Here is a 70,816-nt window from a genome sequence, read left to right as displayed (position 1 = left end):
ATGAGTATGAGATTAAGGTAATGGAACAGCTTGTCAGACCTTAATATCACCTGCTGCTCTTCAGAGTTAATCACAGTGTGATAACCCCAGACAAGCAGCACAGACATGATTACACAAATCACAGAGCTCAGCCTGCAGGACAGATACAGTTGTGTGTTTTCCTGTCTGGAAATAGAGACAGATAGACACATGATTTAGAGATGTTTACAAAAACATCAAGAGAGAGAGAAAGAAAGAAGGAAGCAAACAAAGAAAAGTTTAAAAGAGAACTAATTAAAAACTAATGGAAAAAGAAGGAAGGAAAGAAAGAATGAATAACAGAAAGAAAGTAAGGAAGTAACAAAAGAACAACAAGAACAAAAGAAAGTAAAGAAAGCAAACAAAGAAAGACAAAGAATCAAGGACAGAAAGGAAACAAAGACGGATGGAAAGAAAGAAACAAAGATTGAAAGAAAATAATAAATAAAGCTATTGCAAAAATAAATCAATTAATAAAAAACAAAATAAAGGAAGGGAAGAAATAAAGAAGGCTGGATAGAATTAATAAATGAAAGAAAGAAAAAGAAGAAACAAATAGAACAAATAAAAAGAAAGAATCAAAAATCAAACAAAGAAACTGCAATAAGATTGCAAAAAATGACAGAGAAAGAAATGAAGAAAGATTAAAAGAAATAAAGAAAGAAAGTGAAGAAAGAACGATAGATAGAACAGAAAAGAGATAAGGCCAGAAATGCAAAAGAAAGAAAGAAAGAAAGAAAGAAAGCAAAATGAAGAACAATATAAAATGCTAAGGAAAGAAAAACAATGCAGTTGTTCTCTGGGGTTCTGTTTGTTAATGTCTTGCAGTGCTGATACCGTATTGATGAGATCAGAGGCTGCGCTCATGTCTGTTGCTTGAAGAAAGCCACCATCGTTAAGCTGTAATGGCCTGCACATGTGGCTACGGAAGAGCGGTTGGACTCCTGTGCTCTTCCTTTTGACATTCATTAGCCCATGATGGCTTAATTGTGTATATTGACCTCAGTGAAGAAAGGAAACAATCAACAATTAAATTACGTAATTTATGGAAGCCAGAGTGCAAAAGAAGAAAAGGCGCAGTTTTCAGATGACATCGGTTAGCAGTTTAGACTCAAAACAGTTCCCCATTCCCACACTCTCCATAGGATTTGGGCTTCATCCACATTCAGGGTAAGCTTATAGAGTGTTACAAACTCTGGGACTGTGGCTGTAGGGTTTGGGTGGCAAAAAAAGTCAAATATGAAATGCACACAATAGAAGACAATAAAGAAAAAGAACAGGAAAAGGATGGTGGTGGTGGTGGTGAGGATGATGATGATGATGATGATGAGCAATATAAAATAATACAATAACAAGAATAAGAACAAGATGTTCCCTACAAGGACAAATGTGGCAAACACTGTAGTGAACTAAGATCTATTTATTAACTGGGTTTTAACCATCCATGAGTCAAAAGCTTTGGCAGTATGTCACCTATTCCCAGGTGTTTCCACCATTAAGCTCTATATCCTTTTAATATTAAGTAAACCTTGCTATTAAACAGGTCATTCAGGTTCTTATTGAAAATTTCCCAGTAAATGTCCAAGTGTTTTTATGAGATTGAACTAAGTGGAGCTAGTTTTATAACTGTTAGGGCAGTGCAGCTCCCTGCCAAACCAGCTGCCAAAGAGCAGAGCCATCCATCCATCCATAGATCCAGCATGAGTGGGATTTAAGGAGGGCTCTCCATCGCCACAGCTCGACTGCATGGAAAGAATGAAGGCTCAAGGACGCTTTGGCTGGGGGAAATCGTCTGGAATAGGGGAGAGAGAGAGCAGGAGAATGTTTACCCAAAAAACAGTTCATTTAAAGAGAACATAGGAGTTAGGAAAACAAGAAGAGGCAAGAAAGACAGTGGCAGACTAGCAGTGGCCACCAACAGGAGCCCAGAAGAGAGGGTAAATTGTAATCCGTCTGGCAGGGTGCTTGTTTTCCATCCTGAGAGACACGAAAGCTTTTTCTGTTCCACATCCATCATTCTAGGCTGTGAAAAAGAGAGAGAGAAAAAAATTAATAGGGGGACAATTTGTTTTTACAAGAGTGCACTGCTCCACACACCTGTCAGTGCCTTTCCTGTTTGCCTCCAGGAAACCAATATTCCAACTCAATAGACAAATTCAGCTACAATTCCAAGAACCGATAGCCCTCCAACTTTATGATGAAGCAGTAAATAGCTGTCACTGCAAATAGTCTGTTTTGTAGAGATACTTTATTTGAGATACCAAAGAGCAATTCAAGCAAAGCAGCAGAGACTTCCTTCACATGGAACTGATTTAGAGCTTCTGATGTTCAATTCGATGCTTTTCAACAACAGGCCATCAGCTGTAACAACCTTTGTATTGTTCCTTTAGCACACAAGCACTTCGAGGGATACTTGTGACCCCATCAGACCTTTGTGGAAATTATGGCTATGCAACATTTCACACCGAACATAAATACTGTTGCCACAGCAATGATCTCACCATAACAACCAGAAGCAACTGCTGTCAGCAAGATTTATGGCGCAAGCCGGTTTGATAGCGTCTGTTTCCAGCATTGCGGTGCGTTTGCAACATGTGTTGAATATATTATATATGTTGTTCAGGAGAGCTATTTCAGATTCACATCGGTCAGGCCAAATGGAAGTTTCTGAGGCCAAATCAGCAAAATGATGGCCATTAATGTAATTTCCAAATGGCAGCTCTAGACTTCAGGAACTCCCACTGGCCATGAATCCTGGTGGTTATTCTTGTGCATACTGTTTGGATCCAGCCTAGCCGGAATTGTCTGAACCATCTGAACAGTTTAAAGTGAGCTTTTCCACACAGTCACTGAAGTCTTTGCATGTGTGTGTTAAGTGGGACAGGATCCAGGACAAATGATCAAGTAGACCACTTTACATAAGCCCCCTGGTGGTGTACACTGTGGGCGAAAACGGCTCCATATAGTACTGAAAAGGGGATTGCTGACTATAGTGGATTCTATATCGAACCATTGACTCTTTCTTGGCTTTCCACCAATTAGAAGAATGCTTTAACCATAGAAATAACCATTTAGGCCTCATGGTTCAATGTTATTGACCATGGCATAGTTAAATAATGAGATTTCAGTACATGGAAATGACAGACCGTGACACTGTTGTCTCCACCTTCAAAAGAAAATCCAGCATAACCAAAAGAGACTGCAAAACAGATGTCCACAGAAGGGAAGCTAAATCTGTGCATGTGATGAAGCTAAAGCTGGGGAAGCAAACTGGTATCTGTGCTACACTAAAAGCTAATGCTAGTCAACTGGCTTTTATAATATCTTCTTTCCAACTTTCTCCAAACTGAAGCTTTAGTAAACAGACCTATGAAGATCAACTTAAAATACTCAATAAATGCATGATTTGGTACCTTTAAAGAATGTCCTCTGGTGTTTGTGATCCAAAGGGCTGTTTGTTGGTTAAAATAACACATAAATATATCTAAAAAATTCAGTGTTGTAGATGCACTTCAATTCAACTGTTTATTTAAAACCCCTTAACACAGCAGGGCTCATTACACACTAAGACATATTACTCAGTAACTACAGGGAATTCTGTACAAACTGGTGGGGCTTTTCTCTGGTAATAGAAGTTTGTAATGACATTTTTGGTCCATAGACTCCAAACAGCAGTTGATAGTCTGTTTAAGGGGTTACATAGCTGTTTAAATAATGTTATCACAAACAAGCCAGCTTTACGGAGAGGCGGGTCTGTCACACTAGAGACAAGAAATGACTCCCTCAGATTAAGAGGAAGCTTAAACCTTGAGAGGAACCGAGGCCAAAAGCAGAAGCCCTACTCCCGTAGTTGAACACCGGACAGTACAACAAACAACCAAACAGCAGCAGAATAACTGCCCAGATTGACTCCTCAGCTTGCAGCAATCACAGTAATAATAAAATGTGACTGAGGTCTGAAGTATTTTCCTTCACAAAGATTTCTCAATGGTGTTATGCTTGGACTTACACTTGAATTAGCAAAAAGCCTTTATATTACATTACATTTATATTATATAAGTCCAATGAAAAGTTGTTCTCTTGTCTTCTCTCTAAAGAGCCCTTTTCAGTGTCTTTAGAGTGTATCCATCCAATTGCAAATGTCTGCCTTCTTAGATCAGCCCCTGCTTTATTAAGATCATTTTACTCTTGTGGACATTCAGCATACACTCATACACCCCATTAATAATGATCCACTAACTGGTGAATCCTGCTATATTTGAATCGTGTTTACAGTGGAGTTTAATTTGTTTACAGTGGGGGAGACAGGGACCAGGGGTCTCAAATATTGCCTTTTATGTACTATGCACAATTTGTATATATTGGTGATATTATTAAAATAGACTTTTTTTTGAGGGGGGGGGGTCTATTTAGCTTTTAGGCTAAAACCTCAATACTTAACACTACTATAAAGCAAGGCCTCAGACATCAGGCAGCTTATCCATAACCATTTGATGTAATAGCTTTCTGTGAGAGAGCTTTCAGAGGAATCACTTTTTGGACATCTGGTTCCTATCATCATCACTGTGAACAATTCAGTCTGTTGCTCTTGATTCTCTCTATTTCACACCTGATCACACAAATTACTTTGTTTACATCTTAAAAAAAATTATTATGCAGAGATTTGATCAAATTGGCATAATTTTCCTTTAAGCAACAATCTTTTTCTCATGCTGTACTGTGTATGTATGTGTGTGTGTGTTAGTCTGTGTGTCCTCCACCTGTGCAATTGGATTTAGGCCACAGTGAAAAGCAGCAAACTCCCTCTTTCTGGCCATAGAACTTGTAGTGTCTGAGAGAAGCAGACAGATTAGCTGGAACGAGAGTGCAGCAACCTGGAGAATCAATGACCTGAGACAACCTCAGCCAGAACATTCCAGTGACGGATTCCAGGGCAGAGCCAATCACATTCTGGGGGAAAGGAAAACAACTGGAGGAGTTTTGCAATTAAGCAGGAGTCTACTGAGGCAGTTCTCCTTAAAAATGAGGTGCTGAAGCGATGATTTCTTTATAAAGACTAATTTCTTCGTTTACGTAAGCTCACAGATGTGTTCTATCATTGCTGAAAGGCCGAAAACCAAATGTTAAATAAAACAGATGAGGCTTCACAGGACGTGTAAAGGAGCAAAGTAAGGAACTGTTGGTGAGGTATTTCATCTGGCGAAGGTTTACTGCTTTTCCATTTTGACAATCGCTCTTAAGAAAACATTAGCTGTGAAGTGTCTTAAAGCAGAAAAATGTAAAGCAAGCCCAGAATGAGGAATATACAAATAAAAGATAACATATAATAACACAACCGTAATCATGGGCAGCTAAACACCAGAAAAACAACACTTTACAAAAGGAATATAGAAGTTTACAGAAGGCAGGGGACGTGGTGGTGCAAAGAAGGAGGAATTCTTGTTAAAAAAAAACAAAAAACATTGCAAGTCGAATCCCGAGTCTTGCCGCTTTGTCGCTTTGCCAACAGCGGCCGGAGTCTGAGAGAGCACAATAGCCTGTGCTCTCTCTGTGTGGGTAGATGGCATGCTCTCACCCCCCTGGTGCAAGTCCTTACCCCCTAGACTTACTGGTTAAAAAAAAGAGTTGGTATGTTATGCTCTGATGTGTGATTTTCTGCAGATTGGTAAGTGCAGACCTGGCTTTTGTTTTGTTGCATGCTTGCATGCTTCTGCATTTGAGTTTGAGCTCCCCTTCTGCAGTCACTGGCACAGGAAAAGTCATGGTCACGCGGCCTGGTTTCCGTATTTCCATGATTAACTCTGGAGAGTCTGGAGGTGATTTGCTGCTCTCCGGTGTCAACAACAAGATATTTACCGGTTCGACAGCTTTGACTAGTGCTTGGTCTAGTGGGCTGGTTTTATGCACATTTTAGAGGCCTAAAAATAACAACATAGGCTGTTATGAGGTTTTGAAATTGGTCCTGTTCAAGGTTCACAGTATGTCAGTTCCATGTACATAACTCTCATTATTCTACTATGGTCAGGAAAATACCATTTTGCCATTCTAGGACCTCTTTAATATTTTCATACTTTATCTCATCAGTGTTCTACTATATACGTATAACTACTGTACAGTATAAATACTGTAGTTTATCACAACAATGCAACATAAATGCATTTGAACCCCTTAAGGTTGCCTGTTTAAGCAGTATTGAAGCTTTGGAGGCAGAGAAACCAACTATGACTCCAATGATTCATGACTTTATGACAGAAACTTTCAAACCATCCCTTTATAACTTCTAAGCTCTTTTTTAGACAGGCCAGAGATGAGTAGAAAAAGCCAAGCCACAGGTGGGTGAGTTGCGCTTTAACGCTGTGTGCTGCAGCGAGGTCAGTGGAGGGGCTGTGTGCTGAGCGGCTCTGGATTCAATCAGCGATCTCCTGCTGAAGCAGGCAAGTGGGCCAGAGAAGCCCAGGAGAGACCCAGGAGTGATGTCAGTGCTGGGAATGGGTTTGAAAGAGGCTATGACTGCTGTTAAGCATTTGTTTTTACTGCAGTGGCACATAGTGGCCTACAGCTCTGCCAGCGCTGAAATCACTTCCAAGTCCTCTACCACATAGAACATTTAAGAACCTTAAGAAATGACACATTGAACTCACTAGGGTCATATGTGTACCTCATTTCCGCACATTAAACTGTATGAACTTTGTCAGTTAACTTCTCTTTGCTCTCGAAACTGTGCTTAATAGATTTCCTTTATGTGTAAATGATGTACACATTTGAATGGTAAGGTAATTCAATGCATCACTTACTGCATCACTTAAGTGCAGGGTGTGTATAAAGTTTGCTATGAGACTAAATCTTAAACACATATGTCTAAAAATGTCTTGTATCTCATTATCTCAAAGAGGGCTACATTGTGTGTTTGTATGTATCCATGTGTGTGTGGGTACAGGGCTGGACTGGGACCTTTTTTAAGACTGGGAGGCATATTATGCAGACCAGCCCATTGTACATGCTCTCCTTCACGTACACACACATACACACATAATTAAACTATTGTATTCTTCTGGAAAAAAAAGAAATAGGGGAAGAAATCAGAAATATGGAATCTTTTATTTAAACAGTGCTGAGATCTGCTTTATTTCTCTTAAGACAAGCAACAGAAATGACATTTTTCCTCTGGGGCTGGGCTACATTTCTAACAATGGCCGGTAACAGCATTACAGCATGCAAAATGGGCAGCACCTATTCATTAAGATGAAGTGGTGGTTCTCAGCATGCCACTGCATTTTTACATGTGACCTCATTAACAGTCAATAAAGATCGACCTCTTGACGAGCTCATGCATATTAAAAACCAATGGTCACCCTGTCTGGGTGGTGCAATCAGGGGCGCCGTATGGGGAGGGAAGTTAGGACGATTCTAAGTGCCTGTGACTGACAGGGGCCCTAAAAGAATATACATTTTACAACAATTGTTAGAGTTGTGGGGCCAAGTGTAATATCTTTTATGGAGTCCAAAATCCTTGGCGGTGCCCCTGTGTGCAGCAACTAGAAAACAAAACAAACAAACAAACAAAACAATACAAATGCATCTAAACTAAACTACCAACACAATCAAAAAGTGGCAAAAAAATGAAACAACTTTAAGACTTTAAAAACATGTTTGAAAACCTAAAGCAATACTATGGAAAATTGGTGTCTCTTGCTCCTGGGCTCCCCCTACAGTCAGGGAGTGAAATTCACGCTTTGACGTTTTTCTGGACAAGCTGAGAGATACAGATATGACTTTGGTTAACACACAATGTTACACAGTTCTCATAAGGGCTATCCTGCCTGCATTTCTAAAGTTACATACTACAGCTACATACTACATACTACATAATAACAGCATGCTCAGCTCTGATGGCAGTAATGCTGTTCTCATTACTACAGTCAGTGGAGCATCATAATGCTTTTGAAGCTGCTATTTTAAAGTAAAATGCTTCATAGTGTTGCTTTAAAAAATCCACACTGTAAAACTTGTCTTTAAAATAACAGTAACATTTTGCATAAAGTTTGCATAAACATTTCAATAATAAATATATTATAATAAATAATATATATAATAATAATATATAATAAATAATAACAATATATATATATTTTTTGGTCCATATCTGGTCCATAATGTCCATAAATTACCAGGATGGCAGGTTAAAACCAAATGAAAACTGGAAAAAAGCTTTAAGCCTTGCCTTTGAGTTCAGACGACGCTGTCAGCAGGAGACAATGTGGGAGGAGACAACAAAAAGAAGGGAACCCTGTGACCTTTGGGCTGGCAGCTTCTGCTTTGAGCTAGAAGGCCAGACCCCTTCTGATAAATGGAGCTAGGGTCAAGAGATATGACTCAGTTCAGAGGAGATGGGGTGGTGGTGGGGTGCTGAAACTTCATCACAGGACACAGAAGGTAGAGGTGGGAATTTTTTGCATGTTAAATTGGGAGGAGGGACTTGAGGTATCAGTTATTTTATTAAACTACTCAATTTAATATATACATAAAGTAATGCTAACCAGTCAGAATGTCTTGCTGTCCATTTGGTCAGACATACATCCACAATTGAATTTCTCTTTCTCAAGTGCAAATAGACAGATTTCCATTCAAACATTTTGCAAATTATCCGCAATTACTACATTTCGGCAGGTAAAAAAGCTAAATCCACTACATTTATGTGAAGAAACTGTAGATGACATAGCCTTGATACAGCATACTTTTTGACATTTTTCAACATTTTGGCTTTAGCGATATTCTAACTATCCTAGCATAAAAATCTTTTTACAGTACTTTGGGCTTTTTTCATTTTAATTCTGGGTTATTTTTGTGTGCCCATTTTTAAAATTCCCAAAAATGTGTGGGTGGAAAACCTGCTAACATTGTTCCACTTTTGCCACTGTTCTTCATCGAAATATGATTTACATATTGTTGCTGTGATGCAAACCTTGTATCTCAAAAATTTCAACGGAAGTCAGGGTTAAAAAAAGGATTTTTTTTTTATAAAGGAAAAAGTAAAAAAAGTAATGTTGGAACATTTCTATTGGTCAATTCATCATTAAACGCTGACACAATGAATTAACTGCCTGATTTACAATATGGCAAAAAGGCAAAAAGAGGCAGCTCATCCACTACATTTATGCGAAGAAACTGTAGATGACATAGTCTTGAGACGTCATCGTTTATTCACCTTTCCACCTCACCACAGCATAAAAACTTTTTGAAAAAAGCAGGCAAAAAAAAGCAAAAATAGAGAAACTATTTTTTTGTGTGACAGTGAACATATGTATGCTCTGCTGGTAAGAAATGCTAAAAAAAAAAACGCTACCTGTACGTCAATGTCTGTTTTGTCGTCCATCTTCAGATTCCAACCACTGTGCTAAATTTGGACAGGCTACCCACTCTAACTGACCAATCTAGACGGTGTTATTATTATTTAACTAATTTACTACAAATAGCCCAAAAAATGTGCATTCTGGTTATATACAGTACATAAGCACAGTAACTGGCTCAAAAGGTTTTTGGGCCATTGTGAATTCTCTATGCATGATTCCTAAAGGCCACATTCATAGTGGTTTTGGTTCTTTAAGATCTTGTTTAGCATAAAGCTGTAAAACAAAATCTAAACAATTCCTTACAAATAAATGTCTTAAAGACTTATTTATAGAAAATATAGGCATATAGAAAATGCATTTGCGTGTGTTTGTGTGTTTGTATCTTGACATTGTTCACCTCAAACCTCCACCACCAGTCCTCAGGTGTGAGATACATTGAAACAATGGAGCTGTTGAGAGTGTTTTGGGCCGGAGCCATGCCGTCTTCTTCTTATTTTAGCCCAAGGAGGAGGAGGAGGATCACACATGCCTTCCACATGCGGTAAGCGTTGGGATTTCTGCGGTGCTTGGCTGGGGCCGGTGTGGGGCCTGTGCTGCTGCGCTAATGGTTGGAGCGTGCTGGGCAGGAATAGCTGCGGTGGCGTTCAAACCTCCAGCCGTCTGCCAGCCGGCCTGCCACAGGACTGGGGCTGTCTCCCTCACTGTCTGCAGCCCATAAATGCCCTCATTGTGCCCAGCACAGTACCAGCTTTACGAACACCACATCACACTACAACCCTGCCATAGCCACAGAGCCAGTAAGAAATAGAGAAATTGCTAATTAAAAAACGTCAAGGTTTCTCATGGTGCGAGATGTTCTCATGTAATGTAATAAAGAGCCTAGTGGCATTGAGAGGCCATTGACAGAGCGTAGGAGACTGTTCCAGGACTAGTGAGTGTACGTCATGGAAGGAGTGAGAGACATCCGCTTATTTTAGATGTGTGAATGACATGTCTGGTTTTCGTAAAACTAAGGAGAGTTGAGGGTTGAATCAGGCCTACCATATACATGGCCTTCACCAAGACAGTAACTTATGATGCTCTTTCATCTCTTCGTTGGTTTGCATGAAATACAGTTTGCCGGACCTTTATCATGTAATTAGCCTATGTATCCTTTTCATTTAAGTAATAATACATCACCTTACGATGCAGCGACTCATCACTGAATGGTTTAAACTGAAATTCCATGACCTAGATGTGTTAGTCAGACGGATGATTCAATGCCTGGTGCCACTTACCATGGTGTGACCAGAATCCACAGTGATTATTTATGCTTTTCTCCCAGGAGCCCTTGACGATGGCCAGATGTTAATCCATGAGCTTGAAGCTGTGAAAGATAACCATCTCCACAGTGGAAAGCAAACACCACCCGAGCAGTGGGTAATCAGGCTATAAACCAGAGGTCATGGGTTTGATCCTGACTGATAATACTCTGCTACTACCAAAGCCATGTTGAGCAAGGCACTTAACCCCAAGTTGCTCCTGGGCTGACAGCTCCTGTGATTGGGCTCTAGACCCTTCGGGCCCAAATGTTAACTACTTGACATGCTGCTCTATGCTTCTTGCTTAGCTAATGGCTGTGTTTTGCGCTCCAAAAATAGACTAATCCCCAATAGTGAAACAGAAGAAAGTGATCTGGTCCTTATTTCAGCACATGTTTTCGGTCTCATGCATTATTAAGGCAGCACTTCAAAGAGCAGAGCACGCCCAGAAGGATTAGTGAACGTGCTAGGCTACGACACAAGACTTTCCACTGCGGAGGGAGATGGACTGAGTCATCTACTGGATCTGGTCAAGAAAGTGGAAGGGATGAGAAAAAGTGGTGAAAGATGTTTTGCTCTTTGTCCATTTAACAAGAACTCGGGCAAAAAAGGAACATCTTTTATTTATCAAGCGTGCAGAAGATGAAAAGTACAAGTGAGGCCGTGGGAGCAGGGTGTACTCAGTAGTTTTATACAAACCGTCAGTCAAATGATGTTTCACACTTCGTCAATCAAGGAAAGTTAAGTGTAATCCAAGCAGTAACAGGAACACTGGGTTATGTCTGTGAATGTTCATGTGTGAAATTCCTTGTAGTTCAATGAGATTTGCTGCAACAGGCAAATTTTGCATACAAGACCTCAGGGTGAATACATTTTGCCTGTGTACCTTTGTGTTGAGTTCAACTTCAAATTTGCGTTGCTGCTCTGGCTGTGTGACCACTGACCACTGTGAACACTGATGCAGGAAAAAGCAGAGGTCATGAGGCCTGGTTCCCATAATTTGCAAAGTCTGGAGGTGATGTTCTCCTGAAGTCACCATTGCCAGGCCTGGGTTTATGCAAATTTTGGTGGCGTAATATAAATATAGCCAAGACTGTTACGTAACAATTTTGGGGTTTTGGAACTGCCACGTTCTCCAGCCCTAATGCCAGATTTTCTTTTGACAAAGTACCAGCAGTGTTTGAGGTTCACAGTGTGTCAGTTCTATGTATCAAACTCTGCAAAGATAAATACAGCTTGACATTCTTGGCCACCTTTAGCAATCTTTTGCCATCTCTCTATACACAAAGTGCCAGAAGTAAACAGAAAATGCCAGACTGGCGTTGTAGTTGGCTCTTTCTCCTTGGAGCGTCATTAGATCATTATGAGGTTTCTGTGATGTTCATCATTAATAATAACAGACGGTTGAGTCACTATGACAGATGATTGTAAATGAACTAAAGCTGGAAAAAATCATCCAGTCATAAGCCCTCTGTGGATTTAGAGAATGTGCAAAACCATCAAGTCAGACTTTTCTCTGCAGATGTGTGTGTTGATTTAGGAAAATCCGACAGTCCAATTTCTTTGATTAGTTCCACAGATTTCATTTCAGATAATGTTTCATGCTCCTTGTATGTCCAGAGTGATGATGATGAAACTGATGATGTGTCTGTGCGAGTGTCGGTGTCTGGGTGTGTGAGACTGCATTCCAAGCGTGACGTCTCTAAGCAACAGTCTCTGTGGGAATTTGAGCTCAGAACACAAACTCCTAGCAGTAGTCACTGCAGAGCGGCTCCAAATGACCCACTTTCTGAATCTGAGAGCGAGGCTGTTTTCGCTGATGGGCTAGATCCTCACACTGAGGAATCTTCTGTCTCCATTTTTCTTCACTTGAGCTGCACACACTCCTCCTAATGTTCGTTTCCTGTCTCCAAAGTCCCGGGCTCTTGGCTGCCTCCCTGTACCCATCAGTGCTGTGACATCAGTGTTGAAGCCCTGCGCAAAAATCCCTCCCTTTCTTTTTTTTAAGTTCTGTTTGAACTGGATTCGTTTGACTGGAGGTTTTGTCATTTAAGTGAATGTTATTTTAATTAGGATGGAAATTAAGTCATTGCAGTTAGGATGGTTTTCATGATGTTATCGCTCTAGATAGAAGCCAGGAAGGGCCTCCCCTTCAACCAGCAACCATTACTTTGTTTAATTTTTAGTCTTGTCCTGCTCAAATAGCACTAAAATAACAAAGTAATGGGCAAAAGGTAGAAATTAGGTTTTTTATAAAAAAAAAAACAGATGATTTAACATCAGAACCCACACCTCATTTGTACTTTCATGGGTCCTTTGGCTTCAGAGGCTGAGGTTTGCGGTTTTGACCCTCGCTCCAGTCTCCCTGTGAAGAGTGTTCTCCCTGTGTGGGTGAACACTGTGTGGGTTTCCTTCAGGTGCTCTGGTTTCCTCCCACCTCCCAAAAACACACATGGTAGGTGAATTTGCTTTGCTAAACTGGCCCCAGAGTGAATAGATGTGTGTGGTACCCTGTGATGGATGGGTGTCCTGTCCAGGGGGTATTCAGCTGGTGCAAAATGCTGCAGCCAGGGTCCTTACTAAAACTAGAAAATTTGACCATATCAGTCCAGTTCTATCAGCACTTCATTGGCTCCCAGTTAAATTCCGTATCGAATACAAAATTCTTCTATTAACATATAAGGCCCTACATGGCCTCGCTCCTGAGTACCTGCAGGATCTTATTAGTACCTGCAGGACTAGTATATTACGAACCATCAAGACTACTTAGATCTCAGGGTGCTGGCCTCTTACTCGTTCCCAAAATTCAGAAAACCTCAGCAGGGGGAAGAGCCTTTTCTTATAAAGCCCCCCAGCTCTGGAATAACCTTCCAGATAATGTTCGGGACTTAGACACAGTCTCAATCTTTAAATCTAAGCTGAAAACTTATATGTTTAGTTTAGCTTTTGGTAATTAATGTTTCTTAGATAAGGGCTGCAGGTCCAGGGGTTCGCGGACCCAGGGAATTGTAGTACAGATGCTGGAGCTGTCGTCTCGCTGCTTACACGCGATCACTCAGGTTTGTTGACGGTGGAGCAGATAGATGCTGGTGTTCTCAGGGTACGCCCGTGTCCGTGTTACCTTCTGGCTCTCTCCTTTTAATTATGCTGTTATAATCACACCTGCCGGAGTCGTCAGACATACCCAGATGCTGATTCTCAACATTCTCTGCACTCCATAAAATTCCTCTTAGAACTAACTTTTCTCTCTTTACCTTCTTCGAGTAAATGGCCACCCAGCCCGACCTGCTGGAAGATTGCCCGCTGAGGTCCCCTCTACCTGCGTCTAACCAGCTGTCACCTACCAGTCCGGCCAGCGGGTCCCTCCCAACCCGCCACCACCCATGGCTCACCCGCCTGCCGCTGCTGCCTGTTTGGTGGCCGTGCTGAAACCTAGATTCCTAGACTCGTGCCTGTCTGACACTATTAATATCACCACTATCAACTTTCTGTTGTATCTGCTTTGGTAATTTTTATCATTAATGTTTAAAATAGTCTGGCCAGAGGAGGATGGGTCCCCCTTGTGAGTCTTGGTTCCTCCCAAGGTTTCTTCCTCCAGCTCTGAGGGAGTTTTTCCTTGCCACTGTCGCCGTTGGCTTGCTCACGGGGGTCTTTGACCCTTCATGTTATTTCTTCTTTCTTCTCTGTCTCTGTCCTTTATTAAGTACTAATTATGTAAAGCTGCTTTGTGACGACAACAGTTGTAAAAAGCGCTATACAAATAAATTTGACTTGACTTGACTATTCCTGCTTCACGCCCACTGAAATTTTAGTACCTAAACCCTACACTTAAGTCTAACCTACTATACCTAAACCTAACCATAACCATAACCTAAACATACCTAACCCTTAGCCTAACCCTAACCCAGTACAATGTGATGTTTTTAACATTTCTACAGGAGTTTCAGTCGAAACCTTTTATACTGGAGAAAAGCGCTCTGGCGCCACCAGTGGACGGAAGTTTATTGTGAATCTCAAAATATGTACCAAATATCACCTGGGAATTTCTTGGAGTGCACTATAGTGGTATACATACCCATTTTTTTGGTATGCTGCTTTTGCTCATGGAGGGCCCCAGGTGGAAAGAAATGGTGCCTAGTGCTTGTATACTGTTGGCCATACTTTCCAGAAGCTCTCAGAAACATTTGTTTAAAGCCTGAACGTTTATGCCTATGCACTCTCAGGTAAACGTAGGCCAGGGGTAATGGCAGCACACAGAGAGGCTGAAAAACAAGAAAAACAAGGAGGACCACACCTAATATACAAATACGCACCTGGTGCCAGAAATGAATGGAAAAGATGCCGGTTTTCCTCATGAAGATTGCATTCTTTTTTCGAGTGCAGTCAAATCACAAACAAATGACGTCACAGAGCCTCTTCTGGTACAACTAATCCAGCCTGTATTTATTGTAAGTTTTTTTTTTTTGGCTTTGTACATCTCATTCCAAATCTGGACCTTCCCCTTTCAGAATCTGGAAGGAATTTGCCTGATTTCTTCCATTTCTCTGTCATTCTCATTGCCTCCCGCTTTCTGAGTCTCAGTGGGTCTGAACTTGCATCTGCATCTGCAGAGTAGTACGTCATTATCACTCGGTAGGAGAGCTGCTGACACTTCAGTGTAGGCTAGATTAATGACCCTGAGTCTTGATTTATTAAAGTTGAATCTTAAAGTATTTAACATGTGCAAAACTAGCATTTCTAACATCACTGCTTAGTCCATTTGCAACTATCCTTACAAATAGTAGTGTTTAATTTTTCCCATTCTTTCCTTCTCTCTTTTTCCCTTATGCTGAAATTGAATTGCTTAATTGAATAATCCATTTTTCTCCCTAATATCTGTTACATTTACACCCGTATGCCACAACATTAAAACCACTGACAGATGAAGTGAATAACATTGTTTAACTGGTTCGAATGAGACCTGTCAAGCAGTGCATTAGGAAGCGAGGGAACAGTTCTTGAAGTTGACAAATGGGCAAGTGTAAGAATCTGAGCACCTTCGACATAGGTCAAATTGTGATGGCCAGACAACTGGTTCAGAGCATCTCCAAAAGGTCAGAGCTGTATCCTGTCCTGTGGGGTGTTCCTGGTATGTAATAGTCAGTATGTCCCAAAAGTCCTTGTGGGTACCCAAAGGCTGATTGATGTGATCCATGGAGGCCCCACCTCACAGCTTAAGAGGACTTAAAGGATCTGCTGCTGACGTCTTGGTGCCAGATTTCCAGGTCACCTTTAAAGGCCTTGTGGAGTCCATGCCTCGACAGGTCAGAGTTGTTTAGGTAGCATGAGGAAAACCTACACAATATTAGGCAGATGGTTTAATATTATGGTTGATTGATGTATATGGTTTATAACTACAAACATTGAATTCATCGATTTTTGAAAGGAAATATATATTGCTTCTGTCAAGTGAAAACCATGTATCTCCATTTTTGGTTTGAACCCTGTAGCTGCCTCTGTGCACTGTGTACATTATTCTGGATGAATGGAACAATAGAAATGCTCTACATTACTTGGAATAAACTTTTTTGCCTTTTGCATTTTGGAGATGCATAATTTAATTGGTTGGTTGGTGTGGCGCAACAGATAAAACCACCACCGGTCACTGAGCTCCCACACCACGTTGGAGACTGGGGTTCGATCCCGGTCTGGGTGACTATGCTGTGCTACACCAATAAGAGTCCTTGGGCAAGACTCCTAACACTACACTGACCCACCTCTGTAATATGAGTAACCCTGGAAGTCGCTCTGAATAAGAGCGTCAGCTAAATGCCATAAATGTAAATGTAAATTGGACAGCGACAATATGTGGTAATCAATCATACTGTATGTTCAAAAGGAAGAACAACAGTGGAGTGTTCCTGTTCCTTTAATTGTAGATACAGTGGACCAGGCCTGTATGACTATTCTGCAAGCCTTAATGGAGTGCCCAGACCCAGCATAAATACCCACTGACAAGTCCTGATAGCAACACACGCAGAGATTATTTTTGAGGTTATGCCGGACAGTTAAGATCTGGAACAGTGGACAGTGGACAGTGCTTGACAGGAGAGCTTCTCTTAACTCCTACATTTTTCCAGAATTTATGCAATACAGGGATGAATAGAAAACCATCTGCCGTGTGGATAAAAAAAAAGAGTAAGGCGAGAGACAGAGTGTTGGGAAATGAGGAAAGTCTCTCTGAGGTTTTGGGGGGTGGGGGTGGGGGGCTCGGTTTTGATGGTTAGCCAGGAGAGCCTGCCTGGACTTCAGACTGTGGATCATCGTGTGTCCACTCTCCAAAGAACACATGTTGTGCAACTGCATCTGAATGATTTTCATTCTGTCCGAACATCTTAGCCTATAAGTGAAGTTTTTGAAAATGATGTCACACCCTTCTGCAGTTCTACACTGGCAGCAATTAAAATAATAATATTTTATTTTTATTTTAATTTATTAACAGTACTCATGTTGTATTTCCGTATTACTTGCTGCACCTGTGTTTTTTAACATGCAGGTCATATCTACTCTAATGTTCACCCACAGTTGTTAAGGAGCCATGAGTTTTTCAGTCTGGATGGCTTTTACGTACACTCAGATCAGCCATAACATTAGTACCACAGGTTCACAGGTAAAGTGAAAATGTATTATCTTCATTTATTATCTTCATCTACATCTTCTACTCGAGTGTGTACACATTAACTACTTGTTGGCTGTGTTCCTCCTCCCTCAGAGACTGCTTTTCTAGAGCACAGTCATCCTTTGATGTTGATGTTGAGTGGAATCTGTCAAGGTGTGGGATATATTAGGATATGTAAAAGTGAACAGCCAGTTATTGAAGGTGATGATGTGCTAAAAGCAGGAAACATGGACAAGCATAAGGATCTGTTCCACTTTGACAAGGGCCAAACTGTGGTGTTAGACGACTGGGTCAGAACATCTCCAAACCATCAGGCAGGTCTTGTGGGGTTTTTCTGGTATGCAATGTTCACAGTGCCTATCAAAAGTGGTTCAAGAAAGGACAACTGGCAATTGGGTAAACTAGCAACAGGCCAGACATGGGCACCTAAGGCTTATTGATGCAATCCATTGAGGCCTCACCTCACAACTTCCAGGAATTCTTGGTACTAACCTGATACCAGTGCCAGATACTATAGGACATCTTCAGAGGTCTTGTAAAGTCCATTCCTTGACAGGTCAGACCTCCTGTGCAGCACAAGGGAGACCTACTGCCTAATATCGCGTAGCGCCCCATTGCGCTACTAAATCAGGTCTGTTGAGGCATGCACTCCATAAGACCTCTGAAGGCGTCCTGGCACCAAAACGTTAGCGGTAAAACCTTTAAGTCCTGTAAGTTGTGAGGTGGGGCCTCCACGGATTGCATCAATAACCCTTTGGCATCCATGACCCTGTTTGCTCTTCCCTGTTCTTGGAGCACTTTTGGTAGGTACTGACCACTGAATATGGAGAACACACCACAAGACCTTTGCCCATTGTCAAAAGAACTCAGATTCTTAGTCCATTTTTCCTGACTGAATGACTGTTACCATCCTGCCTAATATGTAAATGTCATGGATGATCAGTGTATATCAGTTCTACGTGGTTGGAATGGTTGGAAAATCCATCCACATCCTACTTTGAAGTGGTTTTTCTGTAGCATCCCTCAAAGAATCCTTTTTGACACCTTGTTGTACTTAAGCACAGCATTATGCTTGTAGACTCCTTTACTTCATAAAGTTGATTTGAGATCCATTCAGCCACAGGACATCAACGTCCTATAAGTCATATTTCTTCTGAAACATTCTTTAAGCCATATATCTTCTGGATGACTGTGCTCTAGAAATGCAGCGTCTGAGAGAGGAGGAATACAGCCAACAAGTAGTTAATGTGTTCACACTCTAGTAGAAAATTTGACTAAACTGACATGTTGCTTTTTCTGATCATATTTATCAGTATAAGTGTCTAAGTGACAGAGGGATTAACATTGCAGATGGTGGATCATGCTGAACATTCCATTTGCATTACAGAGCACCAGAGGATCCTCCAAAAGAATGCAATGCAATTCCGGGTAATGAATGTGTTCTGTCGGGACAGTATTGTTCTCCATAAATTAAATCAATAACTGCGACATGTATTGAGAATCTGTTTTGCTTCCCTGCTCTGGCTGCTGGCGAGGAACAGATTCAGAAGCGTTGCATTTAATTATTAAATCACTTCTGCACACATTCGGGCAGCTCTGCGGAACACCAGGGGCAGAGATTGTAGTTTTATGGCTATGAGTTTGTTTGGACCAGGATTCCAGACTAACACCAACACACGCTCTTATCTAAGGCCAAGGACCAAATAAAACAATGCTTGATCTGGACGTCCGGATGGAAAACAACAATCGCACTTGGAAAAGCTCATGTGTAATAAATAGTTTGGAAATGAAGGCAAAGCTATGAAAAAGCTATGAAAGGAAGACCGGAACATTTCTGCATTATTCAGAGAGTGCTTTGAGCTTATTTTTCTCCCCCAAACCATCAGAGCAGCTGGATGTTTGGGAAAAAGCTTCACGGGTCACCATGGTTATAAGGAGAATGTGCTTCACCTTTCAATTGAAAGGTCTGCAGTGAAGACCGCTTCCTTTCATGAAAAGTGATGGCTCAGGGATCTCCTGCTCATGTTTCCTAATAGTTCAGTTGCTCAGTTTGGTCAGCTTTAATACAGTCAAGTCCACTGAACAGCTTAGTTTTTAGATTTGTGTTACATCAATGTCTTGCCTCCCTTCCATCCGTCAGAGCTCCCCTAATCAAATCTAGCTCTGAGAGTCTCTGAGGTCTTAGATTACGTCTGACCACTGAGCAAGTTCCTTAAAAACAGCTACTTTGGCCAGCCTACAGCTATAAATCGAAACTTGAAGGATTCACTGTGGCACCTCAACAAAAAGTCTGACCTTTTCCTGAAGGATGTTGTCATGCAGGGCCTGAGCCGCTTTATGGTTTATTCAACCTCAGTCAACTTTCCATAAATGCCGTGAGTGTTTTCTGAGTAATCTAAACTTTGTTCGTTGCACCGTCAAAGTTTTATGGTCTCCAGCCCAGCCCAGCTCCATCATTGGGCCTGTAGGCTATGTTTTTTTTTTTTTCGTCTTTATACTCAGGAGGCAGTTTACAGCTCAATTTCATTTTATTCATTTGAACAGAGTCCCTCAGAAAACACAAACCCTCCCGATGCCCATATAAAGTTTTAGATGGAAAGAGTTGGATGGAAGTCAGTGGCCAGTGCCGCTTTTAAAGGGTCAAGAAAGAGAATAAAGTGAAAGTGATGTCGATTGACCTTTTAGAAGAACATTTCCAATTGGAAGCAGCCATTCTGCTATATTACTAGAGCTCTTGTTACATAACATCAGCCAGAGTTTCTTCCATTGGTTCATATTGTACCATTGTACTGGCTAACATCTAGTTTTGTCATTATTAGGCCCAGCTGCTTATTGTTGAAGCCAATAGCATTCGTCACTAAATAACAATTGTATACAATGCTTCTCTAAATAATGACCGTACACGTTCATTAGTCAGCTATGAGTCACTTATTGAATTCAGGCCTAAATGGGGGCACACATACATAAGTTATATCTATATATAATGGTAGTAATTTAACAAATTATTTAGCAAAATATAGACAAAATGTTAAATGCTTTAATAATTTTATAGCTTTGAAAGTGAACAAGAGTAAGGGTTGTTGAGTATTATAGCACAACCTGTCTATTAATTACATTTACATTCATATACATTTACATTTATGGCATTCAGAAGATGCTCTTATCCAGAACGACTTAGAAAAGTGCTTCACTGTTTACTCAAGAATACCCTCAGCAAGTTTGAATAGACTAGAATGTAAAGATACCTCTAAGATTAGACACTACTAAACACACTAAGTCAATATGAAAACCATAATACTCGACACTACACTTCGCCCAAGTATTCTCGGAAAAGGAGGGTCTTCAGCCCAGGGGATGTTCGTTCCACCACTTCAGTACCAGGACAGGAAAAAAGCCTGGAAGTTTGGCTTCTGTGGATCAGTAGATTGAGTAGATCCCCCTTGGTCTGCCACAACTGCTCTGACCATTCAAAGCTTGGACTACACAAGACCGCTGAAGATGTCTCTTGGTATCTGGCACCAAGACATTAACAGCAGACCCTTTATGTTGTGGGCCCTGCATGGATTGCATCAATAAGCCTTAGTTGTCCATGACCTTGTTGTCGGTTCACCCAGTTGTCTAGCATCACAGTCTGGCCCTTGTCAAAGTGGCCTTGTATGACTTGTATGCTTGCCCATTTGACCTGCTTTTAACACATCATCACCTTCAAGAACTTTCAAGACTGTTCACTTGCTGCCTAATATATCCCACCCCTAGACACACGCCACTGTATGAAGATTTAGATGAGGATGATCAACTGTCAGTGGTACTAATGTTATGGCTGATTGGTGTATATTGACATTTAAAGAAATGATTCACAGAGAAATCCCATTTACACAAAACCGGCAGGCTAAAACAGGTTTGGTGTTTGAAGGTTGATTCTTTAGTTTTGCAGCGGAGCTACAAGGCTGATCTAATGGAAGTCTATGTCACCCATTACTTCAGATATGTACATTCGTAGCGCCAGTGCAAAACTAAATAAGCAAAGTTTGGACACCAAACATGTCTTGGCTGATTAGCTAGGCTAAGGGGAAAACTGTGTGAATTAGAGTGTTGGATGAATTATTCCTTTCAGCCTTTTTGGGAAGTATTTTTGGATTTGAGACATCTGGTTCAAAATGCAAATTAATTTTAGGCAGTTGAGAAAAACTCATCCTCATCCAGCTTTCCAGAATGTTGTCCAGAGTGTGGAAACTTTTGAAGAAAAAAAAAAATTGCCCTTTGGATGAAAGTTTCACAACAGACCTCATCCATTAATCTGTGACTCAAGGTAGTTATTGCTTTATAAATCTCTGCTTGCCCCGGTTGCCGCCACATGTAAAAATGCAGCAATGTGCAGTACTGTGTATTATTTCATTCATTATATTTTACAATCACAAAGGAAAAGTAAAGGTTCACTGAAGATACATTCTTTTCTACTGAATCAGATAAAGGCCTTAAAGCTTTGGCAGCTGTTTCAATAGCTTGTAAGTCTTACTTTCAGTGAGCAGAGTTTAATTAGTAAAGTCTGCCCTCTGCTGTGTGGACCCAGGAACAGCAGGTCTTATTTGTTTGCCTTGTTGTTTTTGTTCCCAACAACATGATTTTTCAATTACTTTTAAATAGTGTTCTTGATGTCAGTCAGACTTTATTTTGGGCCTTCATTGATGTCTTTGAACTGTTTGGTTTTTCTGGGGCTGGATGAGTGTTCAAAATACATCTTTAATGCACAGGTTAGACATGCTTGTGTTTTCTCTGAAATCTGAAAGTGTCTAAATTAAACTTATATTTATATAAATATAAATATGTATATAATAGTTAAGTGTCTCTAGGCATTGACCAGATTATTTTGGCAGTTATTAACATGCTTATGGCAGAATACTGGATGGATATGGCAGTGGTGGCTCAGCGGTTAGAGCGCCAGGCTATCGATAACAGGGTTGTGGGTTCGATTCCCGGGCTCGGCAAGCTGCCACTGTTGGGCCCTTGAGCAAGGCCCTTTACCCTCTCTGCTCCCCGGGGGCTGGAGTTGGCTGCCCACTGCTCTGGGTGTGTGTATGCTCACTGCCCCTAACACACAGGTGTGTGTGTGTTCACTACCAGATGGGTTAAATGCGGAGGACACATTTTGCTGTACAGTAACAAATATGTGCACCTTTAGAATTGGTAGGGTGCAATTCAATTCGTAGGTTTTAATGGTACAGACCCAACCTTGTAAGCACAAGCACTGATCGAGTTAAGATTAGGACTTTGAATGGACCTCTTTGAAAGCTTAATGTTAGCCTTCTTCATTGTGAGGGTTTATATTCTAGATATTGTCCCTATCATGTGTCCCTATCATGCGAAAACCTTCAAAACCTACTCCAAAATGTCAACTTTACAGGAAAAGGAAAACCTTCAGTGGAGGTCATTAGGAGGTTCCTCCACAGTTTTAAAAGGAAAAACCTTCAAAGGTTCCTCAAGGAAGTTTCAGTTAAAGTGCAAGTGCATGCAGCCCCTGAGCAAGTGAATCTGAAGGATCTGAGTGATTAGTAGCAGTCTTTAACCTGTGTGTTCAGGTTGAGGTTGGTGTTGCTGGTGAGACCACTTTAACAGCGCATGGGGGAAAACTGTTGTTTAATCTGGTGGTTCTGGCTCTGGTGTTCCTGTACCTCTTTCTGGATGGCAGGGGTTGGAACAGGGAGTGACTGGGGTGACTGAGTGGGGTCAGAGGAGATGCTGGTGGCTTTCCTTTGACATCTCTTGTTATAGAGGTCCTGTACCCCTTAAGTTAAATTATAGAATTTCTATACAACCTATGAGTAGAGGTAATTTATCTAATTGTAACAATAACAAGTATTAATAATAATAAGTACTGTCTTAAATGTCTTAACAGTAAAGCTTCCCTTTAACCTTTTTCTACAGTCAGGACAATTGATGTCATTAAAATGGCCAAAAATACCAATAAACACACCCACCAATATATCCTTGCAGTCCTGCCCTCGAGAGCAACAACAACCATAAGCCTGGCTTCTGACGCACGCTGTCACTCTCTATGTAAAAATAACCCTCAGCCTTTTGTTATCAGATACACTGAACAGATATGGTCTGGAGGAAAGAGGATCTGTGTGACTCATGAGTTGCCATGGGGATGGGGCATGGCTGAAATGCCTCTGAGACCTGTTAGGCAGGTACTTCTCCTATTGGCGGATTTGCTGTATGGACAAATATTTGGTCAAATATCACTTTGAAGTATGTTCTGCAGATAAAACACACCTGTACAGCACAGATAAGTGTGCGGCCATTAAAGCCATGGCGCTTTAAGCTAAACAAGCCCTCTCCCATGCGTCGCTATGACGTCTTCTGTCTGGTGGCTTGATGCAGAGGCGTGGCCAGCAGGTGCAAATTCAGGTAAGGTCAGTTTCTGAAAAAAAAAACAAAAACTCAGAAGCCTCTCCACCTCCCTTTCACTTTGTTTCCATTCACAGGAGAGCCAACGATCTTCTGTATTCATCGCCTCACCTTCGGAGAAAAACAGACAGACACAGGTAGGACGCTCGCCTTTTTTATGTAGGCAATAAAAGAGGGGATGGCATCAGGTGGTTTACTTTAATACTCTAATACTTTATTTTATTAGAAATGATAAATATTGCTAAAGCAACTTGTTTTGACTCCACTAGCTGTTAACACTGACCCTACTGACTTCTGGTGTAACGTAAAGACTAATCTATTTGTGTGCAAAAAAAATTCCTTATCTTCGCTGTCAAAAATCTGGTATCTCCAAAATGTCAACTTTACAGGAGAAGGGAAACATTTTTAACCTATTAAAGATTGCAGTCCAAGTCCTTCGTTCTGAATTTTGGACACAATGAAAAGTACAACTGTCAGATTTAAATGATATCAAAATGAAAAAATGGCAAAGATTGAGATTGTTGGACAAGGTACTGGCGTGATAGTATCTCCATCTGTATCCACACCTTATCAATGTGTCCAGGAAGTCGAAAAAGCCCAAAGTGTTTTATCCATTTATGTTGTCACTGTAAACTGAATTAAGAAGCTCTGAGCGTCATATCTACCAAATTATATACTATACTATATACTATAGTATTTTCATATCGCCGCTGTCCAATTAAACCTGTATCTCTAAAAGGGTGACTTTACAGGACTTTACAGACTTTACTTTAAGGCAAAAATGTGCTTAAATTTGACTGGAAGGCAAAAAAAGAGAAAAGGTTTATTCCAAGTCATTTAAAGCATTTCTATTGGTCTATTTATCCAGAATTTTACACAGTGTACAGAAGCAGTTACAGGGTTCAAATTGTGGAGAAAACAAAAACAAACAAAAATGGAGATACATGGTTTTCATGGGCAGCAGCGATATAGACATTTTCATATTCAAACAACTATAAATGTGAACTGACTGCAACTAGTTTGAATAATAACCTCTTTTGTGAGCAGAAAACATTGGGTAGCTGCTTCTATTTTGGCTCCAGGGATGTTTATCCAGTATCAAGTGTATAAATTCGGCTTATAGCAAATCACCATCTCTGAGCATTTCGACACTTCAGATTATGAAACAGCCGAGCAGCCGATATGTACTGTGTTCACAATGTGGGTGTAACTTTGTACTTGTTTTAGCAAACGAACTACACTGTAACTGAAACTAATTATGCTGTATAGGCCTAACCAGTTTGGCACCCTTGGCTAGCTATTCTAGTTCCTGGAATTTAATATTGGTTGTATGTTCCTCTTTTTTGTTCAGTGTGTAACAGGGTAGTAAAATGCTTAAATGTGTGCTGAAGTTCAGAGAAGTGGTAGAGTTACTTCAGCTTCACTGAGTGCTGCTCAAGAGGGCAGAACAAAAGGATGTCTGAGCAGGACTGGTTAGAAGAACTGTGGGGGTGTTGTTGAAGTAGTGCAAGGAGGGTAAATCTGATGTTGTAACGTACAGAGGTATTTGCTAAAGATGTGTTTTTGTGGTTGAGGTTTTCTCCTGAGATGATTCACTGCATCCAACAGCCTGTTGAGCCCCATGAGGTTTCTTGCATCACTGCTCTGGTGTTTTGTAGCGTTCCGTCTACCTCTTATACGGCAAATCCGTGCTGTAGTGATAGTGATGGTTTTAATGTTAATCTGTAATAAGAAAAAGGAGAATCAATGAAATGTTTTTGAGAGATTTAAGAGTTTTAAGCCTTGATTAAAGCAATCGATCACAGTAATAGCAGTCAAAAATAATGTCTTGGCAAGTGGAGTGTATTATGTGGTTGTTGTTAAAATATTGTTTTACCTATTTCTATAAATACTTATTGATAATTATTGCTATATATATATATATATATATATATATATATATATATATATATATATATATATATAATTTATTTATTTATTTATATATTTATTTATTTATTGATGCACCGATTCAATATTAGGATCAGATATTGGTCCCAATATTAACAAAATAATTGGAATAATTATCAGCTTATAATTAGGCCGATCCATGGAACCAATCCTTTCACTTTAATTGGTTGGTGTGAGACTGCCCTAAATGTTTACATGTTTGCAATTTTTGATTACTACTTGGATGTTTGACCAAGTTACTTCTCAGGTTACTTCTCAGGTTCAGCTGCTAGATTTTATTTTGAATTACTGTTTATGCTAAATATTAAAAATAAGACTGATTACTGTTTGTCTGTTTGACAAAGTGCAGCTACTTATCTTCAGTTTTGGCTGATACATTTGATTTATTTTATTATATTTTAAGATGTTTGACTTTTTTATTTCAAATTTGAATGCTGTGTCCTGCACAATTTTTTGTTTTATATATTTTATATATTTAACAGGAAGAATCTAGTAAAAAGCCTTATTCCCTGGGCAGTACAGACAGATACTTCAACAAAAGCAGGATAATCTCTTTTTAATACCCTTGATTTTAGAAGAAACAATGAATGAGCAGGTGTCCCAATACTTTTGTGCATATAGTGTATGTCATGTGGCTGTCATGCAAAAAACATTTCCAAAATGGCAATTTTACAGAAGAATTAGTCTAAAAATCTTAAAATAAAAAATGCCAGATAAACTTTCTTTTTGGTGGTGTAAAATACCTCTGTTTGATAAACCATTACAGAGCAGAGCATTCACTCTAGGTGTTAATTATTAATAATGTCTGAAGTAAACTACTACAACAGCTAATAAAACAGCCTACTCATAAGTTATTACTACATAATGAACCACATCACATCAAGACAATAAACCCAATTCATTAATACACGTAAGATTTTTGCAACAGGTGAGACTTGAAAAGTTTGCTGTGAGATGCAAAATCTGGTCCCAATGAGTGAGTCTGAATTGGAAGGTTTGGGTCCCCTGGGTCCCCTGGCCCCTTAGCACCTGCTACACTCTTGCTTACAAGTATAAATGTGTAGAAATAGGTGGAATAATTGGAAACACTTTACCTGAGCCCTGCTACTTAACACTGACCAACACCATGTGTTGTCATTACAGGTCATGTAAATTAGTATGACAGCATATGTTTATGGCCTGGTTATAGGCTGGGTTTAAATACAGCATATACTCTCATAAATGTCTCACAAAAACTCTTAATTAATAATATTAAATAAACTGCCAACAGTTAAGAGGCATTTACCTGCCAAGATTATTCATCATTTAGTCATTATTGCGGTCAAAAACACTAATGATCACTTTCTTTCTCTTGGGCAGGGAGAGGCCACAGACATGAAGCTGCCTTTAGGCCTTGGCTTTGCTTTATTGCTGATGCTTCCAAACCTAAAGCAGGTGTCCCCTCAGGAAGCTCATACGTGGAATTTAGACGAAACCACTCCCTCACCTTATGGTGAGATGATGGCTGAGAATACTTCTGGTTTGAGTGGGGATTGGGAACACCAATTCTCAAACCAGTCCTCAGAAGATACAGCTGTCATACCAATATCAAGTGAAGAACCAGTTAACGACACAGATTCTGCCACCTTAACTCCATCACCTCATATTCCCCTCAACTCCAGCGAAGAGGTTTCACCACACAGCAATGAAACCTCAACCCAGAAATACAACACGAGCAGTCCGGTCACAGGCAGTCCAGACCCGACACCTGCAATGAACAACGAAACTGGCCTAAACAACACGACCACACTGCAGCCTGAGACGAACAGCACACAGCCAAGTTCTGGAACCTTCCCCTCAAACGTGACGGTCATTGACACCTTTGACACTCAAAACTCGACTGTAAGCAGCACCGTGAACTCAACGACTGCTTATCCACCACAGGGGGCAAACATCACTACATCACAATCTCCATCTACAGCTTCAGCTAATGCTACTGTCCCAACAACCACCACTGAGCTACCTACCACTGAGTCCACAACCGCTCAGACCACAAAACCAAACAGGACTGGAGGGTCATTCGACATCAGAGGGAACTCTGAGAGAGGTAAGGAGAAGATGAATGGGTGTTTTGTGAGTACACCAAACAGAGTAGAGCCACCACATACACTGATCAGCCATAATATTAAAACCACTGAGAGGTGAGGTGAATAACATTGATTATCTCATTCCAGTGGCACCTGTCAAGAGGTGGAAGTGAACAGTCAGTTGTTAAGCCAAAGCGAAAACAAATGGGCAAGCATAGGAATCTGACAAGGGCCAAATTTTGATAGCTAGACAACTGGGTCAGAACATCTCCAAAACATCAGGTAGGTGAGGTGGTCCTGGTATGCATTGATCAAGACCTACCAACAGTGGTCCTGAACAAGAACAACCAGTGAACTGGAGACAGGGTCATGGGTTTCCAAAGCTTCATGGAGGCTTCCCCTCCTTAGATCTTTCAGAATCTCATGGATCTGCTGCTGACGTCTTGGTGTCAGATTCCAGAACGTCAGAGGTATTGTAGACTCCATGCCTAAGTGGGACAGAGCTGCTCAAGGAAGACCTACCCAATATTAGACAGGTGGTTTAAATGTTATGGCTGATCAGTGTATTGTCATTGTCCAATAAAACGTCAGTTGTTTGTAATCATAAATTGATTAAATGCTATTAATGTAACAAATATCCTTTTAGAGAAGTATTTGGACAGCAATATATGGGCTTTGATGCCTCAACATAAAATGTAATTAACCAGTCCAAGCTCCGCCCTCAAACATTTGTGGGGTTGGGGAACATTGTCAAAATCATCCCATTCAACTTAGTACGAAGCAAGACACAACTCAATATTTATCAAATATGTTATTATTTTGAATGATATTTATAGATACACATAGATGTAGTTAATCTGGGGTGTAATCATGCAAATATTACCATGTTTTTTTAGCTTACCTAGTTTCGAAGATCTACAACAACACAGTCCAACTTAGAAACATAGCATTTTAACAGAAGACCAAACTCTATGTAGCGAATCTAAACTTCAAACTTAAATTTGTTATGGTTAAATGTGGCCTACAAAAGTTTCTACACAAGAACACAACTGTGGGCCGAACCTTAATTGATTGCAAGTAATTTCCACATGTTTTCAGTTTTTAAGTTAAACGTTTGGTTGAAAGTTCAACTGTACTCCTGAGCTCTGAGAGATGGTAAGGACATAAGGTCATGCTTCTGTCAAGGCCTGTATTTATCCAACATCTGAGTGCAAACCTCAGAAGTGTCCCGACTGATATACAAAACAATAGTTTCGGAATTGTGCCTAGCCAAGGTCACGTTTTCTGCTTTTCAAAAACTATTGAACTCATTTAGACATCCACAGGCAATCTGATCCTAGAACAGGAGTGGTAACCTACTTTTTGCGACTCAGGTGATATGAGGCCAGGATTAGGTTTCTTGTCTGTAATGATTTTATTACTGAAACAACTCCAAACTCACATGTTGTATAAAAGTGTTCAGGTAGGATTTCTTTAAATGAATACAGAACTGATCTAAACTGACACTGAACACAGGAAACAATCACAGACAGACAGACTGGACTAGATAATACTAGACACCACCTAAATTTCTGAAACAAAGCTCTTCACTATGAGTTTATATATATATTACAGCTAAATACTATGTTGACAAAAGTATTGGAACACCTGCTTATTCACCTGCTGTTTTTGTCCCAAGTCTACCCTGCTGTAGCTGTCACTACTGTGCAGGTAGATACAGAGCATTGATTTTAAGATTTAACTTGATTCAGGGACAAAAGCGTTAATGAGGTCAGGATGTTGGGGATGATGTGGGGTGGTGATCCCCCCACCTTTCCATCCTGAAAGTACTGGATGGAGCACTGACCATCATTCTAGAGAACACGGTTTTTCCACCGCTGGGTTTTTTATACCCCTCTAGCCCACAGTAGACAGTAGGCATGGTACCAATACGTTCATGTATATATGTTCCAGAGAGTCCTATTCTATTGGCAGTACTCTAGAGGGGCATTTGTGTATGTCCATGTCAGCAATGGGTGCAACTTAAAATAGTTGAATACATTCATCACATAGGGTGTCCACAAACATTTGGACATATAGTGTATGATACATTTTGAGGACTTCTTTAATGAGATAATGGGCAGAAATGACGTTTTTCAGTACTGAACAGGAGGGAAACACTGGCATTTTAAGCAGTCCAACACAATGTGTGTCCATAGTCAAACAACACACCTCCTCATTCCACCCTTGAGCTGTCCCAAATTTCCAGTGTCTCATTTCAGTTCTAAAGCTCCCAGTGGCTCTGTGTGTGGGGTTGAGTTTCGGGGCTGGTTTGTCCCCTTGTGCTGGGCCGGGCTCTCGAGTTACTGACACCTAACCTTATGGCACAATAAGCACTGTGTTCTCTCAGCACGTCTTGGGAGGGGCTGTGTCCCCAGGTCAGGAGCAGACCAGTGTATGACTACCTCACCGCTGGGCTAAGGTTAGCATATACGCACGCATAGAAAGCACCACAAAATCAGCATTGTTCTAACTTCCTAAAGACTATTGATAGACAGTGTGGACACCAGTGAACTTCTCAATGTCAGGTTCCACAGAGTCAACACCATGAAGCATCATACTCATTTGTCATTTTCTGGACAAAAAAGGTCATCTTCTGGACAGAGGTTTAATAAACAGCCTTATAAGGCTTAATTATTCACTCCGGCATAACACTTTGCCTGAAAAGTGACCGTCTCTCTCTTTCTCTCTCTCTCTCTCTCTCTATATATATATATATATATTGAAATATGAATTACTTGATTTTATCTACTCACCTCAACACCTTTTATGGCTTTGCAGGTGTGGCTTCAGATATTAAACAGAAGGCCAAAAGTCAGGCATGGGGAGCCATCATTGGTGTTGGTGTTGCGGTGGCAATTGTTGCCTTGGTGGTCTACGTCATCATGAAACGAAGGAGCCACAGGGACTTCTCACACAGGAAACTGGTGGAGGACATGCCCCCTGAACCAGGTAATAAACAAACCTTCATTATCCTCTCCATTAGCTTTTTATTTACAGCTATATTCTGAATTTTCCATTTACTTCTGTTCCTGCTTTGGCCTCCAGTCCAGCCCATAACTATCCAAACAAGCAAACAAAACCCATATCGGGTATATTGTAAAAATGTCTTTAAATATCGTGATTCAATATTTGTACCATATTGCCCAGCCCATACAGTAATGCAATAATGCTTTCTGGTATCACATCTATTGGGACGTTAACAGTATTTAGGGCAAACGAACATGGTAGTTCATGTTCAGACTGTGTCAGACTGTGCTGGTAAACAGAACTAGCCTTTTATACAGCTCTTGTGAATACGTGGTGTACAGTAGAGGGTAGCTAGCTAACAACACTGCCTTCCTTGTAGCAGAATTGGGTTTTGCTAGACGTTTAGCGTTAGTTAGTGTGTAACTTCATTAAAACGTAGCACTAGGGCACTCTGGATAAGAGCAGCAGTGAAATACATGTAAGTGTTACATTAAAGATTTTAGTTTGGGCCAATTTCTACGGCTGACTGAGAACTTAGGGACACACTGTCACTTTTTAGTTCGGTTAAATTGGACTCATTGGTTTATTTTCACCCAGTAGTCACACTCAGATGCAAACCAAACCAACTGCACCAAGACCCTTGAGAACAGGTGGTCTTGGTCCGGTCCCAAACAACCTCTAGACCGGTTTGTTTGTGGTGAGAATGTGATCTGACCTCGATCAGACTCAACTGTCATGTGTACAATGCAGGTTTGAGCTAAACGGCTCCAATATTGCCCAGATAATTACTACAGCTATGAACAAGAGAGAGCATTCTCACGTGGTTTGCAGTGACGCTGGGAGTTAATCTAACGTGGTCAGTTACAGAGAGATCAGCAGAAGCCTACTACAACACTCACAGGGTTTACATACAACAAACCCAGTGCTTTTATTAAATAACAATAGCCTAAAAATTCCAGGTATATTTTGTAATTCCCAGTCATCGTTCCAGACTTCTCTAAAAGCACTGGTTGCCCCCCTCAGGTGATATGAGGCCAGGATTAGGTTTCTTGTCTGTAATGATTTTATTTCTGAAACAACTCCAAACTCACATGTCACAGGTAGGATTTCTTTAAATGAATACAGAACTGATCTAAACTGACACTGAGCACAGGAAACAATCACAGACAGACAGACTGGACTAGATAATACTAGACACCACCTACATTTCTGAAACAAAGCTCTTCACTGTGAGTTTATATATATATATATATATATATATATATATATATATATATATATATATATATATATATATATAAAACAGCTAAATACTATATTGACAAAAGTATTGGGACACCTGCTTATTCACCTGCTGTTTTTGTCCCAAGTCTATCCTGCTGTAGCTCTGTAGAAGATACAGAGCATTGATTTGAAGATTTAACTTGATTCAGGGACAAAGGCGTTAATGAGGTCAGGATGTTGGGGATGGTGCCCCCCCCACATTTTCATCCTGAAAGTACTGGGTGGAGCACTGACCATCATTCTAGAGAACACAGTTTTTCCACCGCTGGGTTTTTTTATACCCCTCTAGCCCACAGCAGGCAGTAGGCATGGTGCCAATACATTCATGTATATATGTTCCAGAGAGTCCTATTCTATATACCGTGCTGCCTATCTGGCCCTAATATTTGCATTTGTCTTCTATTTATAGTTCTTAGGTTGGACAACAGCGAGCCTTTGGATCTGAAGTATGAAGGAAACGGTTATTACAACCCTGGAATACAAGGAGACAATATCCAAATGACCAACTTCCCAAGAGGACACTCTAACTGAAGATCAGTCTGCTGTGCCAAAGACACTGATATCTTTGTTGGATCTTGCTGTTACCTATTGTGAATTTGGGCTGAGAAGTAATGCAAAATAACTTGCCAAATGGATTTTGCCACTTTTAAAAGAACCAAAACCATTTTTTTCTGTATTTCTTATCTGTTTTCACTGTTTCACTCCTTCAGACGGATGTCAGATTGACTGCTGGCCGGAACAGATTGCAGAATGCATGTTTTAATCATTTTTCATTTAAACAGAAATCATTTGTAGTTCTGTATTATCTAATTTCAGTAAATATAAAGCAGTAATATCATATTTTTATAAATATAAAAGTAATTTAGATAATAATTAGTAAAAGTATGTAAAGTAAATGAAGTAAACTGATTAAATATTCCAGTCTATTTTATGATAGGCTGTAATATTCTTTCTTTATATATTATATAAATACAGTCATGCTATATAATGTTGGTAATATGTGGATGGTATGAGTAAACTATGTAATGAATAAAACCAACACAGATGTAATAATAGCTGGTAAATTCAGTTAAAGGAAGAAAAATGACAAGTATCTCATCTCTTAAAGGCAAACGTCCAGTTAAATGTTTGTTCCGTAGCTTACATCTTTTTCACCGTCTCTTAATCCCATGTTTATCAGTATAGACAGATGACTGGGCACTAGGACAGAAGACAATCTGGGCTTTTGGGAAAATGCATGAGAATTAGAACAGTATGTGGTGTTATGATGTGAATCTGCTTGCTGTCTTTTGAAAACACAAATGTGCACTGTTGCAAAATGCTCCAGCAGCTGCTGACCTTGTGATCTGGAACGACTGTACAGAAACGTCTTAAAGATACAGTCAATAACTACTACATTTTTAGGTGATAGTGCTGTTAAAATGCTGTTTTACAAAAGGAGTTTATGTTTGTTTTTTTGACAAATCATCAATAATAAAAACAGTGGAGCAGAAAAACAATAAAGTAAATGTAAAAAAAAAAGCAGAAGATTATTTCATGGATGATTTTTTTCATAACAAAGTAGTATGGGGTTGTCTATGTGCTGCATATTTAAACAAACAAACAAAAAAAGTCCAGGGGTTTCCTTTCCCTTATCGCACCAGCATTCTGTCTATGGTCATTAATATAATGTACTGTCACCAGGGGTGCTGCCAAGGATTTTGGGCCCAATGAAAAGACATCATACTAGGATACTACCACCATTTGTAGAGCCCCTGTCAATCACAGGCCCTTAGAGTCCTCCACAGTTCCCCTGACTGCCACGCTAAATTACTGTAATTTATATACAAATAACAGTCTTGACAACAGGGAGCATGGCGTCAATTTAGCCTGAAATCCTTCACCCCATCACAATCCTCAGCCATAACATTAACACCACTGGCAGGTGATGTGCTATAAGCACACATGGGCAGACGTAAAGATTTGCACCACTTTGACCGAGCCAGACTGTGATGGCTAGACGACTGGGTCAGATCATCGCCAAAACATCAGGCCGGATCCAGTACGCAGTGGTCAGTACCGGTGAAGTGGGAAAACAGGATCATGGGCACCTAGGGTTAATTGGAGGGCCCACCTCACAGCTTACAGGACCAACAGGATGCCTTCAGAGGTCTTGTGGAGTCCATGTCATATCTCTACACTGTGGGCGGTGGTGGCTCAGCGGTTAGAGCGCCGGGATATCGATAACAGGGTTGTGGGTTCGATTCCCGGGCTCGGCGAGCTGCCACTGTTGCCCTTTACCCTCTCTGCTCCCCGGGCGCTGGAGTTGGCTGCCCACCGTGTGTGTGTGTGTGTGTACTCACTGCCCCTAACACATGAGTGTGTGTGTGTGTGAGTGTGTGTTCACTACCTTTACCCTCTCTGCTCCCCGGGCGCTGGAGTTGGCTGCCCACCGTGTGTGTGTGTGTACTCACTGCCCCTAACACATGAGTGTGTGTGTGTTCACTACCAGATGGGTTAAATGCGGAGGACACATTTCGCTGTACAGTGACAAATACGTGCACCTTTACCTTTACAATGTAGGCAGGTGGTTTTAATGTTGTGGCTGATCTGTGTATGATATATTAGACACATCCAGGCCTGTTGGTGGCGACACACAGCTACATACGCCTCGCAGGAGTCGACACTGTTTTCAGGCTGAAGAAGAGCAGAAGCAGCCTGCTTCTTGTTGTTGTTGTTGTTGTTAATGAGAGCTGAAGTGGACAGTTCTTCTTCTAGATGCTCAGAAATGATTAAAACAGAGAAGGTTTTACACCTGAAGAGCTCTCGGGGTGGTAAAGTCCGTGTTGTGAGGGAGCACTACGTGAGAGAGCAGGTGGGCTGTGGGAGCTCTCTGTGTGAGGCGGGTTGTGAGAGCGGTGAGAGCCACAACTTTTACCAGATTCTCTCTCTAACTTACTGTTTTTCTCTTTTTTTCCACTAAATAATACTTCAAAGACTGTTTAATTTACTGTATTTCATATCATTGATATTATAGGTTCACTGTACTGTACCTTATTATAGCATAGACGAAGCTGGGTCAGTCATATACGTTATACTTACCATATACTAGCTATACTCTTTAACTATGCATCCCGTAATATTATCACAATGAAGGTCAAATTATATAGCTATGTTTAATTTTGTAAGAGCACTCTGTAGTTCTGCATTCCAGACTGTAGTCAATCTGTTTCTCTGCATACTCTTGCTAGCCTCCTTTCACCCTGTCCTTCATTGGTCAGGACCCCACAGGTCTGACCACCACAGGGCAGGTAGTATTTGGGTGGTGGGTCATTTTCAGCACTGCAGTGACACACTAACATGGTGGTGGTGTGTTGGTAGTGTGTGTTGCGCTGGTGGTACGAGTGGATCAGACACCTCAGTGTCACTGCTGGACTAGGAACGGTCCACCAACCTGGAATATCCAGTCGGCAGCGTCCTGTGGGCGGCAGCGTCCTGTGGGCGGCAGCGTCCTGTGACCATGGATAAAGGACCAAGGGATGGCCAATACAAACTATATAGTAACAGCTGAGCTTCTGTCTCTTACTCTACATCTACTAGGTGGACCAGGTAGGTAGGAGTGTCTGATAGAGTGGACAGTGAGTGGACTTGTACCAGCAGCGCAACACACACTACTGACCACCACAGGGCAGGTAGTATTTGGGTGGTGGGTCATTTTCAGCACTGCAGTGACACACTAACATGGTGGTGGTGTGTTGGTAGTGTGTGTTGCGCTGGTGGTACGAGTGGATCAGACACCTCAATGTCACTGCTGGACTAAGAACGGTCCACCAACCTGGAATATCCAGTCGGCAGCGTCCTGTGGGCGGCAGCGTCCTGTGACCATGGATAAAGGACCAAGGGATGGCCAATACAAACTATATAGTAACAGCTGAGCTTCTGTCTCTGACTCTACATCTACTAGGTGGACCAGGTAGGTAGGAGTGTCTGATAGAGTGGACAGTGAGTGGACTTGTACCAGCAGCGCAACACACACTACTGACCACCACAGGGCAGGTAGTATTTGGGTGGTGGGTCATTTTCAGCACTGCAGTGACACACTAACATGGTGGTGGTGTGTTGGTAGTGTGTGTTGCGCTGGTGGTACGAGTGGATCAGACACCTCAATGTCACTGCTGGACTAAGAACGGTCCACCAACCTGGAATATCCAGTCGGCAGCGTCCTGTGGGCGGCAGCGTCCTGTGGGCGGCAGCGTCCTGTGGGCGGCAGCGTCCTGTGACCATGGATAAAGGACCAAGGGATGGCCAATACAAACTATATAGTAACAGCTGAGCTTCTGTCTCTGACTCTACATCTACTAGGTGGACCAGGTAGGTAGGAGTGTCTGATAGAGTGGACAGTGAGTGGACTTGTACCAGCAGCGCAACACACACTACTAACACACTCGCCACCACCATGTCAGTCACCGTGTCGCTGCAGTGCTGAGAACGACCCACCACCTCAATCCAAGAGGAATGAATTGGCATTTATGATGTGATGAGAAACCAGTGGTTTTCACCGTGCCCATATAGATGGGAAGCTGCTGTCCGGAGAGGTGACCCACTACATGGTGCCGGATGCTGTAGTGGTGCGAGACTTCCTGGAGGTGCTGGAGTTTAGGGAGTTGCAGGGGATTGTGTTCACCCAGACAGCCTGCCAGGCTGCACATCATGCACGTGGACGGAGGTAGGCTGCTGATAGAGGGGGGCCTTTCAGTAAACGCTCTGTTATTTGATAATCATATTTAGCCTTGAGTGCAGATGCTTTCTGTACAGTGTTTTGTGTTTTTTGTTTTCTCTGCTGTGAACCATTATTGTATTTTGCAGGCACTATAACAGGTTACGTGGTCTCCTAAAGGACCCCCGCCATGACTGCGTCTTGTTTGCCAATGAGTTTCAGCAATATTCCTACTGCCCCCGGGAGAAAGGAGAAACGCAAGAGAAGTGGCACACAAGGTGACGGATGCATGTTTGTCTAAAGATGTATATACAGTATATGGACCAAAGTATTGGGACACCTGCTCTTTCATTGTTTACTTTATTTGGAGTAACTGTCTCTACTGACTAGGGTGGGCTTTTTACTACATTTGGCGCATAGCTCTGAGGATTTGATTGCATTCAGTGTTAAGAGTGTTTGGTGAGGTCAGTATGTTGGATGATCACCTTCAGATCACCAACTGCCCAACTTATTCCAAAAATATTGAATGGCGCACCATCCATCATTCCAGAGTGCACCGTTCCTCTGCTCCAACGTCTTTATACTGCTCTGGCCCACGCCTGGCAATAGGTTTAATGTTTATCTACTGCAGAGAGTCCTATTCTATTGGCAGTACTTCTCTACAGGGACTAGACAAGCTGTGATCAGGTGTGTTTTGCACATCTGTAGCAGAAATGGGTGCAACCTCAGCATCATTCATTAGACAGGGTGTCCACAACCATTTTGACATAGTGTACATATATTTAATTTATTGTTAATTATTAATCAGTTGTTTTGATTGATTGATGCAATGTGATCTGCTTGTTTCAGGTGTGTGTACCATGCAGCAGTGTGGTATTACAACCATCTGGCTGGTCTGAAGCCAGTAGTTATGATCACAGAAGACCAGGATGCCATCAAGGAGTACAGCAGTCTGAATAGTGGTGTTTACGTCATCTCAACTCGGGTATGTGCTGTGTTTCTGCTTTTGCATCAGCATTTGTACTTTGTACTATTTACTATGTGGTGCTCTTTAGTAATCTATATCTAATCCAATCTAGAGTTAAGTTTCATGCCGCACATCTGAATTCTTTGCGTATTGGTCTGTAGGAATATTTGGAAAGCTTTTGGCCAGACCTCCAGGCAGCCCAGGAGCTATATGCATCCATTGCTCAGACCCTACAGGAGAGAGAAAGTGAAGCAGCGGAGAAGGAGTACACTGAGCACCTACCTGCCGAGGTTCTGGAAGCAGGGATCAAATCTGGAAGATACATTCAGGTAAGGCTGTCATAGTCACGTGAACGTGGAGCCCAGTAGGTGTGCTTCTCCTCATTAATCGTGAGCTAAAAGACATTTCTTCTCCTTACGTTTCGAAGGGCACGCTCAGTGTGAACAAGCATCGCGCACAGCATGAGGCCTTTGTGCGCTTTGAGGGCTCTTCAAACAAGAACACAGGTCAGCAAGCACATACACAAGTTCCAGTTAATATATTTACTGCCTGAAGCTGGATTAGGCAGATTCATCACTGACCTTCTACCTCTTGCACCGTCCACAGAGCTGAACAGTGACATTCTGATCAGTGGTGGGAAGCTTCGTAACAGGGCGATACATGGTGACTTGGTGGCTGTGGAGCTTTTGCCACGCAGTGAATGGAATGGTCGGACCACAGCGTTAACAGAGGGGCAGGGGGAAGAGAAGACGGGGGAAGACACACAGAGCCAGCCCATGCCCTCAGGTAACTGCAGCAAACAAATTCATCGGGGACTTATGGCAATCATGGTAAACGCAGCTGTTTAGGATCATTTGATGTGAAATGATGCATTGCAGAGAACAATGGACCCAGAATTCAAAGTTACTTGGCAGCAGCCTTTAACATGATGATTTGTGTCATCATGTCTAATGCTAAGGGTGTCCAAAAGTTTGACGAATGCACCATTTGCTGACACACATGTGCGCACACATACACAGCTTGTCTAGTTCCTGTAGAGATGTATTGCCAGAGGGGTATAAAGCTCCCCAGCACAGAGCTGTCCAGCAGTGAAACTGTGTTCTCTGCAGTGACTCTGAATGACATCTAGTGCATCTAGTACTGGGATGATTCTGGGGAAAAGGTCAGGTGGTGATCATCCAACATCCTAATCTCATTAATGCTCTTTTTGCTGAATGCAACCAGATCATTACAGCAGTATTCCAAAATCTAGCTTTGATGTGGGCAGACTGTCAAAAAAGCATTTCACTGCAAGTTATACTGTGTATTACTATGTATGTGACAAATAAAATTTGATTTGATTTTTTTTGATTAGTGGATTAGTAGAGATGGTTACTCCAACAAAAGCAGGATAATCTCTTTAATACCCCTGATTTCAGAAGAAACTGAATGAGCAGGTGTCCCAAAACTTTTGTCCATGTGGAGTATGTACAGGATTCTTGGTACACCTTTTTTGCATTAATAGTCTTTTTTATTGTTAAGATCAAATTACTTTTATTAAATATAACACTTTTATTATAGAGCTCTGTTAAATTACCCAGTATCTTTGAAAAACAAACCTTTTCCACTGAAAGGAGAGTGCTGTTATCTAGTGTAAATAAAATTCAACGCCTCTAACCATGCCTTCTTGAAACCACACTTACCTCTCACAAATGGGACCATTCTCTGGAAGAGTGGACATACTCGAGGTTTAAGTGTCTGTGTATTTTAAGTGGGGAAAATAGCTGCCTTTACAGCAAAAAGTAGCATCTGCAGGTGCAGATAAAACCTGAAAACAAGCAATTCCATGACTAAATGGGCTAAATGGGCTGATTTTCTCCCCCTCTGTCTGTAGGCAGGGTGGTCGGTATACTTCAGAGGAACTGGAGAGATTATGTGGTAACGTTTCCCCCACGAGAAGAGCTGCAGTCACAGAGTCGAAACTCCCAGAAGATTCTGGTCGTTCCATGGGACTACCGCATCCCAAAGATTCGGATCAGCACCCAGCAGGCTGAAGCCCTACAGGTACACCTCACTGGGCTACTGGTGCCTGTTTATAAAGATAGATCAGTTTTTATTTATTTATTGTGTGTGTATGGACCAATTCTACTCATACACATTGTAAATATTACAGTAATAGTAACATTAAAGTATTTAAAAATTAAATTATTTGTATAATACTGAGATGTTTGAGTGCTGTGTAAAGGAACATAGGGTGATTGTGAGAGTTGACTCATGGGATAGCACCTCCCTCTACCCCAACGGCCATACGGTGAGGGTCCTGGGGAAGGCTGGCGAGCTGGAGACTGAGATTCAGACCATACTGGTAGAGAACTGCATCCACGTGCCACCATTCTCTGAGGCTCAGGTGAGAAATACCTGTAACGTTTAATGGGTTAGATTCAGACACTGAAATGAGATCTGCAAATGAAAGATGGACATGGTTTAATGAGTTTTAATAAGGGAGACACACCTTTCATCATCATGATATCCATGCTTGTGTGTGCATCTGTGTCCGTGTGTCTTTTCTCCAGTTGCGAGAAATGCCTGTGAACTCTAAAGATCAACCGTGGCAGATGGACTCAGCTGAAGTGAGCTCTCGACGTGACCTGCGTGACACACACCTAGTGTTCAGTATTGACCCACTAGGCTGTGAGGATGTGGACGACACCCTGTCTGTACGGACCCTGCCTGGAGGCAAGCGACTGGAACTTGGCGTGCACATTGCAGACGTCACACACTTTGTAAAAGAAGGCTCACTCACAGATCTGGAGGCTCGTTCCAGGTGAGAGGTGGAATTTTGACATTGATGATTTGATAATCATCAGATCAGCAAATTTCTCGTAAGGTGAACTAGACTATTGTAGCTTTCATTTTATGCATATTCCTTCCTCCAGAGCCACCACCTGTTACCTGGCTGACCGCCGGTATGACATGCTGCCAGCAGTCCTGAGTGCTGACCTTTGCTCCCTGCTTGGAGGAGTGGATAGGTAATCCACACACACTCTAGACAACTAAGCTTTATGAGAAGTCATGGATTCACAGATTTAAAATCACATGAACAGTTTTGGAACATTTCTGAGAATGGTCCTGGAATTTCCTACAGATATGCCATGAGTGTCTTGTGGGAGCTGGATGCTGAGTCTTTGGCTGTGTGTAACGTGTGGTATGGCCGCACTCTGATCCGCTCCTCCTACCAGCTTCACTACGAGCTGGCCCAGAGCTTGCTAAACGGAGAAGGGGTTGAGGTGCCGGAGCTGTCCCAGCTTAAGAGCTCTGAGCAGGGTCAAAAGCTGTCTGAGCTCCTGCAGGCCCTGGAGACTCTGACTCGGGTGGCCAGGCACCTTCGGGCGCAGAGAGATAAGGGGGGTGCTCTGGAGCTGGAGGGGGTGGAGGTGAGGGCACAGCTGGACGAAGACAAGAACATTGCTGCTCTTGTGCCCAAACAACCATTGGAAGTCCACGAAACGGTGGCAGAATGCATGATCTATGCCAACCACTGGGTTGCACGCAAGATCCAAGAGAGCTTTCCTCACCAGGCGCTGCTGAGGCACCATCCACCACCTAGACAGGAGTTTTTTAACCAGCTGATTGACTGTGCTAAGACTCGTGACTTCAGCATTGATACAAGGTGGGGGGAACTGCACAGATTTTTTGTGGCACTCATTCTTATTATCCTTGCGTTATTATTGTGTTATAATCCTTGTTTGTTGGACTCCTGTGCGGTAACAGGTCAAACAAGGCTTTGGCTGATTCCCTGGACCAGGCAGTGGATCCACAGGATCCCCTGGTGAACAAGCTGCTGAGGGTGATGGCCACGCAGGCCATGTCTAACGCCCTGTACTTCTCCACTGGAGCCTGTCCAGAGGATCAGTACTATCACTATGGTACAGTTTTCACTTGGCTTGTTGTACGCCTGAATGGGTCTCTGCTATTTAAAAACTTTGTAGTTCATTACTTCTCATCACCTTGATCTTGACCAAGACTCCCTGAATTACACATAGTCTGTAGTCCCTGTACAAAATGGTCATGAGTGTCCAATAAAGTGTCTAAAAAGAACTTTACAGCCCTTATGGCCTTTCTGATGCTTACTTGCTCTGGTATGTTTCTTACTGACAGGTCTTGCACTGGATCGCTACACTCATTTTACTTCTCCAATCAGACGCTATGCTGATATCATAGTGCACCGCCTTCTTATGGCTGCTATCCAGTCAGAGAAACAGGAGGGCTTGCACAAGACATTAGCCAGCAACAAGGAACTGGAGGAAGTGGCTCACCAAATCAACAACAAGAACCGAGTAAGTAGGCTGACCAGATACTAGGTCATGTTATGTGTCCCATTGCCAACAATATTTTATTTGTTACTCTTATAGTTGAATGAGTCTTGCATCTTTGCGTTTGTATAGACAAGGGATGGCACAGTGCTTAACGTAGACATTTTATACTGAAATGTAGACTGCAATATACAAAATGCATCACCTTTGTGACCTACAGGCGGCCCAGCATGCCCAAAAGCAGTCTGTAGAACTTTTTCAGTGCCTGTACTTCCGAGACAAGGACCCACTCACGGACGAGCGCTGTGTGGCTGATGCTATTATCTACACCATCCGAGCCAATGGCATGCTGGTCTTCATCCCACGGTTATAACTCTATTTAATACGTTTCTAGACAAACACCTACTGTGAAGTTTGTTTTTAACTAGTGTAGCATTGGAATGTAGGACTGGTGCAGTGTCTTTTTTAGGAGTTTAGAAATGCTTGGCTAGCTCTTCCTGCTTGTGGTCTTACAGGTATGGGTTGAAGGGTGCTGCGTACCTGAAGAATCGGGAGAGCCAGGTAGTCAGTGTGCGAGATGATGGCAGCTGTGAGTGGCAGGTGGGGACACTGCAGAGGTATCCAGACCGAATCAGCACCTGCACCAGCAGAGGGACACACACCTTTTACCTGTTTGACCATGTCACTGTAAGTTCACCAAGACATGTATAAACTTCATACACTTACATATTCATAGGCATACACATCAGGGGTGCCCAATCCTGGTCCTAGACATCATCAGATCTAGCACACTTGGCTCTTATATGCAGTAGCTGGCCTTGGATCAGGTGGTTAGCTAAACTGCAGGGTGGTAGATTGCCAAGACCAGAATTAGGCAGCCCTGCTTTGATATCCTATGTATAAAAAGGTTTATAGTGTTGCAAAGACTTGACTATTAATTGTAAGATTCCTCTTGGAGTGAAAGGAGTGATCATTAGGACTGCAATTAATGATGTTTTCTAAAAACGTTTATTATTTGATTATTTGAATTTAACCACTGCTGCTCTGGTCACTGCCACTTCGCTCATCCTGTATTTGTGCAAGGCTTCAGAATCCAACACCTTTTCCCATCATTTATTCTTCAGGTACGTATCTCTGTGGAGCCCTCACGTTGCCATGCTGACAGTGTGCATCTAGAGCTCATCAACAACAAGCCGCATCAGACCCCGAAGGCAGAGTCTCAGCCCTCCGGTCGTGGACAGTCTGAGCTGGTTCAGGAGGTGGTGCGCAGGGAAGAGGAGGCATCTCTCCAGGCAGAGGAGCAGAAAGCCAGGAAACCCAAACTCAGCCGAGAGGAGAGAGAGTTCAGACAAAGCAAAACCCCCAATCTTTATTCACTGCTGCAGGAGATCAGTGAGCTGGCCCTGTTGGACTTGTCTGTCTGTCGTTTACCCAATACTGAAGCGCAGACGTGCACTACATCAGCGTAGGCTTATATCAGGAATTGAATCCAGTCCTTAGTGTCCAATTTAATAAGAGGTTTTATAGACGTCCAGGTTGTTACGAGGCTTGGAGAGTGAATTGTATTGTTTAAATGCTACAAAACTTGATTTTTGTTTACTTTGAAGTTTGGCTTTGGCTCATACACTTTATCACTGGACTGCTTTGCCAGTGTCTTACTCAGATATTACTTAAAAACTAAAGAACTTCCCTAAAAGGAGTTCAGTTGCACTGAGGACAGAGACAGACCAGAGTGCTCATGGTTTAGTTGTGGTGTGTTCAGAGTATTTTACACAAGAATGTATAAACACTGTGGATTTGTGGGCTGTTTTTAATTAAAAAGTGTATTTTCTGCTAAAGTGTAACTGCTAAATGTGAACAGGGTAAATTGTTGGCTCCTGCAGGATCACCAAACACACATGATTAATTTGTCATGAATATTTTAATATAAAAGGGTTCTCAAACAGTGCTGGCACCATATGTAGAAAGCTATACTAGACAGCTATGTGAAAAAAATCACTTAAGTCTTTAACACATTTAAACCTATGCATATTTGATCTTTAGTTTGAACAATATTAAGATATTATGATTAGGTAATATAATGTAATTAATAGAAATGCAGATTAAAATGAGGACACTGTCATAATAGCTGATATTTCGTCTTTGATGAAAACTTAAGAGAAATATTTTCCCAATCCTCCATGCAGAATTCTTTTACATGTGTGATGTTTTTTTACATGCATAGGCCATTTCAAACCACCCCACCAACATCTGAATATGATTAAGGTCCAGTCTATGACGCTCCATTCCTTAGTGGATTTACTGGACTGTTTTGGGTCATTGTCCTGTTGCATGGTCCACCTTCACGTTTGCCCCAAGCTCCCTCTCATTCTATAAAGAATTCATTGTGGATTCAATTGAGCGCTTGCTGTCTCCACACTTTACAGTTCGTATGAGATTCTTGTGCTCAAATTCTGTTTGGTTTATGTCAAACTACTGCAACTTTGGATTCATCTGTCCAAAACCAAACTAACTGTCTGAATTTTAAATAGACAGGCTCCTCCAAAGTCCTCTCTAATAGTCTAACGCTAATTGTGGAACATGTGAATCTAATTCTTTGCATTTAAATAGTAATAATTGTGTCTAATTGCATTTCTATTAACTGCATTTTACAGATGACTTCTAAAAAACATTTCTTCAATTTTGTGTTATATTACCTGCATCTGTCAATGTTAAAAAAGAAACATTTTCAAGGGGTGTCACACTTTCACATGACCATTTCAAAAGATGGTCAGACGTCTGAAGTGGGCTGGAATTTCGAGAGAAAAGCAGCCGTCAAATGATAGCGGCAGGATCTTTTATATGTTTACATACATTTATGGGTTTGGACTGAACAAGATAAACAGCTTCCTGGTAAAGAATTCCAGATGCTGGAAAGTTTTGGAAGAGGTGCTCGGTCCCAGGCATCGCAAGACTAGCATGGAACCATGCAAACAACACTCAGACATACTAAATAAACTACAGTACATCAACACTTTATTTAGAATAGTGAACACTGAAAAAGGGAAATGACTTTGAAATGAGGTGTGCTTGAGACAAGGCAGGTGAACAAGTTTTAAAGTAAAACGGAAGAACTTGGCAGCAGTCTTCCACAAGCTTGTGTAAGCTTTCTTATAAACAAGTCCACTTCCAACTATTTATGATCGGATTACATTAGCTTTCAGAAATGGATGCATGAAACAAGATGGTCAGCTGAGGCTTTATCAGGATGATAAACCATTGTTTTAGAGACTACTGATGTGATTGTTGGCCTGTATGGGCATGTGCTCCTCCCCATCATTTGTTTCAGAAATAGACGGTTTAGTTACTCATACATGTCACTAACAGAGGATCCATCATGCCACTAATGGAGCCCAGTTACACAAACATTCCTATAGCACCAGAATGACAGGACTACTCAAATGAGCCTAAAGCTGAACTCAAGCCTCAAGAGCACAGCATGCTGCTTCCAAAAAGACAGAGGCATAAGAAGATAAAAAAAAAAAGGTCAGAAATTCCTCACAGAGGATAAAGGCCCTTGCAAACCAACACTTAAGACCAAAAGGAAGAGACAGAGGTGAACTCTGGACATGGTCTGTTTGAAAGGCCGTGAGAGGAGAACTTCAGACTTTCAGGCTCATTTCTAAAGCTCCCCATTAGCTGCAGAAATCTGGCATCAGATAAAGAGGCATTGGTTCGACTAACTGTCACAAACAATAGAAGCACAGTTTAGCAAAATGTTTGGCTTATCTGGAACTTGATTAACAAAACAGAGCATTGGGTCATTCAATAACTGTAATGGTAACCTTTAGAAAACTGAAAGACTCAATCGCTATTATCGTCTCTGCCGTTCGTTAGCTCTGGAACTGGGCCGTCACACTCGTTATCGTACAGGGGAGAGTTCTGGGACACAACAGGTTTTTGTTTTACAGGCGTCTCGATTTTTCCTGCATCCTCTTCTTGGTTGTCTTGGCTGTGCTGATGTTGTGGGGGGCTGGCGGAAGGTTCATCAGGCAGCGAAGACTGCGAGGACTCTGAGGACACATTATTAAAACAGTGATGAAAAAATAAGCACAGGAAGAGTTAAAAATTATTGGATTATTAATGCTTTCACTGCAGATGGTTTGTTTGAAAAGCTTGTACATGGAAGACTCATTACCCTGCTGCCTGCTGTGATGCAGCCCTACTCTGGATTCTTGCATTGATATATGCACGCCACACTCAATAGATGTGCATATACCTGTTTACATTAACACTGAGCATGTGTACACTCACTCGCATTCTCATAATTTATGACTTACTGTCACATTAGTCATAGCTCGTCATTATCTCACTCTTTCTCTACAGTTATTCTTGTTCTGTAATTTGTTGTGGTATCGGGTGCCGACCAGATGAGGATATGTTCCTCTTTGATCCTTGGTTCCTTTCAAGGTTTTCCCCCTCTTAATCTAAAGGACTTTTTCCTTGCCACTGCTGCCCTCAGCATTGTTCAAAGGAAAAGCTGCTTTGAGACGACATAAAAAACCTATACTGAATTTGGGTTAAGACCATTTATAGATAGGTTCACGGTCGGGTGTGAATTTTGACAAGGCCGAACAGTTACGGTTGGATGAAGCATCTCCAAACCGACAAGGCTTATGGGGTGCTTCTGGCAGCACCAGCTGTGGGAGAAACTAGCAACAGTGGTCTAAGGAGGGACAAATCAAAAAACAGCAAATCCAAAACAGGGTGTCGAGTGCCCAAGGTTCATTACCGTGCAAGTGCAACTAAGGCTAGTCCATCACGGTGGAGCTGACAGAAAGTCTACTCGGACACAAGCCATAGAAATGTTTAATGATGGTTATAGGAGGAATCCCTCAACACTGCACACCTGTGCAGTTGCAGACCAGTCAGAGTGCCTATGCTAACGCCTGTCCACCATCAAAACTGCCTACGTTGGGCACACAAGCATCTGCACCCTGGAGCAAAGTAGCAACGCTGCCTGGTGCCTAGTGTGAGGAGTCACATTTTCTTAGATGGCCAGGAAGGGGTGTGTTGGATCTATATCAGATCTACTCTGACATGAGTTAAAGGATCTGATGCCAACATCTTGGTACCACAGGACTGCTTCAGAGGTCAGCTGATTTTTATACATTTATCAGAACAAGAAAATCACCAGACCACATCTAGTTTAAAACACAAACACACACACACACACATATACACATATATATATATATATATATATATATATATATATATAAAAATCGGTCACCTTGCTGTTTTTGTCGGGCCAACCTCCTCTCTAGGGCGACCTGTTTGTTGAGCTCGATGCGCCGCTGCTGCTCCTCTGTGAGTGTGACTGGGGCAGGGGCTGAGGCTGGAGTGGAATGGATAAAAGGATCTTCAGAGAACCCTCCATCTCCAAACGGATCTGCATCTTCCTGTAAGCGTTCCTCAGGTACTTCTGAGAGGGAAAAAAACAATTACAAAAAATAAACAAATACATTGAAATAAATAAACAAACAAACACGTAATAATATTAATAAACAAATAAATACTAATAATTATATATATATAAGAAATAAGCAACATTCCACAGGAAACTAAATGCAAACACCATCAACAGAGAGAAATGTTTCTTATCACCGTCATTTCCGATGAAATCCTCATGTGTCAAAGGCATGTCCAGTCGTATTCGTTTAAGACATGTCTAAGAAAGAAAAAAAGATATTCAGACATCAATGCTTGCATCACAGACTTCAAGAACTGCAATATCTGTAATTATCTGAAAAGAACAGTCGTATAACGTCCCATAACGATTTTGGTATTTAGTTCATATCGGTGGCTGGCAGGCAGGATAAAAATGTATAATTTAATTTAAAATATATTTGCTAAGAGCCAGATATGTTCTACTAGGCCTCACCTGTACTTCTTTCTTGCCTCCTAGAACCTCTAGTTTGTCAATGAAGTCCTCAAACTGAAATTTCGGATAAAGCCTGTGTGCCCAGTTTTCCATCTTCTGCATAAGAACTTTAAGATCCTCCGCCTGATTAAAATAATGGATGAAAAACATACATTTGTATGAACATTTGTGATCTGAAATAAAAGTAAATATAAACAACAACTACAATAATAATCATAATGCATGTAAAATAGCCAATAAGTAATTATGACGATCAGGGGGAAAATTTAAGTTATAGGGAAAGGCCTTAAAAGCTTAATCAACAGACACAAAGTCACTAAACAGGTACCTCATGTCCTTTGCCTTTAAATTTGACGTCATCAAACAACGTCCGCAAGGCTGGAAGTCCTCTTTCAGACAGCAGTCTGTAATGGAAGGAAGAAGAGAAAGACTGGTAAGTACTGGGCATATCAGGTCTCTTAACATAACGACAATCAAAACATAATCATAATAATTACCTCTGAGAGTCTAATTTAGGTTGGGGTCTCTTGACTGTTCGTCTTTTAGCAGCCGGAACTTCAGGTAACTTTGACACCTCTCCCTCATCTAAACGTACAGCACAGTTAGTGAATCCAATAAACACAACATGGTAATATGCACATCACCAAAACAGGAGCCAATGCTATGCACTGAATGCACAGATCTTACCCTCCCCATTGGCAAAAGGGTCCCCTTCTAGGTTACCCTCCCCAGGGGACAGGGGTGGTGGGAGAGGGGGAAATGACTCATCTTCTATGTGGTCATAGTCAGGGATGTCAAACAGACCATTTTCTAATGGATCAATCATGTCGCAAAGACCCTGGGGAGAGAAGACAGTATTTCATTAAAACAAAAGCGCAATGGCAGAAGTGGCAGTTCTCTTAATGAGTCCCAAAGGTGGACCTACTGTACAAAGTCTTTAATAGACAAACACACCACATTAGAATGATGGACGCCAGTGATTGTTAATATTCACGGTTTTTATGCTTCAATATTTCTGATTCAGCTGACAGAGGATTTGTTTCTAACCTACTTACACTCAGTCAGTACATTAAATTACTACATTTCATACATAAACTGTATTTTGATGGAGTTGTACCTCTCTTTTTTACTTGAGTCATTAATTCTCCAGGGCAACACAACCACTTTTGAGCACACTGAGGATTTCAGGACTTCAGGACTGGAAAACACTAACTGACTGTTTCAAAGATCTTAATTGAATAGTTGTTATGAGGTAAACCTGCTTCTTAGTGTAATGACCACCTTAAAACAGTAATTCCCCCTAGGTTGGAACCTCAACCTTGACTGTTCCCCTTTTAGCATCTGGGACCTTTGGTCACTGACAAACTTTTTAATACATGTACATATTTATACGTAAACTGTGAACTTTAACTTCATTCATTGTTTTTTTTATTTATTTATTTATTTATTTTTTACATCAACTTTGTGAATCTGTCAGTTGTTTCTTACATATTAAAATCATGATGCATAGAACAATAGGAATGATCTAAATTTCAATTAAATTCTAATGTATACATAATAACAATAATACATTTTATAATGTATATATTTCACAACAAATGCTGTCACAGACGTTTTTAACTCTTAAAAGAATTAAATATTTTTTTAAAGTTTAAGCTTTTTTTTTTAACCTTCTCTTATAAAAGTTCTATTTTGGAGATACATGGATTTTACATATTTTTTTTTATTTCTTTAACTTATTAAAAAAAATCTATTTAAACTTTATATTAATAAAGTAAAGTAATAAAGTAACAACATTTATGTGAGTGCACTGTCTGTAGACTACAAGGCTAGGAAACACCATCATTTTAAGCAGCTTTATTGAATAGTAGCAAATGAGGGCAAGCGAGTTATAAATTATATATTACATAAACATATTAATACTAATAATAATACAGAGCTAATTGCTAGAGATTTCAGCGTATGTTTTTTGGGGGTGTAAAAATATCACAGGTGTTTTCTGAAAGCAAAGCTGGTTAATAATCAGAGGGAATTTACGAGTCAGTGACCTCACATCTTCAGTGGAGGATTTATGCAAACACGTCTGCTGACGTAGGCATGACGCAAGCACCGAGCGCGCTAACCTCCAGCTGAAGTTTGTTTGTGAAGCAACTTTTCTGCTTATAAACCTCAGAAAAAAATCAATCAATCAATCAATCAAATGTTTATCATCGACATCCTAAAATACGAAGCTATACTAGCTATATAACCCATGCATGTGCACATGCACTATGGTGTAGTACAGGAGGGTTAACCTAGCTAGTTTACTACGAGTGTTGAAGCAGGACTTTATCGTTTACTTCAGAGATGTTTGAATGTAAGAACTGATGGTTTTACCGCTTTGATGAAGCTCCGTTTGATGTGAGTTAATTAGGCTGATGGAAAAGTCAGCAGGGAACCAGTTTGGCGCCAACACAAGCTAAACTAGCGCCCCGGGCAGAGCGATGCGGACACCTTTAAGCTTACAGAAATGATGTGATGAAGCTATATTGAGAAATATGAGACGGTTTATATCCCCATTAGCTCCATTTCCTCGCTTGTTTAGCTCTGTGGTGTGATTAACTGCAGTCACACGTGTAAACAACAGGGATCCACATCCAGATCCAGATCCCCCCGAGCTTCATAAAACAGCGTGAAAAACTAGATAGCACTAAAATATCTGGGGGGTTTCCTGATGCTCTTCGGCCACTGTCCGGTTTGCAGCTTAAGCAGTTTATTGTAAAAAGAGGAACCCGTGCTTACCTCGGCCAGACAGCGTGAAGCGCCCTCCCTGCTTCTGCCGGTGTTTCGCACCGCTCACAGCCAGCCAACCACCGGCCCGCCAGAGCTGCTTCTGCTCTGCTGCTCACCCTGTTCACAGTGGGATTAGCGCCATCTAGCGACCGGCGCCTTCTCATCCCAGTACAGCATCCAGCTGCAGCTTCGCGGACGAAGCCTCTACTTGAACAGATGTTTAAGATCATACCTGTCTGTCTTTATTAAGGCCATATTCAATTGTTAATATAATTATTTCAGTGATTGTAATGAATGTTTTTATTTTTTATTTTTTAGAAAATAAACACAAATTTAGCAACATGTTTGTTAAATTTGTGACAGTTCTCTTAATGAGTCCCAAAGGTGGACCTACTGTACAAAGTCTTTAATAGACAAACACACCACATTAGAATGATGGACGCCAGTGATTGTTAATATTCACTGTTTTTATGCTTCAATATTTCTGATTCAGCTGACAGAGGATTTGTTTCTAACCTACTTACACTCAGTCAGTACATTAAATTACTACATTTCATACATAAACTGTATTTTGATGGAGTTGTACCTCTCTTTTTTACTTGAGTCATTAATTCTCCAGGGCAACACAACCACTTTTGAGCACACTGAGGATTTCAGGACTTCAGGACTGGAAAACACTAACTGACTGTTTCAAAGATCTTAATTGAATAGTTGTTATGAGGTAAACCTGCTTCTTAGTGTAATTTAGCAACATGTTTGTTAAATTTGTCAATGAAATTGTTCTAGCTAAATTTATTAGATTTTGTGTTGATTTAAAAACGATTAATAAATTATAAGTCGTTATTATAATCAAAACAAAAATAAATGTAATTTTCACTGTTTTCACTGTTAAATCTGGGACTTTTATTTTGCTTTTTCCGACCAGCCCAGTTCCGCTTAGCGTGGTTGTTGGGCTCCTGCCCAGCCAGGTCGCCACTTCCTCTGCAAAGCGGCAGCTGGATGTCTGATGGCTGAACTGTTTGCTAGGTCAGGTGTGTTAGAGTAAGGAACAGCATCCGTTCCTGGGACAGACCAGGGTTAGATTGGTCAGCCTGGCAAACATGCCTTGCACTCCATGCTACACCAATAAAAGTCCTCATGCTAAATTCACCTACCTGTGTAAAACGATTCAGATGTCAGTCAGTCTGGATAAGTGTGTCCCCCAAATGCAGTAACTGTAGAAGTCTCACTGGTGTAGCTCTTATTGGAGTTTTATACAGAAAGAGATGCTTGCCCAATGTCATCTTGTGGCCTCAATATACTATTTAGTGGTGACTAGAACCTTAATTCATGGCCTCAGTGTACAACAGTCAGCCATAACATTAATACCATCTGCCTAATAATGAGTAGGTCCTCCTTGTTCCATTACAACACATCTGACTATTCAAGGCATGGACTCCACAAGACCTCTTAGCAGCAGGTCCCTTAGCACTTGTACGTTGAGAGGTGGGGCCTCCCTGGATCACACCAATGAGCCTTAGATGCCCATGACCCTGTTGCCGACTCACTGTCCACGTCTGATTGGAAACAATCACTGTGTCACTTCATAGACTGCATAATACTAAATTATAAAAAATGCCTTCCCAAAAATTCCCTTTGGTTTAATTTTACGAGATGCAGATAAAGAGAATGGTAATGAAACACAGGGTTATGACCTTTATTGAAGATAAAGATGATAAATGTCTCATTCTTTTTTTTACTGAGCATTAGATTATATCCACTGATATCCACTTTCAATATCTTGTTTCACAGAATCTCTTTCCCCCACTGTGCCGTGTAAGATGTATTACAAAAAACAGACATGCTACTAAAATATGATGCTTAGTTCATCCACCCTTTTTCACCTCATATCAAACACCAAACCTCTAGCTATCCACTGAGAAATTGAAGTGTATGTAGATATGTTCCAACGGGACGTTTTGCAGCAATGTGCTAACATATACACACACGTTTTAATGACCACCTGTCATTATTCTGCCATCGGTAATGCCATAAACTGACATGAACCGGATCTCTTGATTGGTGTACAGTAGTTCAGCACCAGAATCGAGTTGCTTATCTTAAGATATAGCATAAGGACTTTGCTTTGCTTCAGAGACCACAGAAGAAGGAGCAATGGACTGAACACACTGGAAAGAAGTGCAGGAATGGTCATCTAGGGCAGGCGAGGCCTAGAGGCGACCTCTCAGCAGGAACATGAGGAAAACAGCACTGATGAGAATACACAGAGTGCACACAGTGGGGACCACAATCTCTGTCACCATCTCCATGTGGCTGGTCAGTGGATCTAAAAACAGTGGTATGGTTTTAATGGTTTTAGACAGTTTATGTAGAAACAATTCTGGCACACACAAATGTTTAAACTCTGAAAAGTAGGCCCTAGTACCTAAACTTCATCATGCACTGGCCAAACCTTTGGCATTTCTGCATGTTCCTTGGATTTTCTTCTAGCTGGAGGGGCAAACAAAAGAAAATTCCTGTTAGAGATTTTGCTCTTTTTTTAAAGTATGAATTCCCCCTAATTTAAAGCTAATTTATAGTACAATTATAGTGTTTCTCTAACTCTATTTGCCAGATTTTCAATAATTGATCTTGTACATCTCTATTATGCTCTTGCTAAGCTATGGCTGTTCACTGCTCAGTGATTTTTGTGTAGAAACACCAATTTAAACTCTCCACTAACAGGTTTTCTTGTATTTGCCCCACCTAGACTGCTGTTCTTCTTTTAAAAAATGTGTGCCAAAGTTAGCTAAGGTACACTTACCTGCTGCTAGAAGCTGGTTACTGGAGGTGCATGTTTCTGTTGCCTTTCTTCTCCAGCTCTCAATCTGTGGAGGACGCACAGTTCAAAAGTAAAGGGCGTGAATGAAAACACTGCACTATTATGCATAGGACTGATAACAACTGATATATGTTATTGCTTATGAGAACTGTACCTCTCTCTGATTGGGGAAGCCATTGGAGCTGATGATGCGTTTGTAGTACTGAACAGAGGCTTTTGGGTAACGCTGTTTATTTTTGCTCCTAAAGTCCACGTAATACAGGCCAAATCTTTCAGAGTAGCCCTCATCCCATTCAAACTTGTCAAGCAGAGACCAGGCAGTGTATCCTTTCACATTCACCCCATCATTAACCGCTGAGGGGAGAAGAGGACAGAATGCCTGCTTATTCACTTAAATTAGTGGAACCAGAATGTATTTTATAGACTGTGATTAAGTACAGATGGCTTATGCTTTGAAGAGTGACACTGACCTTTAAGCATTTCATTGATATAATCCCTGAAGTACTGCATTCTCCATTCATCACACAGATCTGTGCACATCATCTTCTCTGAGACACCATTTTCTGTCACATAAATCATAGGGTTTCCATACTGGCTCTGAGAAAAAAGAAAACAAGCTCATTTTGGAGGTTTCAATGCTCAAACCAGGCCTTTAGTGGTACTAGACCCAGTTTCCTCTTCATTAGGGAGCCTAGAGGGGAGACGATGGACCACCTATTCATTAGTGAGGATGTTTCTAGGCACTGAGGTGCTCTAGGCTGAATATCGTCGGATGACCATGCAGTGGCACTGTCTAATAGGGGTTTCTAATAAAATGGACCCAGAGTGTTTGACCACAAGAATCACACGATTCTGGTCTGACCCTGAACATTACCAGTACCTTCACAAAGTTGAGCATGCGACGGAAGCCCCACGGCACTGAGTACAGCCATTCAGATCCAGGGTCAGGCCAGCGAGGGTCCACCAGCTCTGCCAGGTCTCGGTCAGTGAAGTAGCTGTTGCCGCGGGATGATGGGTAGTTTTTTTGTGTGATGTAGCGAGTGGTGAAGTGCCCGATTCCCAGGAAGTCACAAGTGCCTTTGATGTAGCTCTTTTCCTGTGGGTTGAAAGTGGGCAGGCGGGAGCTGCCTAGGCCCTGCTGAGCGCTCTTCCTGCCTGGAGAAATGAAGCCAAGACTGAAGGTCAGAACTCTTGTTTCTCAATATGATCAAAGAGAATAACATACTAGTATTTCATTAATGTTAACTAGTATGTTAATTGTTTTCCAAGACAATTAAATATAGCATTGGTGATTTAGGATTCAACTGGAACTGCACTTGATAAGATGCCATAACTTGCCTACATAGTCCTTCATCACTTGAGGATAGTCTCCATTGAAGAGCGGCGTGGCAAACCAGCCAAGGTAGAACTGCACGTATCGATCTGCTGCTTCAATGTCCCTCTGGTTTGTGATGTCCACTGGCTCTCCCCAGTCAGCAGACAGAGAGATGCCCACCATACCTTTAACATTTACATTTACATTTATGGCATTTAGCAGACGCTCTTATCCAGAGCAACTTACAAGGTTACTAGTATTACAAAGGTGGGCCAATGTTGTGTTAGGAGTCTTGCCCAGGGACTCTTATTGGTGTAGCGCAGCACAGTCACCCAGACCAGGAATCGAACCCTGGTCTCCCACATGGTGTTGTTGTAACGCAATGGTAGGTGGTGGTGTTATCTGTTGCGCCACACTAACCTGCAATACCTGCAATCAGGCAGACCCTTCACCTCAATGAGGTTAACAATGGATGGCTGTGGACACCCTTTCTAATGAATGCATTCAGCTACTTGAAGTTGCTGACACAGTTGTGCAAATGCAAACACACACAGCTTGTTGAGTCCCTGCAGAAAAGTACAGTCAATAGAATAGGACACTCTGGAGCAGATAGACATTCACTTCTTTGCACCGTGCGGAGCAGTGAAACTGAGTCCTCTGGAATGATCCAGTACATTTGGCATGAGTTGGAGAGTTGTGGTGGGGTGGTGATCATCCAATATCCTGACCTCACTAACACTGTTGTCACTGAACGCAATCAAATCCTCACAGCAAAGCTCCAAACTCTAGTAGAAGACAGTTACTCCAACAAATGCAGGATAAACTCTTTTTTTAATACCGTTGATTTCAGAAGAAACAATCAATGAGCAGGTGTCCCAATACTTTTGTCCATACCGTGTACGTCCTTGCTCTTTGATAACAACTAGGGGGACATGGAACAACTTTTGGTGATGAACAGGAGTGTAAAACTGTGCCTTATTGATCTGAAGGTGGCAATATTGGAACATTGAGACTGATAATAATTAAAATGATCATCATACTAATGAAATATGGTGGAATTTGAGATAGTTCCTAAAGAATCGTTTTTTAAAGATTTACAGCACTACTGATGAGTGAGCATTACCTTTCTGCTTGTTTCTCCACTGGGTGTCGTAAGTGTGCCAAACTTTAGCATGGGCCTGTAAGTTTAGAAAGGAGGAAACTTGAGATGTATCAGATGTTATTATAACAATGTGATAACCGCCTTCAGTATAGCTTGCTTGATTGAATCCCTGCTTTGAAAAGTATAAGCTACGGGCCCTTATTACCTTAATGATGTTGTGGGCAGCTTTGTAGGCGCCAGTGCCCCTCAGTTTCAGTCCAGGGGCATGTTCACCAGTCTCATAGCCTTCAACTGCAATTGACTGCAAAGACAATCGGTCTGAATCACATGCTGTAAGTGCATCTGGGAAGGTGTTATCTGCTCTAATGAGCTTGCATCCTATTTGGGTAGACAGCTTTTATATTATATATTGTACAGTGGTCTCCAATCCTCCTCCTGAGGAGCCACTATCCCACAGCTTTCATCTCCAACACAAGTTTCATTTCCAACAAAAAGATTTCTGAAGGCAGTAACTAGGGTTGGGTCCAAGGTCTGTGGTGCGAACAGGGTCCAGGGCCCAGGAGCCGGGTTGGAGACCACTCCATATTTAGATATAGTATGAATTCTGCTCTGAACCTAAGCAGGTTAGAGTAAAGTAGCTCTTAGCTGATGAAATGTTGATGCTAAATGTTGTGTCCTACCCATGGGTTGTTGAAGGTGATCCAATATTTCACACGATTGCCAAACTTCTCAAAGCACAGGTTGGCATAGTCATTAAACAAAGCGATCATGCTGCTGTTCTGCCATCCACCATATTTCTCCTCAAGAGCCTGGAAAACCCAGAAAAGTTCAGAAGCTGTCCGATCAAAGCTACAGATCAAAATACCTTGAGCTGTGTTTCGTTTACCTGGGGCAGATCCCAATGATACAGGGTTACAATAGGGGTGATCTGATTTTCCAGGAGCATGCTGATGAGGTTGTCATAGTACTTTATTCCTTTCTCATTGATTTTGTCAGCTAGTAAACAGAACAACCTGTCAGTAACAGCTTATATAGACTGCATAATAAGTTCACATACAGATAGGATGGCTGTTTTCCCCTCACATTTCATTCCATTGGGCAGGATCCTTGGCCAGGAAATCGAGAAGCGGTAGTGATTCAGCTTCATATCTTTCATTAGCGAGATGTCGTCCTAATAAACACATAAGGAAAGAAGAATGTTCTTCAGGATGGAGGTTTTGTGTTTCTCTATATACCCAGCCATACTGCGTGTATATTGGTACAGGTATGTAACCGTGGTGTGATCATATACTACCTATAGTGTGGATCATTGCATTGGGTTATACAGCATATGAGAGGATCAATATAAATAAGAAGCTTTATAACCTTGGCTTTGTAGTAGCCATCACAGGAGGAGTCTCCAGTGTCATTCAGGTAGATTTTGCCTTTCTTATGGGAGAACACATCCCAGATGCTCATTCCTTTGCCATCTTTGTCCCATGCTCCCTCCGTCTGATATGCTGAGCTGCCAGCACCCCAAGAGAATCCTGAAGTAGTATAAAACACAATGTAAAAATATAAGAAATATCCCTTTGCCCACCAGAGGGGGCTCAAGAGTGTTTTAACGTAGCAATTATATGGTAACAGAAGAATCACTATTAGCTAAGTTAATCCCTTAAGGGATCACTTCATGCATCACAAAATGACTAAATACACTATAACACAGATCAGTGCAAATAAAGTCTTTAGTCAGGAACGCCTGGGTTGGCATTAGTTTAGGATGTAAAGTGTTACCAGTGGGGAAAGTGCCATAATAGAAGGATCCCATCTCATTCTTGGTCCAGTCAAAGTCCTCTGTGGCAGACACACAAAGGGCCAGCACAAGAACATGGCACACTCTCAGCAGTCTGCACTGTGCCATTCTGTTCTTCTCATATGGGTCTCTCACTAGTTATACCTGTGCAGGTCAAAAGAAATCACTGAAAATGTAAATAAACACAGGTAAAACAGTGTTCCAGTGGCTCAGGTAAAGCAGTTCCTTGGCTTTAGTAAGGTACACCGGCACAGGCAAACTTTCATTACATTTGCTCAGGTAAACCAACCAACCCTATCAGTTACACCTGCTCAGGTAAACCAGATTGCCCCATCAGCTTTACCTGCACAGGTAAACAGTCTGTTTTAACAGTTACATTTGCTCAGGTAAACCAATTGACCCTACCAGGCTTAAAATAGGGTTAAAATGCTTTCCCACACGGGCTTCTAAGTTGGGCAGTCGTCTAAGTGTTGGACCTATCATCACCAGATTGCAAGTTTGATCGCAAGTGATGCCACAACCATCCGTGGCTGGGAGTCCTAAAGAGCACAATAGGCCACAATATCTCTTTCTGGGTGGGTCTCTCCCCCATCATTCAACACAATGCAAACCAGAGTTTCTGTTAGCTGAACAAGCAGTTAACGTTTTCCTCCACACACAGTTAACTGAGCAGGCAGTCCAGTTGGTGAGTTTGAGGAAGCATGTGCTAGCCTTCACCCTCCCAGCACTCTTAGCATATGGATAGTCCTAACTAGTGGGTTGGAATTTCCACCTATATGCATAATTAACTGCATGCATAATGCATAATCATTTAGCATAGCTGCTGATGCTAAAGTTCCTATTTGGCACTGTTAGATCAAAAGGCTGCAACTCCTTCTAAATTGGTTTTAAGCAACCTTGGGACTGTAAAAGGCACTATTTAAGTATTTACAAATCCCAGCTGCCCTTTATTTGGACCAATAGGAATTGGTCTACAATGACTAGGAATACAACATTATAACTACTATTATATTTACATATATGAATATACTATACAATTTAGCATGTTTCCTCCCATTTTCATAGCTTTCAGAAATTTGGATTCTACTAAAACTCAAATTTGGTTAAAAAACAAAATATGGTATGATGAGGAAACACTACAGATTTGTCTAACATGATTTTTGTATAGTTATCCATAGTCATCTGTATAGTTATACCTTGTGTGAAATTCTAAAATCCAAATGTTTTTGATTACATGCATTTTTAATTATTTATCTTTTTATTATATAAACCTTTAGAAATGTTTATATTATCTAATAAAAACTCTTTTTAGCCATATGCTTCAATATGATCAATTTGAAAAACTAAATTTGTGCTCAGGTAAGCTTGAAAAACTTGGAAAAAATGGAATCTATGGAAATTAACAGGCTACACTATTTTTTTTTCCATTAGCAGCACCAAGATATTCTTCTACCATATCCAATCGGATAACACCACATTGCACTCTGAAAATGACAGAGGACCGTGCTATGAATACCATAGAAGAACCATTTTTGATCTCCTTAAAAAAATAAAGATCAATTATATAAACCTTCATAAGTCAATGTTAAGGTTCCTTACCAACCTAAGTGCATCTTCCCACTCACTCACCTCTTTAAAAAAATCTTTATTTATGAAACCAAAAGTGGTTCTTCCATGGCATCGCTCAAAGAACCCTTTGCAGCACCTTTATTTTGAGGAGTGTGGAGCTTCATCTGTGAGCTCTGAATCACAGAAGGCACTATTTCATTTTTCAGTTGCATAACTTACGTCGAGCAGTCAGCTTCCAAACCATGCAGGTGTAAGGCTTATACATCCCAAACCCAACGGCCAGAACTCCTCATACGCAATCAGTCGTAAGCGGAAAGGCGGTACACATGTTCCAAACCCAGACTAGAGCAAGTTCTCATTTCAGCCAGCTGTACGACAGGCTGACACAGAACGCTATCAGTGACAGAAAGTAAGCGAGTTTATCCAGAGCGGCCAATAAGAAAGACATCTCAGAAAGTATAGATCCTTCAACAAGGGAAAATGAAATCTATAAGAAGGACAAAGAACTTTTGCACAGTCTAGGTGTCTCCAGTCTCCAGTCACTGCAATGTCCAGCAGGCCTTATCTCCTGTCTCTCTCCTTCTACTCCTTCTTTCCTTCTCTCTGTCTCTGTCTCTCTCTCTCTCTGACCTACTCCACCCATGAACACATATACAGCCATACCTGCTCCACGCCTTGCATTTGTCCCAACTGGAATCTACTCCAAAATGCCAGAAGGTTATCCAAGCTTCTGGACTTAATTGATTCTCACAATGCTCTCCAGAGGCGCTGTTCTGCGGCCACAAAACAGCAGCGAAGCATCCAGCAGCTCCGGGCCCTATTCAGGACCCCCCATGACCCACACGAGGCCACAAATACCCCCCATTCAGGCTCAATGGGATGAGAAGGGAAAAGTGCTGCAGCAAACAGGTTTAATAGAAACAGAGATTTGACTCTGTAAGCAAAGCTAATGTTAGTGAGGGTGATCCGATGGCATGCGGGGGCCTGCAGGAGGTGAAACCTGAAAACATACAAAATACTAAAAATAATCCGTAGGTTGAATCTTATAGGAACTACTCAGTGCTTAAGAAGCTAGTGTCAGACACCAAACATGTCTATCACTGTAATGCTGCTGATGTTCGTTTATAGAACATGAATCTAGTATTGTTGAGATGAAGGTAAATGAATTCGCTTCATGAGCTAATTCAAAGACTGAAAATGAACTGGTTTACATTTAAAGCTTAAATCAGGAAGAATTTGTGACAGTATCAGAAAAGCAAAGCACATGTTACATACATACTAGAGGGAGCGGATGTATGAATTCTGTGCTGTGATGCTAAAGCTAGCAAATGCCTTTTATGTTTTAGTATGAAATACAGAAAACCTACAAATAACATTATAAACTGCCCCATTTGAGACCATGAGTCTGTTTGATACTCATAAGTATGTTATTTATTGCTAAATAATTTATTATTCTATATAATTATATATGAACTACATATGCTTGTTTTCTATTATTATTATTATTATTATTATTATTATTATTATATTATTATTATTATTATTATTATTGCTAAAGAATAAAGTATTCTATATAGTTATATATGAACTACATATGCTTGTTTTCTATTATTACTATTGATTATTATTATTATTATATTTATTGCTAAAGAATAAATTATTCTATATAATTATATATGAACTACATATGCTTGTTTTCTAATATGATCATTATTATTATTATTATTATTATTATTATTACTATTATTATATTTATTGCTAAAAATAATTATTCTATATAATTATATATGAACTACATATGCTTGTTTTCTAATATTATTATTATTATGTGTATTATATATATATTATTATTATTTTAATCATACATGTATATTTACTATTTTCACTACCTTCTTTTGTATAATGCTTGGCTACATGGTAAACGAGGCTCACCCTCAGTGTACTTCGAGTTTAATTAAAGGTTGACTGATTAAAAACAGACATTTTTCATGAGAAACCTTCCTTTATAGAACTGTAATGATTTACACTTTCCCAAATGCTCCATGTAGCCATGTTGCTAGTATGCAGTGTTTGTATTAGTGCATACCGAGTACTGTTAGAGCCTTTGAAGAGGCAAGCATTGTTGTAGTGCTGCTGAAAAAAACGCTGAATTGTTGAAGGAAAGTGTTTACACTGCACTCTCTTCTGTGAGTGTGTGAGTGAGTGTAACTCTGGGCACACTGTGTGTGTGTGTGTGTGTGTGTGTGTGTGTGTGTGTGTATGCGTAGAATGGTTTATGGAATATGCACCATGCATGAGTGTATTGTTTTGCATGCTGTACTGGTGTGTGTGTGTTTGTGTGTTTGTGTGTCATCCTGGTCATTGGGTTCTGTCAAAACACAGTGGACTGTATGTGTTGTGCGCTGTGTTTAGCATATCAATGCAGAGAGAGGCTGCAGAGAGACAGGCCGAAACGGAATGAGCGTTCTAGTACTCCCTTATTCTGTTAAGCTGCTGTATTTAAGGGGCATTTTTGTGCCCTTCACGAGCTGAAATGAACATCTTTACTAAGGTCCCCGGACTAGCCCAACAAACCAGGTATGTTTGCACTGTGTTCTTAAGCAGCACCAAATTTTGCTGGCTGAGTTTCGAAACCAGCCTGTTCAAGTGTCTGCATTTCCATCTCCAAAAAGACCTCCAAACAGATATGGGTGATTTCAGGAGGACTGGTGCGCTTATCTCATATTGGTCCTCTGTCATAGATAATAAGACAGCACCTTTTTTGGGGTTAATTGGCAAAATCTGGACAGTTTTGACCTTTTACAAGGATGTAAAGTCCAGATATATAGTCCTAATAAAGTCTACGGTGAATCTACAGCACACTTATGTTTGCCTGATTTAAGTCACTGTACAGATATTGCCTCGTATATCTTATTCTGAATGTGTGAATCTGTACGATGTGTCTCTTTGGGACGTATTTCTGCATAGTAATGTGTGTAAAAGTGCTCTGGTGGTGATTTGTGTCCTACAGCAAGCTGGGGTCTGTGCTCCAACGTGCCTTTTACGGGTCCAGCGGGAGGGTGAGCCATTTCTCCCTATTTGCATGAGTCAAATATCTGCTTGGTGTGTGATGTGTGATTATATTGCATCTACCATGAAAGCAAAGCCTGATCCCAGATCAGTACACAGAGTCTGGACAGTGTGATCTCTCATGCCTGTTGCTGTTTTCTGCTGAAAAGCGTGTGGAGAAGCATGTGTTGTGTGGTGTGTGTGTACACAGGTTAAGTTCACCCATTTTTCAAACTTTCTATTTAATCTATTATCAAGATGTAGACAACGACATTTAAAGCAGTTTGGTGTGAAACGTTTAGTTCTAAAGATACTTGCCATGAATGGCCACATCAGAATTATTCACTGTTGTGGTGAAAGGAACCAGATGTCTGAAGCTTTTAACACCTCCAAAAGCTAAATCTCAGAAAATGATTATGGATATGCGGCCTGATGCTTGATACACTGTTTTATGATAGTTTTGAGACTAAAGCACTTTTATTTTATTGTAAGTTTCATTTAAAAGATAGGGTATAGCAGGACGTGGTAAGGCAAAACAGTCCCTTAAGCAATATTTAGATTTGCCTCTTCTTTTCTATTATATGCTTAATACTTGTAAAACTCTCACAATTCAGAATTTCACATTAAACCACTCGGGAGGACCTTGTTTACGTTTCAGAGATTGAATTGGACAGAAATTGTGAAAAAAACTTGAATTTTCTCTTTAAATCTGTGCGTTCTGTCTCAGGTGACCCTTTTCGAGCAAAGGAATTTTGCCGGCCGGCGGCTGGACCTGAGCTCGGATTGTCAGAAACTGAGTGACAAGAACTTCCCCGAAAGATGCAACTCCGTGCAGGTGGAGAGTGGAGCGTGAGTACACAGAACACACACACATCACTTCTTGACCTTGGCCTGAATAGGTGAATACAACACTAAAGCAATAAGCTAGACAAATTAGTGCTGAAGAATCTACATGCATATACAGACTAGGTCACATTCAGCAATGAACAGGTCTGGTATTTTCCATTGATAACAAAGGCTGTAAAAAGCTAGATTTCAGCCAATATTCAACCATCAACTTCACCTCTTGAGTTAAGTGTAAATCTAATGTCATATATCATAAATTATGGTATAATATAAAAAAATTATGTTGCTCTCGTTTTTTTGGAAGATATTTTGCCGGTTTTCCAGATGTGGATTAAGCCTAGTCCTGGACTAAGACACCATTTTAAATGGAGATTTTCCTTTGAAAGGAAAATATAGTCCATGACTAGACTTAATACTGTCTAGAAAACCAACCCAAAGTGCCTGAGTTGCTGGTTTGGCTTCAGTTGGGTTGCAGACACAGGCATACTAACAAACCTTTGGTAATGTGTGGGGGTGTGCTTGTTGTAAACAGCTGGGTGGGCTACGAACATGACAACTTCCGTGGGCGGCAGTACTTGTGGGACATGTCTGACAGGGGAGAGTACACCTGCACCGAAAAGTGGTGTGCCCAGGGTGACCGAGTCTCTTCTGTACGCTCTGTGAGACAGGTGAGACGCGCACATATACATACACACTCATAAATTCTGGTTCTATCATGGTCCTAACTTTGAGACATTTTGAGAACTTACATACAGCTGTTAGGGTTAGTTTCCCAGGCAGGGATTAAGACTAAATTCTGGAGACTTAAAATACTGTGTAGCCCAGGACTTAATGGACTTATGGAAGTTATTCTAAAATGGTCATTTCTAATGGTCTAATTCTAAAGATTTCCAAAATGCAACAAAACAAAAAAGATGGGGTTGTAAACTAATGATGTGGCAGTGATTATTTGCTTGACCTCTTGACCTAATGAGTGAACACCCGACCCACACAGGACACAAACCCTGCTCGTGCCCAGCTGTTTGAAAGGCCAGGTTTCTCTGGGAAAAGGACCGAGCTTCAGGATGATATTCCCAACCTGATGACCAGATACAGCCTCAACAGAGCCTCCTCCATCAGGGTGATGGGTGGAGCGTGAGTATTCTATATATATTGTACACACATCCACATTTATTTCGATTACAAATCAAGAACTGGTGCTTTTTAGCCAGATTTGGCTCCACATTTGAGAAAGTACAACCGATGTTGCTTTTGATTCTGACTCCTTTAAACGTGCATAATGTTTATATGTATTCGTGTCTGTGTTTGTGTGTGTAGCTGGGTGGTGTACCAGGAGCCCAACTACAGAGGACCACACTACATCCTGGAGAAGAAAGACTACAACAACTTCTCAGACTGGGGTGCTCAGAGCAGCACCGTGGGCTCTATCCGCAGGATCCGTTTCAGCTGAACTCCTCTAACAACTCTATACAGAATCTCTCATAAAGCCCCCTCCCGCTGACGTTTTTACACTCTACAAGAAACAAGCAACTCACGTCCCAACAGAAAAGCTATTTTTAGTAATAAACCAGTGAAAAAGACAAAACCCTGTTGTCTCGTGGGTGATTTTCAGCCAGAGTAGGCTGTGAGTGCTGTCATAACTGTTTGAGTGTTTGAGCGCCCTCTTGTGGTGTTTTATGTGCTTCCTCAGGGTTCCTAATTTTTGTGTCAGGCTTAACCACTGGTCCTGGGTCTGTCTTTATTCTCACTGAGGCCAGTATTAGATTCCTGTGAACAGCCTAGAATATTTTCTTGTGAAAGATACTGCCCATAATAATAATAATAATAATAATAATAATAATAATAATAATAATAATACCAATCTGACTCTACACTGAGTTCCATCACCATAATAGCCAAATAAATGCCCATATTCCAACATTAAATCCTGTTTAAGTGAAATCCTGTGAAGTAACCATTCAATGATATTTATTATATATATATATATATTATTTTATTAGTGTAATAAATACATACATATATGTCAATATGTATTGCAAAACATCAACCAATTTTGTTTTTCAAACAATTTTTTAAATCATCTTGGTGAGAAAAACTAAAAACTCAAAATCTGTGTCATACTCCTATATATAAAAGTCTACAGACTAAAATTTGATGGTCTTAGTCTAAAAAAATATCAGTGAGCAGTATCAGTTGTTAGGGGACCTTGGTAGAAGGGGTATAAACTCACTGTGTTCACCCTATGACCTAGAGCAGTGCTTAAAGAGCTTAAGGCCTCAATGGCCTAAACGCTTCGAGCACAGCTGTAGACCCTTCTGCGTACATGAGAGCATACAATAAGGAATTTGTGTGGCTTTAGCGCAGGGTCCTGCCTGCTACACACATGCTGGGTCCTGTGTACACTGAGGAGAGGGTATTTCTGCAAGCCGTGGGAGCAGCAGTTGCTCTCCTTCTGTCGGCCTGATGACACTGAGCTACGTCTCTGTCACAGCCACTGGTGCTGAGATATGGGCCAGTGCCAGCTGATGCCTCTATTATTGCAGCAGTGGGGGAGAATGTGGCACTTTACAGTGGACAGTGGCAGTTTCTTTAATGGATGAATGATTGAATGATGCATGATTAAGAACATAGCTAGCAGCTAATGTCACATACTAGAAAAAGCTGAAAAACGCCCACTACCTTACATTAGCTTCTTTTATATAGAGGCCTATATGTTAGCCATCTAGAAAGCTAGCGCAATATGAGCTATTATTATACAGGTTCTAATTGGCCACCCTGTACTGTGTCTTGTTTAAAGCAACACTGTGGTTAGTTGGCATTTGTTGCTCCCTCTACAAACAAGAAGAGTAATTTTACGCTTTGAGACGTGATAGAGACGTCATAGACCCTAAGATAGTACCCTGTGGGACTCCACATAATTTGCTAAACTCTTAATACATAATTTGTGGACCCTTATGCATTATGATTAATAACAAAATATAAAGGTTCAGTATGTTAATGAGTATATAGAAGACTGGTCACACATGGTTTAACATGCACGCTCACACCTCAGTTCTTCACTCACTGCATAACTCCCATGTTAGTTTCATAGTAATCGATAATTAATTCATGTTAGGCACTAATTCATACATCTGAAGATTAATAATATACTAATAAGGCCATTATATAAAGTGTTAAGGCTTATCCAAGGCCAGTCAACAGTCAACTCTACAAACAAGAAGAGTAATTTTACGCTTTGAGACGTTTTTCTGGACAAGCTGAAAGATATGGTATGGTGAAAGTAGCTTGTGGATTAAGGCAGCAGAATAATATTAAAGGATTTTACACATATATGATTCAAGAAATATGATTTATGCAGTTCAAGGTTTATGCAAGCGGTATCCTGCTTATCCAGCATTGTGCCGAGTCCGGAGTAGCAACAACAACAACAACGCTATTCTCCCTTTTAAAAGTCAGTGGAGCATCACAGTGATTTAGAAGCTGTTATTTTAAAGTAAAAATGTTACATAGTGTTGCTTTAAAACGGTAGTCCAGGCTTTTTTAATATGACAGAGTGTGAGGATATGCAAAGGACCTGTAAATGAAAAAAATGTATATATATTTTATCTTGTATGTTGAGGTTTAAATATGACTCTTTAGCTAAGAGTCCTGCTGTCACTATTTTTCAAAAAACTGTAGTTCAGGAGTTCCAGTTAGTTTTCCACTTGGATTTACAGACGTAAATGTGATGTGTAGATGATGATGTGAGGTCTACAGTGATATTTTTTGGAGATTAAGTGGTTTCTTCCACTGGAAATTAGACGTGATCATTGGTTGAGTTCTCTGTCAGTTCCTAAATGTGTTGGTGGTTAATCTGACAAGGCAATAGGCCTTGTTTACTTCTACTACTGAAGTCCTAATCAACCAGTGGGAGAGTTTGTTTAGCTGTAGCTACCTAAATACCACTGAGAAAATGAGAAAAATCTTTCTATTGAATAAAAATTGACCTACATTTACAGACATTGATTTTTTTATTATTCCACAAACACTATTAAGTCTCTCTTTTCTGTGAGGGTCCCCACTGCAAAGTCTGATTGCTTGTTTCAATGAGCCTCTAGTGTGAAATACCTAGAATGCAAGAAGAGCTTAGTCTACATGCTATAGGGGACGTATTACAGAAACCTTATTGATATGGATGGCAAGTCCCACCTTATCAGTGGACTGATAGGAGCTGGTTAAAGTGTACATTAATGACCAGTGCTTTTTACCTCACTTGCTGCCAGCTGAGGTAGAGCAGCAGAGCCAAGCATGTAAACACACTGGGGTAAACGAGTATCTGGGGAATTTGAGGCCTGATTGATAGCATGTGAACTGTGGGCTGCTTTGTGTGTGTGCTGGGGTTGTATGTATATGGTTGTGGAAGTATGCGAGAGCTAAAGAGTCAGGGAGAGACAGAGAGAGAAAGTCACGGAGCTCATTCATAACTGCAAGCAGGGCAGGAGGAATGCAGCGTATGGGTGGTCAATTAGTTTACAGTTTCAGCTGTGACCAACTGGCTTACGGAGGAAAACGCAAAACCCCTCCCATCCATCTAACCACACCATCTCTAGTATAGCCACATCTGCCATAGAGAGAGAGAGAGAGAGAGAGAGAGAGAGAGAGAGAGAGAGAGAGAGAGAGAGAGAGAGGAATAAAGAAGGGGTGGATAAAAAGAAAGAGTAAAGAGAATCAAAGAGAAGCAAATTGAGAGACAAGCATTAGGGGGGTTAACTTTATAAGAGAAAGGGAGAGAGAGGTGGAAGGGAGAGAGAAAGAGAGAGAGAGATGCTATTTGTGATGCTCTCCAGTGTTAAGGCCTAAAACAGCACATCCACATTCTTATTTTTCCTGTTAAACCAGTGGCCTCAAAAGCAAAGCATGCGAGCCTGACCGCAGCTTTCCACTGCGTCCACTTAATATACTTCTGTCTCAGGCATTGTTTTCGGACTCCTTTTGGGACATATTTGTGGGCCATTTTAAGTCATTTCGTGAACTGAATTTTGGACTTTCAGATGAAGCTGGTTAAAGGCTGTTTATGAAACATTGACCTTGCTCTGTGAAATACACTTCACTTTCTTCTCTTCCACTTCCTTCTAATCTCTCTCTCTCTCTCTCTCTCTCTCTCTCTCTCTCTCTCTCTCTGTCTTTCCCAGACCTCATCAGAGTTGTGTATTATGAAGAGGAGCATTACATGAGATGCACAAACTCTACATACGTTCCTTGCCTTACCACCTAATAACATTCTACAAGTTGTACAGTCGTAGATAGCAGACCTTCCTTAACTCATTAGGCTGGTTTCCCAGACTCAGATTAAGGCTAATCATAGATTTAACATAATTAACAGTGCTGAAGGCCCTGTAGGACTGCAGTACTCTCCTAATTAACACCAGCTTCATAGACCCTAAGATAGTACCCTATGGGACTCCACATAATTTGCTAAACTCTTAATACATAATTTGTGGACCCTTATGCATTATGATTAATAACAAAATATAAAGGTTCAGTATGTTAATGAGTATATAGAAGACTGGTCACATGGTTTGTATGCACGCTCACACCTCAGTTCTTTACTCACTGCATAACTCCCATGTTAGTTTCATAGTAATCGATAATTAATTCATGTTAGGCACTGATTCATACATCTGAAGATTAATAATATACTAATAAGGACATTAAATAAAGTGTTAAGGCTTATCCAAGGCCAGTCAATTTTTATACTGCATACATTTTGTATACTAAACAGTAACACAGTAGTGTTTTTAATAGTATGAAAGGAACAGGATATAGATTCCTCTCATTGTTTTGGTTGGGTGTTGTAACGCTGTGTTAAAACTAACCCTGCTGTGTGGAGGTTGTACTTCCTGGCTAGCTCCCACCACTGTTCATATACTTCAAAATTGTGCTTTATTGCAACCACCAAAAGGGATGTCAGTAAGCTCAATATTGGTGCTCGAGAGTGTTGGGAACACAAGATAGGATCTAACAGGGAGTAAAATATAACAAAGCAAACATGATATGTCTTCCTTGAGTCTTTCTTAAGCATTGAATGTTCAAGTTTAATCTGGAAAGACCAATTTGTTTAGTGCCAACATACTACTATCTTTCCCATTGGGGGCCAAGCACAAACTACCTTTGTTATACAGATGGGTTTTTTTCCCATTTTCCCATTTGTGGCCTGAACTGAAGGCCCAGTTTGAATGTTTGTCAAGCTGATGAATCCTAGACGTCCATAACCGTCACATGTGTGTACTGTCTTGCTGTGCTTAATCTAAATAGTTTGGCAAATGACAGAAACTACTCTACACTGCTAGCTATTATCTGTATGCTTCAGGCAATACAGTTTGACCACTGAGTGCCTCTGCATTCTCTTGAAATGTTGAAATGTCAACAAGCTATAAAAGGAATTCTTTCTCCAGGTCACAGAGAGGGAGACAACATCTTTTTGTGCTTTGCTTTGATTCTGATTCCAACGTCAAGCCGGCATGACCTTTAAACAACAATTTTAAAGTGATAAATTCTTACTCTAAATAGGCCCACATTGTGTGTGAGCTTGTGTGTGTTTGTCTGAGTGTGTGTGTGCAGTGCATTTAAAGGGTGCATATTGTGGCAGAATTATAATTTTTTAATAAAATAATAATAATAATATATATTTAATAGGTCCCACCTATTCACACTGAAGCTATAAGAAGAATTTCAGCCTGGACTGCTTTCTGAATTAGACGCAATACAGAACAGCCAATCAGAGGAAAGTCCATTTACATCTATCAGTCTTAACTCAACTTACTAAATCTCCTAATTAACTTAGACCCTAAAACAGAACCAGGTGGGACTCCACAAAATATGTTAAACCGCTAAACCAAATAATTCATAGTACTTTATACATTATGATTTAATAACAGATTAATGCCGTATTTCTCAGTAACTACAGGCACTTCTGTAGAAACAGGTAGGGCTATTTTTTGGTAATAGAAGTTTGTAATAACACTTCTTAAGGGATTAAAAAACTGGGTTCAAAAGGTTAAAGGCACCGTGCTTAAAAATCTAAGGGTAAAAAGAGAAATTTGAAAAAGTATAACTGTAAAAATGATGGCCATAAACCCGCACAATAGTCATAAGTGGACCTCAGGGTTTCAAGAAAAAGTAAGCGATGGCCTCTTTAAGTTTGCATGTGTGAGCTAGCATGTGTTTGGGTGGCCCCTGATTACAGTCCTTGGCTGAGAAACACGTCTGTGCTATCAGTGCATCTAATCGACGTGACCCTGATATGGAGTCTGCCATGCTGCATTCTTCAACATTCCCAGCCATGTTTCCCCTTTAATCTTACAATAGCCAGCAGAGAAGCAAATCGCCTGAGTGCTTTACACAATGCGCGCATTATTAAACACATGGCAAATTGCTGCATATTTGTTAAATGGCTTTCAGCGTCTACGGCCTGGTGTTTACCGCGGTCAGCATTGTTGCAGTGCATGCATTCAGACACACAAATAAACTTACTGGCATCCAGCAGATCTTATAGCACTGGTTAGAACCCTTCATAAAAATCTAGCATCTTATTGAGACAGGTGCCAAATTCTTATGAAAAGCATTACATTATGAAAGGCATGGCTGCTT

At 40.9% G+C, this 70,816-nt stretch overlaps 5 protein-coding genes across 5 annotated transcripts; 3 read left to right on the top strand and 2 right to left on the bottom strand.

The window, feature by feature from the left end:
• The first annotated feature begins 27,056 nt into the window (after window positions 1–27,056).
• LOC140548237 (uncharacterized) lies at window positions 27,057–32,639 on the top strand. Its single transcript, XM_072671694.1, has 3 exons — window positions 27,057–27,771; window positions 30,572–30,742; window positions 32,454–32,639. The coding sequence occupies exons 1-3, from the start codon at window positions 27,060–27,062 to the stop codon at window positions 32,573–32,575; spliced, it is 1,005 nt and encodes a 334-aa protein (XP_072527795.1). The 5' UTR covers window positions 27,057–27,059; the 3' UTR covers window positions 32,576–32,639.
• A 2,093-nt stretch (window positions 32,640–34,732) lies between these two features.
• On the top strand, window positions 34,733–43,958 carry dis3l (DIS3 like exosome 3'-5' exoribonuclease). Its single transcript, XM_072671197.1, has 17 exons — window positions 34,733–34,941; window positions 36,596–36,749; window positions 36,890–37,018; window positions 37,590–37,725; window positions 37,869–38,036; window positions 38,135–38,213; window positions 38,314–38,493; window positions 39,581–39,750; window positions 39,932–40,093; window positions 40,260–40,510; window positions 40,623–40,715; window positions 40,832–41,356; window positions 41,458–41,612; window positions 41,845–42,023; window positions 42,220–42,365; window positions 42,515–42,686; window positions 43,124–43,958. The coding sequence occupies exons 1-17, from the start codon at window positions 34,770–34,772 to the stop codon at window positions 43,466–43,468; spliced, it is 3,216 nt and encodes a 1,071-aa protein (XP_072527298.1). The 5' UTR covers window positions 34,733–34,769; the 3' UTR covers window positions 43,469–43,958.
• Window positions 43,959–45,039: 1,081 nt separating this feature from the next.
• tipin (timeless interacting protein) lies at window positions 45,040–50,772 on the bottom strand. Its single transcript, XM_072671504.1, has 8 exons — window positions 50,704–50,772; window positions 48,610–48,760; window positions 48,420–48,507; window positions 48,251–48,326; window positions 47,923–48,045; window positions 47,646–47,709; window positions 47,272–47,463; window positions 45,040–46,051 (listed from the first exon to the last, which is right to left on the bottom strand). The coding sequence occupies exons 2-8, from the start codon at window positions 48,746–48,748 to the stop codon at window positions 45,843–45,845; spliced, it is 891 nt and encodes a 296-aa protein (XP_072527605.1). The 5' UTR covers window positions 48,749–48,760; window positions 50,704–50,772; the 3' UTR covers window positions 45,040–45,842.
• Window positions 50,773–52,904: 2,132 nt separating this feature from the next.
• lctla (lactase-like a) lies at window positions 52,905–57,832 on the bottom strand. Its single transcript, XM_072671574.1, has 13 exons — window positions 57,706–57,832; window positions 57,298–57,458; window positions 57,016–57,103; window positions 56,819–56,928; window positions 56,613–56,741; window positions 56,138–56,233; window positions 55,954–56,008; window positions 54,850–55,015; window positions 54,396–54,666; window positions 53,986–54,112; window positions 53,670–53,869; window positions 53,498–53,561; window positions 52,905–53,020 (listed from the first exon to the last, which is right to left on the bottom strand). Exons 1-13 carry the CDS (start codon window positions 57,830–57,832, stop codon window positions 52,905–52,907), a joined length of 1,710 nt encoding a protein of 569 aa, XP_072527675.1.
• A 3,994-nt stretch (window positions 57,833–61,826) lies between these two features.
• Window positions 61,827–64,637, top strand: crybgx (crystallin beta gamma X). Its single transcript, XM_072671575.1, has 6 exons — window positions 61,827–61,870; window positions 62,304–62,352; window positions 63,069–63,190; window positions 63,720–63,855; window positions 64,182–64,321; window positions 64,505–64,637. Exons 1-6 carry the CDS (start codon window positions 61,827–61,829, stop codon window positions 64,635–64,637), a joined length of 624 nt encoding a protein of 207 aa, XP_072527676.1.
• Window positions 64,638–70,816: the final 6,179 nt, after the last annotated feature.

Source organism: Salminus brasiliensis, chromosome 25 (assembly GCF_030463535.1).
Source record: "Salminus brasiliensis chromosome 25, fSalBra1.hap2, whole genome shotgun sequence".
Classification (NCBI taxonomy): Eukaryota; Metazoa; Chordata; class Actinopteri; order Characiformes; family Bryconidae; genus Salminus; species Salminus brasiliensis.
This window is presented reverse-complemented; position numbering and strand designations above follow the sequence as displayed.

What these genes read in the sequence shown, in the direction of transcription:
- LOC140548237 (XM_072671694.1), top strand. Translation starts at nt 27,060, where the DNA reads ATGAAGCTGCCTTTAGGCCTTGGCTTTGCTTTATTGCTGATGCTTCCA. An exon ending in CAGAGGGAACTCTGAGAGAG is followed by an intron (nt 27,772 to 30,571) that starts GTAAGGAGAAGA and finishes ATGGCTTTGCAG; the next exon opens with GTGTGGCTTCAGATATTAAA. An exon ending in GGACATGCCCCCTGAACCAG is followed by an intron (nt 30,743 to 32,453) that starts GTAATAAACAAA and finishes TTCTATTTATAG; the next exon opens with TTCTTAGGTTGGACAACAGC.
- crybgx (XM_072671575.1), top strand. Translation starts at nt 61,827, where the DNA reads ATGAACATCTTTACTAAGGTCCCCGGACTAGCCCAACAAACCAG. An exon ending in TTTACGGGTCCAGCGGGAGG is followed by an intron (nt 62,353 to 63,068) that starts GTGAGCCATTTC and finishes GTTCTGTCTCAG; the next exon opens with GTGACCCTTTTCGAGCAAAG. An exon ending in CTGTACGCTCTGTGAGACAG is followed by an intron (nt 63,856 to 64,181) that starts GTGAGACGCGCA and finishes CGACCCACACAG; the next exon opens with GACACAAACCCTGCTCGTGC.
- lctla (XM_072671574.1), bottom strand. Translation starts at nt 57,832, where the DNA reads ATGGCACAGTGCAGACTGCTGAGAGTGTGCCATGTTCTTGTGCTGGCC. An exon ending in ATGGCTACTACAAAGCCAAG is followed by an intron (nt 57,104 to 57,297) that starts GTTATAAAGCTT and finishes TGTGTTTATTAG; the next exon opens with GACGACATCTCGCTAATGAA. An exon ending in ATGAAGGACTATGTAGGCAA is followed by an intron (nt 54,667 to 54,849) that starts GTTATGGCATCT and finishes TTCTCCAGGCAG; the next exon opens with GAAGAGCGCTCAGCAGGGCC.
- dis3l (XM_072671197.1), top strand. Translation starts at nt 34,770, where the DNA reads ATGAGAGCTGAAGTGGACAGTTCTTCTTCTAGATGCTCAGAAATGATT. An exon ending in TTTACGTCATCTCAACTCGG is followed by an intron (nt 37,726 to 37,868) that starts GTATGTGCTGTG and finishes ATTGGTCTGTAG; the next exon opens with GAATATTTGGAAAGCTTTTG. An exon ending in AGCAGGCTGAAGCCCTACAG is followed by an intron (nt 39,751 to 39,931) that starts GTACACCTCACT and finishes TGCTGTGTAAAG; the next exon opens with GAACATAGGGTGATTGTGAG.
- tipin (XM_072671504.1), bottom strand. Translation starts at nt 48,748, where the DNA reads ATGATTGATCCATTAGAAAATGGTCTGTTTGACATCCCTGACTATGAC. An exon ending in GAGGCAAGAAAGAAGTACAG is followed by an intron (nt 47,710 to 47,922) that starts GTGAGGCCTAGT and finishes TTTCTTTCTTAG; the next exon opens with ACATGTCTTAAACGAATACG. An exon ending in GGATTTCATCGGAAATGACG is followed by an intron (nt 47,464 to 47,645) that starts GTGATAAGAAAC and finishes TTTCCCTCTCAG; the next exon opens with AAGTACCTGAGGAACGCTTA.